General features: G+C 35.9%; 1 protein-coding gene across 3 annotated transcripts; it reads left to right on the forward strand.

Moving 5' to 3' along the window:
• Positions 1 to 28,267: 28,267 nt before the first annotated feature.
• LOC105032684 (calmodulin-binding transcription activator 4) lies at positions 28,268 to 54,521 on the forward strand. 3 transcript variants are annotated; one of them, XM_010907192.4, is made up of 12 exons: positions 28,271 to 28,535; positions 29,413 to 29,538; positions 29,625 to 29,740; positions 32,325 to 32,413; positions 38,253 to 38,298; positions 39,307 to 39,817; positions 46,495 to 46,685; positions 47,089 to 47,562; positions 49,445 to 50,127; positions 50,351 to 50,945; positions 53,265 to 53,561; positions 54,151 to 54,521. In XM_010907192.4, the coding sequence occupies exons 1-12, from the start codon at positions 28,526 to 28,528 to the stop codon at positions 54,232 to 54,234; spliced, it is 3,222 nt and encodes a 1,073-aa protein (XP_010905494.1). In that variant the 5' UTR covers positions 28,271 to 28,525; the 3' UTR covers positions 54,235 to 54,521. The 3 variants fall into 3 exon arrangements, with proteins under 3 accessions (XP_073099788.1, XP_010905494.1, XP_019701962.1); XM_019846403.3 differs by having other exon boundaries at positions 28,272 to 28,535; positions 29,436 to 29,538; XM_073243687.1 differs by lacking the exons at positions 53,265 to 53,561; positions 54,151 to 54,521 and adding an exon at positions 52,728 to 52,965 and having other exon boundaries at positions 28,268 to 28,535.
• The last annotated feature ends 13,582 nt before the right edge of the window (positions 54,522 to 68,103 follow it).

Here is a 68,103-nt window from a genome sequence, read left to right on the forward strand (position 1 = left end):
ATTATGACGATCGACTATCCGCACAAAGATAATGTGTTCTGAACACATAGCAGTAAATTGTTTACTGTTCAAATTTGAACTTCAAATTTAAATGCATGCATGCTGTATATCATATTTAGATCCTAGTGTAGGGTAAACATATATTAATTAATTAAATTAATTAATAATTTTTACTATAAAATAATAATTTTAAAAAGTTTTAAAATTATCATTTTACCCCTGCACTAAAAATTTTACTCAAAATCGTATCAAAGTGGGTTCTAAGATATGATATATATATTTGTATGCGTAGATTAAGTTGTAATCTAAATGTTTAAATTTAAAATTTAAAATTTGAAATTTGAATTTTGAAAGTTGTTCGAAATTCAAAATTTAAAAATTTAAAATTCAAAATTTAAATTTTTGAATTTTAAAATTTGAAATTCGAAATTTAAAATTCAAAATTTTAAAATTTAAAATTTGGTTGAAATTTTAAATTTGAAATTCAAAATTTAAAATTTGAAATTTGAAATTCAAAATTTTAAAATTTGAAATTTATTTAAAATTTAAAATTCAAAATTTAAAATTTGAAATTTGAAATTTAAATTTTGAAATTGATATATTTAGATATACTTGATCCAAGTAGCAAGTAATCTAATTGGGTTGGTTACCATGGTCGTCCGGTCATAGGAGAAAAGTAGGGTTTAAAGGCCCTCTCCTCCCATTCGATGGGGTTCTCCTATGGCGATAGGGGTGCCGCTGCAATTATATCCCATGCAGATGAAACAGCGAAAGAATTTAATCGTAAAGGTTCAATTATAAAATTTATCATGAATGTGTTAGATTAGATCTAAAGGAATATTCATGATTTATTTTGATTGAGTTATTTTCTGTAATGTAATTAGCAATAGGATTGCTATTTATGAAATATGCTGATCTATTTATGAAATGAGTCAACATATTTAGTAAACAGAAAATAAAACTTTTCAAATTTAAAAATTATTTTTGAAATGCCAAACCCTGACCCATCAGTCCAATACTTAATTAAAAGAATTAAGTGTTGTCCACTTGGTCTAGAATTGTGAATTAAGACCTAAGATAATTACATAAACTTGTGGGTCAATGGGTTAGATGGATTAGGTCCATAATTGAGTTAGACCTAAGGTTAGCTTTAAGAAATGGACTAAATTAGAGTAATTGGTCAAATCTAATCAAAAATTGAATTAGATTAGGTCAAGGACACTCTAGACTCAACTCCAATAATTGTAGTTGAATGGGTCCATGTCTTTAACTAGACCAAGATGGACTTAATTCATGGCTATGCGGTAGAACCCTATTTACTAAGTTGATCAAATTAAAACTAATGAACCGATTGGTGTCTAAAGTAAGTTCGACAGTTTGATCTGTGGTTCTTAAGTGGGAGCTACTCGCATTGATTCGATCTCTGACGAGTTAATAGCTTATCCCCACCACTGATCTCACTTACCTGGCCAACCTGGTGAGTTAGGTTTTGATTAGATCACTTGGTGATTAGGGCTCACCCATGTCATTAGGTAAATCAGTCACACTGATTTAGGTGCTCCTAATGCCGGCTTTAATTAAATCCTTTATAATCTGACTTGGTGAAGTCAGTGAGAGGATTGAAATTGGTTGGTTAATTTTTTCTCTTCTATCTTTTAATAAAATCCTTAAAAATTATTAGGTCTCTAAAATGATTAAGTTATAGTGATAACTAAGTCATAGCCTTCCATTAAGTGAGTGATAATGAGTCCATTAGTTTAATAATCATTGGAGGCCCAAAGGCCTGGTGCTTATTAACTAATGAAATTATCATTCATAGTATGATAATTTGGTTGAGTCTTTCTGATGGTGGTCAGGTTGGCCGGCCAAAGTCGGGCCTGATCATTTATTGGTCCGATTCACCAAATCAAATCATGTTAATGGTTGGACCTAACCAGATCTTTTCAGTGGAGGCCAAAGCCTACTGATTAGGTTCTGGGGCAAAATTTATTACTAAAAGTTGTTTAGAGAAACAACTGGTTATGAACCTACCCATAGATGCACATGGGTTGACCAATCAAAGTTGGGCTCGTGTGTAGTCTGTGTGGATTCTAGTACCCACTAAGGAATTAAAGTAATTCTTCGAATTGGAGGTTGAGGCTACCAGTTCGTTAAAATACTGGGAGAGACTTTAGACTAAAGTCCAAGTCTTTAGTATTAATAATTTATATACTAATAGAGGTCTGATTTTTCTTTATGCAACTATGGCCGCTACCCTGTCGCTTCGATCATTATTAGATAATGACAAGCTCATGGGACCTAATTTCGATAGCTGGTATCAAAAATTAAAAATCGCCCTTGAGCATGAGCAGATCCTTTATGTAGTAACGGATCCGGCACCCGAGGAGCCAACCCCGAACGCTAGAGGGACGGTCCGAGATACTTACCAGAAGTGGCTCAACGATCACACCACCATTCGATGTATAATGCTGGCGGCAATGAATGATGAGTTCAGTCACAGGTTTGAGAACGCCCAGCCACAGGAGATGCTTCAAATGTTGAGCGACTCCTTTGGCACGCCTGACGACGTTGAAAGGCACAAAACTAGTTGTGCCATTTTCAATGCTCGGATGAGGGATGGGGCCTCAGTCACCGATCATGTACTATACATGATCGAAATGATTGAGTGCCTAAGTAAACTGGGCTTTCCCTTGCACGAGCAGCTCAGTAAGGATGCGATCCTTAATTCTTTGCCCAAATCCTTCTTCCCCTTCCTTACTCATTTTCGAATGACAAACCCTGCAGTGAACTACCACGGCTTGTTGGGGTTACTGCAGAACTTTGAGAAGGACCACCAGCTCCATAAGGAGTCGGTGAATGTTGTGGGAGGGTCTTCTTCTGGTCGTCGACCCTTTAAGAAAGGAAAGAAGAACAAGAAGAAGAAGAATAAGAAGGTGCAGTCACATGCTGGGACGTCTGCACAGGGTCAGACCAAGAAGCGCAAGCCCGACCAGAGCCAGGCGGTGCTTCTTTTGCAAGAAGTAGGGGCACTAAAAGAGGAACTGTCCTCTATACATTACCTCCCTGGATCCAAACAGGCCGAAAAAGAAGCAAGATAATTATATGATAACACCTTGCAACTTTTCCATTTGTGATACTACTGCCTGAGTATTGGATACCGAAAGCCCTTATCATATTTGCAATTCGATGCAGGGTCTGCAGGTCAGTAGGAGATTTGATAACGGCGAGAGGTTCTTGAATGTTGGAGATGGAAGCAAAATTTCAGTTCTAGCTTTAGGAATCATGAACCTTGTAATCAATTCTCGTAATATAATTTTGAGTGAATGTCACTATTGTCCAAACTTTTTATTAAATATTATTTTTGTAGGCCTTTTGGCCATGTACGGTTATGATTTTTTAATAAAAAAAAATATTTGCAATATCATTTTGAATAGTGTTACAATATTTGTTGGATAACTAAATAATAAAATTTACTTACTATCACAGCCTGTTAATGTGGTTCAAACCTCCGATAAACATCCTAGAATAGATAATATGTCAGAAGTCTACCTTTGGCACCATAGGCTAGGTCATATCAATAAGAACAGGATAAACAGGTTGGCTCAAGAAGGAATTCTTGAAGTTGGTGATTGTGAATCACTTCCAACCTATGAGTCCTGTCTTCTTGAAAGATGACCAAGTCACCTTTTACTGAAAAAGATGAGCGAGCCAGTGAACTCTTGGGTCTAGTACATTCTGATGTATGTGGACCCATGAGCTCAAGTGCAAGAGGTGGATATTTTTACTTCATAACCTTCATAGACGACCTATCGAGGTATGCCTATATCTACTTAATGAAGCATAAGTCAGAGTCGTTTGTAATATTCAAACTATTCCGAAATGAGGTAGAAAAATAAACTGAGAAGTGTATTAAAACTCTTCGATCTGATCGAGGAGGTGAATATATTTTCAATGATTTTCTGACATATCTTGGGAAGAATGGGATTCTCTCTCAGTGGACTCCTCCTGGAACACCACAGCATAATGGTGTGTCTGAAAGGAGGAATCGGACCTTGTTGGACATGGTTCGATCCATGATGGGGTTTGCTGGTCTGCCGATCTTCCTCTGGAGATATGTGCTCGAATCGGCTTGTTACCTTCTAAATAGGGTTCCGAATAAGTTTGTAACCAAAATGTCATATGAGATATGGATAGGACGTAAGTCAGTACTCTCGCACCTTAGGGTTTGGGGGTGTCCGGCTTATGTTAAACGTTTAATTACGGACAAGCTTGGACCTAGGTCTGACAAGTGTAATTTCATAGGGTACCCAAAGGAGACCAAAGGGTATTATTTCTATCTAGCTGATGAGCAAAAAGTATTTGTCAGCCTTAAGGCAATCTTTTTGAAAAAGAAGTTCCTTGGTGAAGGGACTGTTGCCTCTAAGGTCGAACTTGAGAAAGTTCGGCAGGTGAAAAAATTGACACAAGTAGCTGAACCTGAACCTGATTTGGTTAGATCAGATTCGGAGCCCATTATTTCTGCACCCTTAAGGCGATCTGGTAGAGTACCACATCAACCGGACAGATACTATGGTTTCTTGATCCGGGACGGTGATCCTGTCGAACTTGATGAAAATGATGAGGATCTGATCACCTACATGAATGCAATGCAGAGATCTGACTCTGAAAAATGGCTATAGGTCATGAAATTCGAAATGGAGTCCATGAAGGTCAACGATGTGTGGACATTGGTTGACCCACCCGAAGGAGTAAAACCCATAGGGTGTAAGTGGGTCTTCAAGAGGAAGAGGGGTGCAGACGGAAAGGTGGAGACCTATAAAGCCCGTCTGGTTACCAAGGGATATCGTCAACGTTACGGTATAGACTATGACGAGATATTTTCTCCTGTGGCAATGCTCAAATCCATTCGGATTATGCATGCGATAGCTGTCCATCTGGATTATGAAATCTGACAGATGGATGTGAAAATAGCTCTCCTAAATGGAGAGCTGGACGAAGAGGTGTATATGATACAACCTGAAGGATTCACATCCACAGAAGAGTCTAAGGTGTGCAGGCTACAGAGGTTCATTTATGAACTTAAGCAGGCATCCCGAAATTGGAACATACATTTTGATAAGACGATCAAGACGTATGGCTTCGTTAAGAATGGAGAAGAGCCCTGCATTTATAAGTGGGCTAATGGTCCAGTAGTGGTATTTTTTGTATTGTATGTGGATGACATTCTCTTAATCGAAAATGATGTCCCTGCATTACAGGAAATAAAGATTTGACTGTCGTCACAATTCTCTATGAAGGTTCTGGGAGAAGCTTCCTACATCCTAGGGATGAGGATCTATAGGGATAGATCTAAAAGATTGCTTGGCTTATCCCAGTCCACATACATTGATACTATGCTGAAGAGGTTCAGCATGAAGAATTTCAAGAAAGGCTATCTACCGATAGGCCATGAAATTTCTCTCTCGAAGAGGGATTGTCCGACAATACCTCAAGAGAGAGAGCATATGGGTAGAATTTCATATGCTTCGGCGGTGGGATCTATCATGTACGCCATGACATGTACACGATCAGATGTGGCATACTCACTAGGAGTAGTGAGTAGATACCAATCTGATCCAGGAGAAAATCACTGGAAGGTTGTTAAAACCATCCTGAAGTATTTAAGAAATACTAAGGACTAGTGGCTTGTTTATGGTGAATCGGACTTGAGACTTATAGGGTTTACAGACTCTAGTTTCTAGTCTGATCACGATGACAGCAAAAGTGTGTCGGGATTTATTTTTACCCTTAATGGTGGGGCTATCTGCTGGAAAAGTTCCAAGCAGCACACAATGACTGATTCAGTTTGCGAGGCAGAGTATGTCGCTGCATCAGATGCTGCCAAAGAAGCGGTGTGGCTGAGAAAATTCATCATCGAGCTCAGAGTAGCACCCTCCCTTGTTGGTCCAGTTCTGCTCTACTGTGACAGCTCTGGAGCCATTGCTCAGGCGAAGGAACCGAAGGCACACCAGCGGACGAAGCATATTCTGCACCGCTACCATCTCATCCGAAAAGTCGTGGATCGAGGAGACGTCGGCCTTCAGAAGATCGACGGGAAGGAGAACCTGGCCGACCCATTCACTAAAGCCATTACGGTGAAGGAGTTCGACGACTTCAAGTCGAAGATGGGTATTAGATACTGCACCGATTGGCTTTAGGCCAAGTGAGAGATTGTTGAAAATAGTGTCCCAAAGCCAATCATCAGCCTGTTGATGGTTGTGCTCCTTTTGTATTAGTATATAAATTATAAATAAATAAAAATTATTTTGATATTTTGTCATCACAAATTGTTTCATCTTCTAATGAACTCCTGTGTTGTGGTGAAGTCCTTAGGACTATTTAGACTCGACAAAGGAGGATTTGTCATTTAGTCCTTAAACCTGTTTGCGACCAAATGATACGTTGTTATCAAGGACAACAATATTTATCAAGCATAGATCATTGTGTGCCATATGGGTTGGTTGTCCTCTTAACCAAGGAGTGTGGAGATACTGGTATGGCATACAAGTGAGATGTAAGGGTACATCTGCACTGAACATGACCGACTCCGGAGCTATTTCTACTGTCAAGATTTGCTCCGATGGGATATGGGTATAAATGTCCCTCCGACCTGAGACCGCCACGGTGACTTGCAAGCAACTCACTGCACTTAGGCACTGGACTACCTGAATTTTTAATTCAGTGATGGAAGGATGCTGGATGTAGTCAAGTACTTGACTTGTCCGTGCATGTGTCAAGATGGGATTGACCACTCCAGTTCAGGAGCTGTGTACAGTTGTGTTTCAATTTAGCAAAACCTTGACCAAGGTAGTCCTAGTGAGGAGTCACAAGACTGTTTGAGTTGAACACGATTCGGATGATCTAATTAGCGTTGACAGTTTAACCCTGAGTCATCCTAAACACAGGGGTCAAAAGGGATGAATTATATAGTAACCATATTTACATAGGTTCTGAGTATTGCGATTGTGACTATTCGACCTATCCGGACATCGGGTACCATTACTAGATGGTCACTTCGATTAGTACAGGAATTGGTTCCTGTGCTACTGGCTTAGGTTTGAACCTGCGGGGTCACACATATTAGAGGTTCCTATCTGATCTGATGGCTGGTGAAGAGTTTTATGTATCTGAGATTCTGTGATCGAGAATCAGGATTCTCTGATCATGAGTTTCACATATTTTGGGTACCGGGGTCAAGAGTCCCACTGGTTTGGGACTTTTTGATCAGGATTTCATATCGATGAATTCTGATGCCTGATTGCCCATCGAATTTGGACTCAGTATTTATGAGAGATTTAATTAGTGATTTGATCGCTAATTAACTCAATTTGATTGAGTAATTATTTATGAATCAAGTCCAATTGAATTGGATTCAGTTGAGTTTGACCCGATTAGGTTAAGTGTTGACCTAATCGTCGAAGTGGTTTGGTCCCTGATTTGATCAGGGGTTGGGCTTAGTCAATTTTTGATTTGATTAAAATTTTATTGAGCCTAATTAAGTCAAATTAAGTTGGATTTAATTTAGTCTAATTGTGCTTAACCTATTTTGATTAGGTTGGCTCAATTAGGTTCAAACCACCTTGATATTTCTCCCTGCACCACCTCTCTTCTTCAGCACCCATTTGAATTCACGAGAAGCAATTTCTCATAAATTTTCTCCCACGCAGAAGGCATCTCACACCCACACTTGTGTGCCAAATTTTGGATAAAACTTGATTTGTTAGCCATTCAAATTCAAAGGGTGTTTGAATTTGAATGGATAACTTATCCCTTGCACCTTCATGCTTATCCATCTTGTGCGCCACTTATCATACACGAGAAAGAGTTTCTCGTGAATTTTCTCCATGCACAAAAGAATCCATGCCCCTTCTCTTTTCACACCCAAGTGGATAGGGATGAGTTGGTTTGCATTTGAATTCAAATTCGATTTGAAGTCAAATGTACAGCCACTTATCTTTATCCTCTCACGCGGATAAGACACGTCTTGCGTTGTTTTAAAAAGAGGAGAAAGGTGGGGTGTGTGCATAATCTGATCTGAAAAAGAAAAGAGGGCATGAGGAAGGTTTCTGCATATTTTTGAAAAGTTCAAAACATTTCGAGAGGAAAGAAAGAAAGAGAGTGGGCGCAGGGTCTTCTGTGAGCACCCTAGGGTTTCAGCCTGGGGTTCGAAAAGTGAGAAAGTGAGCTACGAGTGTCGTGAGCCCACCAAATTTAAGAGAGAGCATCATCAATCTTTCAAGCATATTTGCTGATAATCCGAAGCATTCAAAGAATCGACAGACATCGATCGAAAGAGTTCGATCAGCATCGGCCGTCGAAAGGGCTCTACAACTAGCTAGCACTCGTGAGGAGCCGATCAGATCGGGAGCTTCGTGTGGATGATCCGTAGAGGTCAGACACACTGTGTGATTGTATTGTGATGATCAGATCCTTCCGATGGTGATCAGATTGTGGCGATCGACTACCCGCACAAAGGTAATGTGTTCTGAACACATAGCAGTAAATTGTTTACTATTCAAATTTGAACTTCAAATTTAAATGCATGCATACTGTATATCATATTTAGATCCTAGTGTAGGGTAAATACATGTTAATTAATTAGATTAATTAATAATTTTCACTGTAAAATAGTGATTTTAAAAAGTTTTAAAATTACCATTTTACCCCTGCACTAAAAATTTCACTCAAAAAAATATGCTGTGTTTACGGCTTCAGCCCAAAAGTATTTGGATAAATTTTCTTCACACAATATGGTACGGGCCATATCTACTAGGATTCTATTTTTTTTTTCAACTACATCATTTTATTATGGAATTTTTGATGTAGAAAAATTATATTTAATTCTATTTTCATTGTAAGTTTTCAAATTTTTGATTTTTAAATTATGTTCCATGATCACTACGAATGCAAACTATCATAGTGTTCTTTTCATTTAAAACTTTTCTATAAAATTTTGAGAAAGTTGAAAAGATTTCATCTTTATGTGCTAAAAATAAAATTTATATGAATCTTGAAAAGTCATCTATAATCACAAGTCCATGTTTCTTACCACCTAGGCTTGTGGTCCTAGTTGGTCCAAATAAGTTCATGTAAATTAATTCGAGTGGCTTAGAGGTTGAAGTAATATTTTTAGATTTAAAACCCCCTCGAGTTTATTTTTTTAGTTGACCAGCATCACAAATATGATCATATTCAAATCTTAACTTAGGTAATCTTTTAACTAAATTATTTGAAACTAATTTAGAGAAAGTATGCATGCTAATATGTCCTAATCTATGATGCCATAGCCAACTAGTTTCTTTGATCTTAGCATCATTAGCAACATGGCATTGGTCACTCTTCATGACTATCTCATCGAGATCAACTAAGTAGATGTTGCCACGCCTATGTCCAATAAATTTGATGCTATCATCAAAAGAACTAGTGACTATGCAAGAAGATAACTAAATATTACATCAAATCTTTTATCACACAATTGACTTATGCTAAGTAAGTTATACTTTAAATTATCAACTAATATAATATTATCAATGAAGGTAGTGGGGGTAATCTGAATTTTATCAATACCAATTATTTTGTCTTTGTTGTTATCGCTAAAGGTGATTACTCTCCCTTCCTTCATTTCAAGGATGAAGAACTGCTCCTTATCACCCATTATATATCTTGAACAGCCGCTATCGAAATATCATTTTCTTTTTGATCCATTGGCTACAAAGCATTCCTGCAAGAGAATCAAGAAATATTCTTAGGTACCCAAGTTTTCTTGGGTCCTTTAGAGTTAGCATTCATAGTTCATTTTGAAACCCAGATTTTTTTAACTATTTTTTTATTAAACTTTCTTATATTGCAAACATAAGCCTTATGTCCTATTCTATCATAGCTAAAGTAAGTGATGTGTGAGGTGCTGCCAATAGAAGGTGATGTAGTGAAAAAAATTTTAAGAAATTTTTGCTTGTTTGTTTGGTTTATAACCTAGACCAGCTCTATCACATACTCTTTTTTGATTATTTAGTATCATTTATATTTTTTAGAGCTGCATGTAAATTTTTCTACCAATAGTTTTAGTTTATCTACTTCTTTCTTTAAGATCTTATTTTCTCCCTTCAATTTATTGTAGTTTTCAAGGGTTTCTTCTTTCTCTTTGATTAGCATCTCATTTTTAGTTGTCAGATCTTTGTTTTTTATGCTAATCTTCTTAAAGTCTTTCATTAAATCATAGAAGGCATCCTGTAGCTCTTTGAATGTAAACTCTAGAGAATGTTCTGAATTTATCTCATCCTCTTGTGTCATGAAGCACAAGTTGGCTTCATTTTGGATCTCTTCATCTGAACCCGACTCATCACTGTCGCTCAATGTCGCAACCATTGCCTTCTTTTTGCTCTTTTTAAAGATCTTCTTCAATATTGGACAGTCGATTTTGAAGTAATCAGATCTTTTGCATTCATAGCATAAGGATGGCTCCTTTCCTTTCTCCTTTTTTTTTTCTACTTGGCTCATCCTTGGACAGATTTCTCTTTCTAAAGCTTTGCCTTCTCTTTTCCATGAACTTCTTGAATTTTCTGATCACCAGGGCCATATCCTTATCATCATCATCTTCGGTGGACTGCCATTCATTTTCTTCTACTACAGTGGACTTTAAAGCTATTATTTTCTTCTTTCGACTCTCCTCTTTCATGTGCTACCCCATTGCTAACTCATGTGTCATTAGCGATCTAATAACCTCCTCAAACGGTAGTTTGTTCAAGTTCTTTGCCTCTTGGATAGCTGTGACTTTTGCCTCCCATATTTTGGGTAAAGGCTTAAGAATTTTTTTTAATAGTTCACTGTTAGTATAGACTTTTTCTAAACTCTAAAGTTTATTAATAATATCAATAAATTTAGTAAATATGCTAGTAATAGATTCAGCAGGATCCATCTTAAACAATTCATATTGATGAATAAGTATATTAATCTTAGATTTTTTCACTTGATTTGCCCCTTCATGCATTACTTCGAGCCTATCTCAATTTTTCTTTACAGAATTACATGTAGAAATTCAGTTGAACTCATTTGTATTAAGGGTATAATAGAGAACATTCATTATCTTGACATTCAATTGAGCATTTTTCTTATCCATTTCATCCCAATCCTTTTCAGGCTTGGGTGAAGGAATGTCATCTATAATGATTGTCAGTGTGTGCGGGCTATTGATGATTACATTCCACATGTCATAGTCTAATACTTATATAAAAATATGCATGCAAGCTTTCCAATAGATATAATTCAACCCATTGAAGAGCAATGGCCTACTAATGGATTTTCCCTCAGCAAGTGATCCTCCTAGTTGGGTTGCCATGAACTTTAACTCAAGGTGGTTAGGTCAACAAGTAATATTAGAGCATCTAGCTCTGATACCAATTGTTGCCTAGACAAACAATCCAAGAGAGGGGGTGAATTGAAATTTTAAAACTTAAAACAAATATGTGTTGAATTAACTATTGTGCCTTTAATTATACGATAGATGCGATGTATGAATGGAAGAATGAAGAAAGCAAGCGCACACACAAGGACAAGAGAATTTTATAGTGGTTCGGTGTACATCCAGCACCTACGTCCACTCTTTAAGTGAGATTTTTAAAAATTTTACTATAATCCTTCAAGATTACAGTTGAATAGTTTTGACCGAGCTCACTATCCATAAATTCAGTTAGTTTTTCCTTTGGTTTACCAACTACAACTTTTACATGCTTTAACCAAGGCCACATAATCCAATTTCAGGGGTAGATTGAACTTTTCCTTAGTTTCAGTCCCTATTGAAACTAATTACAGTAAACAGTGAGAAATAGAAAAGTTACAACAAATGCAGCTCCTTGGTTGAGCAGGTTTTATTATCGATGTAGCTCAGTTGTTATCCTCTTGAATGCTTGAAATTAATGCTCTTCAATGGTCTCTAAGAATCAAAAAAAAATTGGATGGAAGTGGGTGAGCTTTCTTGAATGCTTGAAATTTAGAAAATTTTTTTTTTTTTTAATAGGATAGTTCTCTCTTAAATGCTCCTCTTTTTTTTTTATATCTTGAGCTTTTCCATCAAGTTTGAAGTGAATAGAGCTCAAAACTAGCCGTTCTGATCGTTGGGGGCAAAAAATAGCTGTTGGAAGCTTTGACAGGTCGAAAAAATTATGTTTGGGAATTAACTGTTGAGGCTGTCAGACATTTTCGAATCGGCTTGGATTGACTTCAAGTCGGCTCCATTGATAATTTTTAAGAATCAAACCTTCTATTCGACTCAGAGAGCTGGCTCGACAGCATCCACCAAAGATCGACTTTCTATTTTTCTGACAGAGCTGGCTCGGATAATCTTTGAGCTGACTCAGCTCTCAGAATTAAAGAAATAACCTTTTTGTCATCCTAAGAGAGTCAGCTCGGATCCATCTCGAGTCGATTCGACTATGTGTCAGGCTAAATTGTTGAACTCGTATCGTGTCAAAGTCGACTCGATTGCTGACAGAGTCGGCTCGACTTGCCTAAACTGATTTTTCTTGAGCCAAACCTCTCCAAACTTGGTTTCATCCTTATTTTGATCAAAGAGCTCGCTTTCTTCCTATCTTTTCAACACTTAAAAAAAATATTAGTAATTATGTGTTTTAATATTTGATCATCATCAAAATCACTTGGGGGGGCAACAGTTTTTTTTTCAAAAAGTTACAACTTAGTGAGATGTTACTTAATATTAGTTTTTTTTCAATCAGCAAGAAAAGAAGTTAATGGATTGTCAAAGCTTATAGATATATACATAAAAATATATATGTTAAACATTTATATATTTTTAATCCATACAAAATTGGATTCAAAATTTTATATCTTATCTAAATAAAACAAATTTCTTGATTCATCTTGCATCCTTCAGGTATTCTATAGCTACTCCAAAATAAATATAAATAATTAGTTAAAAGATAATTAAATGTTGATACTTTCCAGAGTAATGACTCTATATCTTAGATCAAATATAAACAAAAATCATGGCAAAAAATGAACTTCAAATCTAACTAATATGAGGATTCAATTTGATGCATTCAATATTGCCCATAATAGATACCAATCTAATTTAATTATAATTCAAGAACTCTAACTACTGAACCCTTTTTATGGCCTTTACTAAAGTTATGAAAGATGATGATGCAAAAGATAATTTGGTTTTATAAATATCATGCCCTAAATCTGAGATCACAAGCTAGGGGTTATGGTAACTACTGTATATACATGGAGGACTATCTCTACTAGCATACAAGGCATTCCAAATATGATATCAATGCATCATAGTGAATTTAATTTAAATAACTAAAAGTTAAAATTTAATTAATCAATCAAACTAATAAATATATTTTGAAAGTCTTTACATCAAATAATTTTTGATTGATAAATATCAACTAGTAATGATAAATTTAAATCTAACCCATATTGCTATTGCTAAATCTCACTTCTAATCTTCCTCCCAAAATAGTACCTATATCTGAAATCAAGATTTAAATTTGAAAAAAAAAAAGAAAGGATAATGATCTAAACAGCCTAATAAGCAATGAACACTTTAGCTAGATAAATCGGATAATAATAATATACTAAAAAGAAGTATGTATGATACATCAATTCAAAATTCAATTCAAAATATGTATCACTATTAAAATAAGATCAATGTGAAGTCAATATCTTCAAAATTTATGTCTATTCATAAATCAATTTCTTTCAAAATATTTGATTTACCTCGACAGTCATGAACTATGATCACACTTATATCTTATGGCTAGGCCAGCAAGAACATAGAATAGTCAAAATGTCAATATATAATCTTTATTGGCAGGATATCGATACACCACATATAATCTTCACTGATAAGATATCGATATATCAGTATATAACCACTACTAACAAAATATCAATATATTACATATCACCCTCATAGTAGGATATCAATATACTAGCACACAATTCTCATTAGTAGGGTTTCGATATACCATGCATAACCCCTACTAGCACGTATCAATATAACAACATACAACCTCTATTAGCAAGATGTCGATATACTAACGCACAATTCTCATTGACAGGGTATAGATATACCAATATACAATCCCCACTAATAGGATTTTGATATATAATCAAGTTACGAGTCAAAATCCATTTTGAATCAAATTTTATCTTCGATAAAATTAGTTCGTATTTAAATCAAACAATACATAAAATTATTCAAAATCAAAATCAATTGATCATAATCTATAATAGAATCAATACCTTCGATAATATATTATATAATATTCTATAATAATTTTAATTAAATATCATACTTTATATTCATAAATCATAAATCATACGATTTAAAGTTTAATACTAAATATTATATAATTTATCGATAAATCTAGAAAAATGAAACATTACTTATCTCACATATACTTAAACAAATCCAAATAATTTTTTATTTTTTTTTAAATCTTTAGTTAATAGATCATATTGCAGTATCCAACTTTGTACATCTTTTTATCAAGATGACTACAAGCCCATATAGGATCAAATTCAATAATTAGAAAGGATATAAATAACTAAGAAAGACAAAATTAATGGGTAATCATATCTAATATTCCAAATCGGTCTGATCATCTAACTTTATCTAATCAAGAATAGACTAGGGTATAGATAGTCTAACAAAGATCAAGGATGATCAAATATTCTATAGTATCCGACAAGAGTCAAGATGGGGGCCGGTGTGTCATCTAATGGTCAAAGGTTAGTTTGATCAAATAACTTCATTTAATTAAAAGATCACTTAAAATACAAGGATTCAATAGAGACCAATAAAGGTTAGATGTTGTGATGTTCCACAAAGACTTATGGATATGCTGTTTGATCAATATGATGGTTCAAAATCTGTCAACCGATCAACTTGGATTTAATGTGACAAGATTGAGGATCGTTCACTAGGTTCATAAATCAAGTAAAGAGAGAACGTTAGAGAGAGAGAGAGAGAGAGATTAACAAAATGGAATAGATAATTTAATAAAAATCTTAGGTAATCCAATCTAGTGGTGCTAAATCTGATTAAGATGGGTGTCGACACACATTCTGACAGTCATGGGTTAAAATCTTTTTACCATGATCAATCAAGGTTATTGGAAGAAATCTTTTACTAAATCAATCTTAGATAGATAGAGAAATCCATGAAGAAAGAAATAATCTAGAGAGAAAATATTACTGAGGAAGAAACTAGAGAGAGAGGAAGGTGAGAGGAGAGAGGGAAGAGAGATAAAGTCTACTTTTCTTTCTTTTCTTTTCTCTTCTCTTCTCTTCTCTTCTTTTTTTCTTCATTTTTCTCTTTTTTTGTTTTTTCTTCCTCTCTTCTTTTTCTTCCTTCATTTGGGTGAGTAGGGGATTTCATTGAATCCCTTCTTCCCCGAAACCAATGGAGTCTCATCTTGTTGAGAGATGACAGTTGAGGATGTGGCCTACGGCGGTGCAGTCGGTGTCCTTAATCTAGTGATCAACGGTGATAAGTAGCACTGACAAATCAAGAAAAAGCAAGAAAAAATAGGAGAAAATAGGGCTTGATTTTTTCAAGAAAAATCTAGCAATAAACTAGCCGGAATCAAAGCTGCAAGGGTTGAAGAAGAGGGAGAAGATTAATCAAAGATTTCCAGCCTTATCTTATTTTTCCCGATAGTGCTTGGGCCATGGTGGTGGTGGGACAGTGTTCAGTGAAAACTTAAAAATCATTGACAAAATCTTTCAAATTTTAGTATGAGATTTGAAGGAGTTTAAGGTCCCTAAATAGAGTGGAGGGAAGGCCAAATACTTTTCGGAATTGACTTCCTTTCGATGAGATCAAAGGAAGAAGACTCCATTCACCATATTTTTTTTTTTCTTTTTCTACCATGCTCTAGAAGCCATGCAAATACTCTTGGCCCTTTTCTTGTGGCTAGGTCGGTCATGGACCAGGCCTAGTTCGATATTGGGTCCTTTTGGGCTAGGCTATCGCAATAAATTTTGCAAATCTAGATATATTTGAAAAACTTAAAGGAAAAAAGTTTATAGTGATAGGCAAAATATTTAAAAAATAAAAATTATAAATTCCATTTTAAGAGCTGTTGTCTTATACAAATATTTTTTTGCAAAACATTATCTTAAAAGAATTATGGGGCAACCATATTATTGGCATCTTAAAAATTATTGGTTGTTGATAATAGGATCCAAATAAAGTTTCAACATAAAAAAATGGTCAAACCTAGGTTGAGTTGTGTTACCAATCAATGTGGGTTCATTTTAATGTCAAAAAAGTAAATGCATGTTTAGTTTAATTTTAAAAACACAGGCTTAATATTTTTAAGAATGCTTAATCTCTACTTTAAGAATAATAGTTAGTCTCAAAATAGTTAATGATGGCAGGCTAAGAAATTTGAGCTAATAATGAATTGCGAGTACTTGGCAGTTATCATGCGTAGACAGAGACCTAGCATTTCTATTGATAATGTGTGATTGCATCGGATTGAAATGTGTAAAGCCATGTAAGATCTGATAGGTTGAATTGATTGGGTCATGTGGAGTATAATAACATTATAACTTTGCAAAGTCAAATCAAATCATTGGATTTGATCAGACGTATGGGTTGATGAATCATAACCAATGTTAAATTATATTTATTTGGGCCAATTGCATTTATTGTTTCTTTAATTTGAATATATTTTACTTTAATATGTTTGGCCACCCCAACTATTATTGAAAGCTGGTCTGGGTGATGTTGGTGTTCTGAATTTTTGAGCAAGTTTTTGAAATAGTGATCATGAAGTCAATGAAGTCATCATGTTACAATTATCTTCAATAAAATTAGCTTGGTTATTGCCTGGACTCCCCTCAAGTATTACATATCATGGCAAGCACTAAACCATTGCTCTTCTTCACCTTCCTTGGTTTCCCCTATAAATATTAGAACTTCAACTCTGCTTTGACCTCATTCACTGACCATATCTTCATGCAGCAAAACCGTCAGTTACTCTTCTGATGTATTTGGGAGCTCACAACCAACCAGATGTACCAATGAAACTTAAAGTTGCTCATCAAAGTCATCACTTCCAATGTTGCACCGCAGGCCACTGCCTATTTCCTCTTTAATGAAATTAACATCCTATTCCTGGTGCACCATCAAGAGAATTTAATTTGTTACATATTAATATTTAATTTAGTGTTTTCCCCCAGCTAGGAGGAGAATCTTGGGGGTAAATATCGTTCTGCACAAATTTATGAATGTGATGTTAATGCAACATCTTGTAGGATTGCATGGTTATCCATCATTCCTTTCAAAGTAAATTAGTAGTACTTGGAGCTTCATCTCAAGGCTTTTCATAGCAAATATTTGCAAGTCTTTCTAGAATTTTAAAAAGAAGGATGATGTTTTTGCAAAAAGAAGACATGTCAATTACAAGATTGATGTTCAAGTTTCCTGAAAGAAATTAATGATATTTTTTGGCAGAGTTCTTCGTGCATTATGATCGTTATTATATCACTATCATCATTTTGTTTCAGAAGCTTTTTAGGTTTGTTAATGTCGAGTGAGTTCCCAATTTTGGGAGAGTGAATTCTCTAGGCTTTTCCTTTTCCTTTTTTACTTTTTCAAAGAAAGGAAAAGAGATTGGAACAACTTCAATCCGTTTCAGTAGGATCCAAATTGCAAGATTTATCTTCTACAGTTCAAATAAAGTCCTCTATTTCTGTTCCTTGCTTGTTTTGTTTCCTTTTTATCACATTTATGTCCTTTCCATCCAAGGATTTATCATACTCACCGATCAATAACAAAACAAATAAAGAAAGAGAAAAAGATCATATAAAAGTGGTAATGAAATATAATCTATTAATCAAGCTTAACCAATCAACTTCAGATGAAACCTGCTCCTTTTGAAATTGCTCGAGTCCAACCAAACGGTGTTGGTCTATCAAAAAACCTTAATAGTAAAAGAGAGGTTGCTGTCATGCTTAAATGAAAAAAAAATGATTTTAGTGGACTTGGGAAAGCGCTGAATACAGCAAGAGGCTATTTGGTGGGAGAGAAGGAAGAATATATAACACATTTGTATGTCAAGGTCATCAAGTAAATTTATAGAGTAGTCACAATTGTCAGAATAAATCTTTAAGAAAGTTCCACTTTGTCTTTTATCTTTTTTTTCTTTTATTGTTTGAGAGGAAAACTGTTAGAAATAGTTAAAGAAGATAATTCAGTTTCCTAGTATAGTAGGCCTTTGCCCAGTTGGTGCACTTCTTATTTTTTTGTAACGTCCTCTCTCTCTCTATCCAAAAAAAAAAAAAAACAAAACAAAAACAATACCAACAAGAAATACTATGATTATGTTTGAAACATAGGGTTTATTTGCTCCACCATCGGAATCAAAAGAGAACTTGGAATACCATATTCTTCAATGAATCTGATTTATGATAGGGATAAAAATCGAAATGAAAATAAAATTTAAATTAGAATGAATAAAATTTTAATCATGAAAAAATGGGAGTCTCTTATTTTTATTTTGATTTCAGAGTCCAACTCTTTTAATCAAATATGCTTATAATGTGTTATGATGACGATGAGATGAAAATAACGTTGATTGAGCCGATAGAGGATGATGCATGATTATATATATATATAGAGAGAGAGAGAGATTTGAGTGGGGAAAAGAGAAGATGTTTTCAGCCTTGACCACCGAGTGACACCTCAACGTCATCATTTCCCTTTCTTCTTCTTCTTCTTCTTTTTTTTCCCCTCTAAATAACGGCTCATGGTGTTCAAAGCACGTTGGACAAAGTGGGAGGGCATCTTGGAGGTGTCTTTTTTACTGTTATGCCCCTTCAAAACCAAGATAAGACAACATCAGTGCCCGCAACAAATGGAATAAGGTCTGCATCAACGAGGGTCAAAGATTTGTGGCATCATGGAAGGTGGGTAGACAAGATGTGCATCTGAAATGGAGGTTTTAAGAAACAATTGGATGTCATCCTCGACAAAAGTGAATGAGAAAGAATAATTAAAGCCTATCTTTTATATTTTGTGAGATCAATTGGCCTTGGTTATGGATTATACTGGCTAACGCCTGTAAATAGTTATGATCTTATTTGAGGTTTTGAATGATGGAAGTGAAACTTTCAAGCATACTCATATGTTGAGGACAAAGATGTCATTATATTTGTCTATATTAAGTTCAACTCTTTCCATTATACAATATGCAGATATATATTTTCATCAAAAAAATATGCAAATTTCTTTATATGTTACAGTATTAATCTGTATGTCTAACGCTGAGAGCTTGAGCGTCTGGCACACGCTAGCTCCTCTGGTGCTCCAAAAGTCAAATATCTAGGTCGAGAGGTGACCTCACTACTTTAGCTTTCAGGCTCTGTTCTTTAAGACCACTCAGAGTTCTGGTTCTAGAAATTAAATTATACACATGGTGACATCATTGTTTCCATCATTTTTAGCTATTTTAATTATCCCAAGCATCCCAAGCAGGTGCATAACAGTCACATATCATCTGCTTTAGGAACAAAAGATATTTATCAGGGATTATCGGATTTATCGTATGGTTGATAAGTCTAAGTGTAACCTCTGAAAAAAGAATATATATCATACTCGATCACAATCATATATGTTTAATATTTTCCAATTTAATTAATGTATTTAGCTTAATGATATTTTTTCCTTGTGTATTGTTGACAGGATCAATGTAATTTAGAAGGATGAAAGCACAGGGGAAGTTGGAAATGAGGCAACGGTTTCCATGATTGAGAAGTTCTAGGATTCCGCTATGGCCTGAGGGCGATGATGCTGCACGAAGGTTACATGCTCTTGTTTGCATTATGAGAATCTTCGATCGTCAAATGCACCTCACAGTCATGTGGTTGTAATCCAGTGAAAATTCCAACAATATTGCATCTGAAGAAACCAACATAGTGGGGTCTATTTATCCTTCTTATCTACCATTAAGCTCGAGGATAGGAAGGTCAGGATGCATAGATTTCATTGTAGTACATTTTGTTCTCTCATTATCTTTCAAAGTATAACCATCAATCTGCATGAAACTTCTTCTATTATAGTTGTCAGGGTCATGCACAATATCGTTTATTATAGGATAGGTGTCCTAGAAATGACCTCACTAATTTGTAAAGTAGTACATTTAATGGCAGTCCTATTCTGTTAAATAAGTTCATTAGCATAATTCCTTTTTGATAATGAAGATTGCGACAAAGTTCTCCTTGCATTGGATAGCAACCTTGCTGCAGCGGTGGACCATGCGATATTTGCTGGTCGTCACGTATCGTGGCCTTATCACTCTTTATGTCACTGAATACTCCGAACGCTTCTTTAGAAACCAATGCTAGCTGTAATAAAGTATGGCTTCCAACCTTTTCTTCTGGGATGTAAACATGTCTTCAGCCACTTGTCAGCTGGTTGCATGACAGCTAAATCCTCTTGAGACTAGAGGATCAGAAAGACTTTTTAGTGCCATCTAATTGGGCCAATACCTAATTTATTCCAGATTAACTGAGTGTACTTTTTTTTTTTTCTTTCTTTTTTGCTTCTTTTTATGGGGTTTGAGGTCGAAAGCAATGCTTTAAAAGCTGAACCAGATGTTAAACCATTTTACCGGTTGGTTCTTGGTTCAACCAGCTCATCTGATGGTTGACATAATGCTGACATTTGCATGATATCATAATTTAAATTTTTATTTTTTAAAATTTACAAAAAATCGTAAAAAAAAAAATTAAAAAAAATGCCTTAACCCTAGCCCTGATAGTGATAAGTGCGACAGAGGCTTTTTTTTTTTTTTTTTTTTTTTTTTTTTTTTTTTTTTTTTTTTTTGAAGGGTTCTATTTGTTTATTAGTTTAGAGTTTTGGCCTTGACATTGGACTTGGTAAATTAGTACTTGAAACTTTTAGATTAAAGAACTTAAGCTCAAAAGTCCAATTTAAATATCAAATTTCTATGGTTTTGTCTGGTTCGACTTGCTCAACTGATTCAAACATTTATTTGGAATTGATCAATTTTGATCCATCTGATTCAAGCGATTTGTATCGGATCAATTAGTTGATTAATTCTCAGTTCAATCGAACCGATTAAACCGGCCAGTCCGATCCGGTTTTGATAATATTAGGCCTTGGCCGAAGGTATAGATAAGGATCAGAATGTATGGGCTGTGCCAACATGGATGTAGGAGGAGCTGTACCGATATTTTTTTCTTTTTTTAGGATAAAAAAGGACTTTGTTAAGCTTTGATGCCTCGAGATTCAACTCACATTGAGCCCACAGCGAGGTTCGTGGTGAAAAACGGAGTCCAACGAGACTAAGATCACCCCAAATGGAGCTTGGATGGAGGAGATACGAGCTTTTGAAGTCGATACGAGACTCGAGGTGGCGGAGGACCGCCGGCGGTCGGCGGCGGGCCGGTGGAGCGGCGGCGGCGCGGCCGCAGGCGGCGGTGTGCGGCTCAGGCGGGGCCAATGCGCGGGACGCGCGACCCAAGCGTGAGGCCCAAGCGGGCGTGTGGCCCATCTGGGTGCGCGGCCCAGCCCATGCGCAGGCCCGCGCACGGCCCAGCCCGTGCGCAGGCCCGCGCGCGGGCATGGCCTAGGGCGGCATGCGTGGGCCGGCCCAAGTCTAGGCGCCTTGCCTGGGCCTGTACCCCGGTCTACCATGGATCGAGCGGTCCACGGCTGGGCCTGTGGACCGCGTGGGCATTTTCCATGTATTTCATGCGGTCCACAGCACTATTTCGTGGATCGGAGCACGATTGGACAGTGTGGGTGATTCTCGATGATGATCCAACAGTTTGGAGCCTTAATTAGGTTAGATTAGGACTCTTAAACCTAATCTGATGGAGTTTTAGCCCTATAAAAAGGCCTAAACAGTGAAGAAGGTATGGGTGATTCGGTTTTTTTGTTGAGGACGTCGCACAGAACCCGAGAAGAAAAAGAGAGAGGCGTGAGGCCGCTGAGAGAGAAGGAGTAGGGCTCCTGGACAGCGGACGCCACGCACTTCAGAGGTTCGGGGGGGTCTTCCAAGAGAGAGAGCTTTTGTGAGGGAAACTTCAGGTGAGAGAGAAATTAGGTGTACGAGGGTTGAGGGTGAGATCTCCTCTTATAAAATTTCTTTTTCATAGTGAAGTTTGCATGCCTCGTAGAGGCGAGCCCTTTTGTGGCTGCTCCACGTATTTTGATTATTTTTGTTTTGTTTCTTCTTTCTTCCTGCTGCATCACGTGGTACCGAAAAGATCTTAGGAGGTGGTGTCCTGGCCAGACATGCACTCAACAAGTGGTATCAGAGCAAGACGATACAAGAACGCAGATTACAGTAGTGGTGAGCAAGACTGAAGATGGAGAAGACAGGAACAATCAAGATGGAGATCAACAAGTTCGATGGTAAGAGCAATTTTTTATTGTGGCAGACAAGGGTGAAGGACGTGCTCATCCAATAAGAGTTGATCGATGCTCTCTTGTACGATGAGAAGCTGACCACCATGGAGGTGCAGGATTGGAAACGGCTACAGATACAGGCAGTGAGCACCATCCGCATGTACCTGACGGATGAGGTGGTGATTCATGTGCTGAGCGAGACTTCTCAGACGGTATTGTGGTCGAAGCTCGAGGAGTTGTACATGATAAAGTCTCTCATCAACACTCTTTTCCTCTGGAGGCAGTTCTACCAACAGTGGATGGTTGAGGGATAGAGCGTGCAGGAGCATCTCAGCCACTTCTAGAAGATCCTCATCGACCTCCTCAGCATTGGTGAGAATATTGAGGAGAAGACCAGGGTACTGATTTTGCTGGTATCGCTTCTCCCTTCGTATGAGTCCTTGGTGACTGCTCTTCTAGTGGAGAAGAGCACCATCAAGATGGACGAGATTACCGCGGTGATACTCCAGAACGAGATTCTCAGAAGGGAGAATCCAGCTTCGAGCTCAGGTGATGGTAGCTCAGCTTTGATGGCTTCTGAAGGAGCAAAAGGCGGTAGACGGAGCGATAGGAGATCGTAATGAGGGCGATCCAAGTCTAGGAGGGACTTGAGCAAAATCAGGTGTTACCGATGTGAAGAGTTGGGGCATCTAACCAGAGATTGCCCTCAACTCAAAAATCGGACGGTGGCTGTTGTAGCGACGGTCGGCAGTGATTCAGATGGAGATGTCCTGAAGATATCTGACGAGGTATCTACTTCTTCCTAATAGTGGATATTAGATTCTGCATGCCCCTATCATGTATGTTGCAGAGAGAAACAGTTTGACTCCCTGAAGAACAGTGAGGGCACTGTATATCTGTCGGATGGATCGAGCTGTGCAATCAGAGATATTAGGACGGTCAATTGGAGGACACATGACGGTGCAGTGAGGACATTGGAGGAGGTTCGATACATACCCAATTTCAGGCATAATCTTATCTCACTTAGCAGACTGGATTCGAGAGGCTACAAGACGGTAGCTGGTAAAGAAATCCTGAGGGTGCTACGCAGCGATAGGATTGTGCTGGAGGGGAAGAAGGGGAGCAGAGGACATTATTATCTGGCAGGAAGTCCAATGCGAGGTGGAGCTTCGGGAGCCAGACGGAGCCCAGAGCGAGGTGGAGTTCCAGGAGGTGGATCGAGCACGAGACAGGAGACTCGGGAGGACGAGAGGCGACGTCGTAAGGTGAGATTCTTATTACCGCATGATGATGCCCCGAGCAGGTCTCAGGTCAGGAGGATCACAGCATACGACGGAGATGGGATCGAGCAGTCTGACTCGACTCCCATGTTTGCCCATCCATGATCAGCAAGTGATTGCCCCAGGGCATGGGGGCGAGGAGATCCAGAAGCTCTCAAAGTTTGGAGGAGACCGAATATCGAGTCGAGGTGGAGATTGTTAGGATTTAACGTCTCAAGATTCAACCCATATTGAGCCCATAACGAGGTTTGCGATGAAAAACGGAGTCCAACGAGACCAAAATCATCCCAGACGGAGCTCGGATGGAGGAGATACGAGCTTTTGAAGTCGGTACGAGACTCGAGGTGGTGGAGGACCGCCGGTGGCCGGTGGTCGGCGGTGGGTCGGTGGAGCGGTGGCGGTGCGGCCACAGGTGGTGGTGAGCGGCCCAGGGGGGGCCAATGCGCGGGACGCGCGACCTAGGCTGGCGGCTCAGCCGAGCATGCGGCCCAGGCGGGCACGCGGCCCAGCCTATGCGTGGGCCCCACGTGCGGGCGTGGCTCAGGCCCACGCGCGCGGGCCGGCCTAGGTCCAGGCGCCTTGCCTGGGCCTGTACCCTGATCCATCATGGATCGGGCAGTCCACGGCTGGGCCTGTGGACTGCGTGGGTATTTTCTACGCGTTTCACGCGGTCCACAGTACTATTCTGTGGATCGGAGTGCGATCGAACTGCATGGGTGATTCCCGGTGATGATCCAATGGTTTGTGGCCTTAATTGGGTTTGATTAAGACTTTTAAACTTAATCTAATTGAGTTTTAGCCCTATAAAAGGGCCTGAACAGTGAAGGTGTGGGTGATTCGGTTTTTTTGCTGAGGACGCCGCACGAAACCCTAGAAGAAAAAGAGAGAGGCGTGAGGCCGCTGAGAGAGAAAAAGCAGAGCTCTTGGACAGCGAACGTCGGGCCTTCAGAGGTTCAGAGGGGTCTTCCAAGAGAGAGAGCTTTTGTGAGAAAAACTTCAGGTGAGAGAGAAATTGGATGTACGAGGGTTGAGGGTGAGATCTCCTCTTGTAAAATTTCTTTTTTATAGTGAAGTTTGCATGCCCCATGGAGGCGAGCCCTTTTGTGGCTGATCCACGTATTTTGATTGTTTTTATTTTGTTTCTTCTTTATTCTTGCTGCATTGCGTGGTACCGAAAAGATCTTGGTAGGTGGTGTCCTGACTAGATATCCACTCAATAAGTGGCATCAGAGCAAGGTGGTACAAGGACACAGATTGCAGCGGTGGTGAGCAAGACTGAAGATGGAGAAGATAGGAACAATCAAGATGGAGATCAACAAGTTCGATAGTAAGAATAATTTCTCCTTGTGGCAAGCAAGGGTGAAGGACGTGCTCATCCAATAGGGGTTGATCGATGCTCTCTTGTGCGATGAGAAGCCGACCACCATGGAGGTGCGGGATTGGAAATGACTACAGATGCAGGCGGTGAGCACTATCTGCATGTATCTGATGGATGAGGTGATGATCCATGTGCTGAATGAGACTTTTTCGATGATACTGTGGTCGAAATTTAAAAAATTATATATGATAAAATTTCTCATCAATAGATTTGTACTTATTTATTGGCTTCGCATGCCGGCTCAAAGAGATAAGGCTCTTCCTGCGCCCGCTCATCCAGCGACAAGAAGATGTTAAAATATGCCTTGTAGAAGAACAAATCATCCATGCCATCCTCACGATGCACGTGAACCATGATTTGGAGCACCATGGCATCAATAGATTCTCTTGAAGAAATTTTGGGCGAGACCTATTTTTATATCTTTGCTGGCTTTTGTCTCTTTGCTAAGTTGTTGGTCTCCCTTGCCATTTGTCAAATACTTTAGTTGATAGATAGCTCTTGGATCGAGCGGACGCCCATTTTTACGGTTCTTTATCTCGAGAACAATTCAATACTGTCTCCAAAAAATTTCTTCACGTTTTTTGTTTGTGAGTGGGTGAGAGTTGGGTAGTATTCAAGTCTGAAGGCACCCCAACTACCTCGTCAAAATACCATGTGACCTGCAACCCATTGAACTATTCGTGCTGTTGTACTTTTCCAGTGAGTGGGCAGGTTCCCCAGCCAATGGTGTTTTCCAGCCATCACCTTCTACGTCATACGCGCCGCTAATTTTGGGTGCTAATTTTGGGTGCCCCCATAGATATGCATGCTTTGGATCCATCCTAGCGGCAATTGCTCCCTTATGGGTGTAGATGTTTCATTGGAGTTCAGCCAATGGCTTAACAGAGGCTCGTGGATGACAGATTAGAAGTTGTTGTCGATGAGGCCCGCAACGGTTGAGATATTACTCACCAATGGAGACATGCCTAAGTGAGCACATGTACATATAAAGGCAGAGGATTTTGTCAAACAATCTTTGTTGTTACGATACAAAACCATCCCAATCCTTTGTCCATGGTCCCTACGCTTCTAGTAGCGTTGACACTTTGCCATTTCTCAGCGAGATATCTTTTTACATATGCCTTCTTTAATATAATTACATTCTAATTACTTCCTCGAACATGATTGTTTATGTCCCTGCAATTTTCTCATGTCATGTCTCTACCACTAGTATGTATACCCTACGGTCATGTAGGTTATGCTAACATTTTGGCCAAAGTTAGATCTAGTGGATGAAAGATTGCTAGAGGATCTGCACAAAAGAATGGAGATCCAATGTGTGTAGGATGACCTACACATTAGGAATGAAGAAAAGCTTGAGAGTCATTGGAATTAATTTGGTTAGAGCTCTGATGTTTAAGTCAGACAAAACTGAAGAATTGCATTGAAGAAAGAAGAGACCTAAAAAATAAAGAGAGAGTAAAAAGTATATATGTAGGTATTGTGCTGTGTATCTGGTATTTTGGGTTTCTTTTATGGATAAAGAGTCTTTTATCTCATTAGTGTTGGACTCTAAACTCCAAAGTTAACTACAGGCCAAATTCTTCTTTTTTTTTTAATCAAATTAATCTAGAAATTTAAGTTCAATTAAAATAGATCTTTTTGGATGCAATCTATTTATAATTGGATGATATATTTGGGCCATATATGTAAAATATTGTAGCTAGAAAATTGTATACGGTGCTATTTTTGAAAAGTTGAGAGGATATCAACGGACCTGATCATTGTTGGCAAAAAAATATGGGAGCATTAGGTACTAGGCAATCATTCCACGTTTAAGGATAATATCAGTGAAAATGATGAGATCATTATATTTGGCTACATTACGGTGATCATACGTAACAAAAATCTCAAATTATTCCCACTCTTCAAATCACCGTCTAACTTAATGATGGAATATTTGTCCTTAAGGTGAGATATCCAAAATCATGCGCATAATAATGCTCTTGGACTAAAATTTAAGGATAAAAAATATCCTTTAGTTATTTTAAAAAATAACTTGTTCTTCTTCGATGAAGAATATTTTTAATAATCCCAAATTTAACTTTAGCAAAAAAATGCATACCAATTTTTTATGGTTACAAGCCAAAGTTCTAGCACATGAAATTTAAAATATATTATATTTATAATATATTATTAACTATATTATTATTTAATAATAATTTTAAATTATAGTTAAAATAAATTATTATGTTTTATATTTATATAATAAAATTATTTAATATATTGCTTCTACTTTTCTTATTTTTCTAATCAAAATAAATATTAATATTAAAAATAATATATTTAAATATTAATTAAAATATTAATTTTATAATAATAATTAATTTATCTTTATATGATTAATAGTTTATAAGGCTAATAAATATATTTTTATGAATTATATTAGCAATTAACATATTAATATTTTATTATAATATATTTTATATAATTAATAAAAATATTTTTATAAAATATATCTAAAATAATTTTGATATTATCTTTATCTTTTATAGAATATTAAATAAGTTATTTATAGATATTTAAAAATATTTAATCATCAATGTAAAGCATATCATATACGATGATGTTAGATCACTGAAAAAATTTAATCGGACCATCATCGTCCGGATATATTGAGACATCCATTATATAATATTTATTTAAATAATTTAAATATTTTTAAAATTTAATTTTTTTTAAATATTTTAATATATATATATATATATATATATATATATATATATATATATATATATATATATATATATATATATGATCGTTCATCTTTCGATGAATATTTTTAAAATATATTCGATCATAACTTTTTTTTAATGATTGATCCGAGTATAAAAATTTTATTCCGGGTCACTGGGATCGGATTAATTATATATATATATATATATATATATATATATATATATATATATATATATATATATATATATATATGATCGTTCATCTTTCGATGAATATTTTTAAAATATATTTGATCATAATTTTTTTTTAATGATTGATCCGAGTATAAAAATTTTATTCCGGGTCACTGGGATCGGATTAATTCAGGATAAAAATCATCAGTGATGTGGTGGCTCCATTTGGATTACAAAACTCCCCCAACTGTATTAAAAAAAGACAGCTGCTTGCCATTTATTTCTTCTCTTTCTCTCTTACCTTTCCTTCCCTTCGCAGTAGTTTCCTTCCTTCGTCTTCCGCCATGTCTCCCACCAAAATAGAAGGGCCAACTCATCTCCGTCAAGGTTCAAGCCCCCTTTCTCCTCCCCTTTTTTCTAGCATCACTCCAGTCCCTAGGATTTCGTCCTCTTAAAGCCTCACCCTCACTGGAGCTCCGACTAGTTCCGTCGCCAAGATTGAAGCTTGTGCTTTCTGCTGAAGAAGATGCAGCACGGTAACACGGAATCCTTTTTTTTTTTTTAGGTATAAAGATTCGATTTTCCCTTGATCTTTTGGTTCGTTGACTTCGGGTCAATTGTTGTCTAATTTTTGCTGATTTTTTGTTTTTGTTTTTGTTTTTTTTTGTCGGTAAGGTTAGGTAGAACTGTAGAATTGACTTGTTGTCTTGAGAATCTGATAGATGGATCTGAAGTCTATTTGTGAAATTTGGATCAGGGAGTGCTGCGGTTTTCAGGTTTTTGCGTCGTTCAAAGATTGTTTTTTTTAATTATCTTTTGTTTTGAAATGGACATTAATTTTCAAAATGGTACTATATTCGGTTTTCAAGTTGAGAATTTTTTTCGTAATCATTGGCTTTATTGAACCAAAATACCATGGTCTTGACGTTTGTTGTTAGATGCTGGGATTGGGTATTACTTGAGCAAGGATGGTTGTATATGGTGAATTATTGAAAAATTAATTCGGGAACTTAGGGCCCGTTGGGTATTGCTTCTGTTTTCTGTATTTGTTCTCAGAAACCCCAGAAGAAAAGAAAGAACTAGACTGGATAACATGTCTCATGAATCTTTTGTTTTAGCAATTGTTTGTAAGATCTTTAGGGCTTTCAGAAGCAAAGAATTATTGGTTTCCAAGAAGTGAAATATAAAAGCAAGGATAGTAGAAGTTTTGTGCGAATGCTATCTTTAACATCAATTTTCCATGTGGTATTTTACTAATTTGTAGAGAAAGAAAAACAAAAACAATCACGATGCTGAACAAGCCCTTAGACTTTGTAGTGTGAACAACCTTTCTCTGCATGGAGATGTTGATATAATAATTATACATATGTTTGCTTTGTTGCTTTATGTGTTTTCTTTTTTGTGCTGTATCAGTTTATGACATAAATGTGCTTCAGCAAGAGGCTCATACACGCTGGCTGAAGCCTTCCGAAGTTCTCTTCATCTTACAGAATTATGAGAGATTCCCACTCACACAAGAGCCACCCCAGAGGCCACCCAGTAAGACAGAATTCATCATACACTAGAAGTTTGATGTTGTTGATTCTATTCATCTATACATTTTGATTGTCTCGATTTGTCTCCAGGTGGTTCTTTGTTCCTTTTCAATCGTAGAATACTCCGTTTTTTCCGTAAAGATGGTCATCTGTGGCGAAGGAAGAAAGATGGAAGAACTGTTGGGGAAGCACATGAACGACTTAAGGTTTGTTCAAGCAACTTGCCTATGCTTGTTACATCTGCATTCTCAGAGTTGTTTGCATTTGTGATAAATTTCACTGATCAATTCTGTTTTACAGAAAGATAATGAGTTATAAAACTAGTTTGTTTGTGAAAAATGGAACAAATATTTGAGGAAGAAGCATGCAATATATTCTCGAGTTTTTAGCGTAAAAGCCCCTTACTCTTCTATATGTTATAATGGCAGCATCACCATAACACATATGAGACCAATAAGTGTACTATGTACATTTGGTATATTGTGGTTGTGTTATACAAACTGGCAATCGAACTCTCACTTCTTAATTTGAGGATTATCATACATAGAGATATAGTAGGACAAAGAAGCAGTTTTGAGAAGTATGCTACTTCATGAAAAAGTTGTTGAGCTGAAGAGCATATAAGAGGAAAGTTGAGGAGAATATGACGAGCACAAAATAATGTTTGATAAATTGGCAACTGACATTTGTGTGGTTCATTTTACCATAGCTGCCATATTATGTGCAGTCATCACATTGTCATTTACAATATATTGAAATATGTGGAACACTGGTCTTCATCATGGTGTCAATATCCAGTTTCAATGCTCAAGTTGCAGTTTGTAACCTGCTGCTTTGCTTTGTTCGATACATGAGAATCTTTCTTAAAGATAAAATATCTAAGAGTAAGATGGTAATTCATATACATCAGATTTTACTCGAAATTGTAATGGACAATTTGGGGGCAAAAAGTTAGTCAGAAATGGTACTTCGAGTGTAGCAAATTACATGTAAGATGACAACAAAACGGCGCATCACATGAGTTGCAAGGAACCAACAAACAATATGCACATTGTAGGTAATGCTAACCCAGGAGGCCACAAGTTATATGCAGATGAGCTGATCACTAGAGTGTGTTTCATCTTCTGAGACTTTGCTCATTAATGAAGGAGTTTCTTCATATTATCTGTGCTGCTTAACAATGGAGAGGGTTTTTTGGCATTAATGAAGTGGGTCCCCAGGCATTAAAAAGCAGTGTACTGATTATGGCCTAGAGTTTTTACAGCTCTTCTATTAAAGTTTCTTGGCTTTATCTGTGCTGCTTGGCATCAAATTATATACTGGAACTTTTGGCTTTAGGATTTGCCATTCTCCTTCAATAGGACTAGAATCATCAGAAAACTTTGTGGATTGAAAGGGAACATAATCTAACTTCCTGGATGGCTATGTTTTTCAGGTACTATTATATATATGTTTGTGTGGATGGTTTTAGTGGAGACCATGTAAAGCACATACATTACATGCATATGTTGTGCTTGGTTGATTTTTTGTTATTAGGATTTTGGAGGAATACAAAGAAATCTATCCTTATCAATAACATGATTTTAGAGTTTTTCTTTATTATTTTTGAAAAATGTTTTCAGAGAACCTTTTATTGCAACGGAAACAAAATAATCGATTTTTTTCCGTATTAAGTTGAACCATTCAACATTATAAACTCTACAATTCTCACTTTAAGATCATATGAATTGAATTTAAGCATTTTACTAGATATTGAGAAAATCGACTTGTTTTTCCTTTTTTTTTTTTGGCATGCTTAGATTTTTTTTCCTTTTTTTTGTTTAAATAAAGAAGCGAGACTTGAAAAAGAAAAAAAAATTCCTAGATTCCATCCTTCACAAATGTCTTCATCTGCAATGTCCCATTTAACATTTATGAGAATGACCACTGGGCTTTTGGGATAGTTGTTAATATGGCTGACTTGATTGTACTTCAACTGGATACCTGTTGCAACAGCCACATGTTTCCAAAGAAGTATTTGGAACATGAGAAACGCATGCATTGTTCTATAACTTTAGAATTTACATCATTTGACCCTGGCTGGTTTTTGTAGAACTTAGAATCCACTACAGAGTGTTTTTGTGCAACATTGAAGCTCAGTTAGATTAAACAAAATAGACAATTTGCAAAAAAAGAAATATTCATGCTTTCTTGGTGGTGTGTGTAGCAGGTCTATTCTATGATTGGGGAAAGTCAACCTGGATTTTGTGAAAAGGATGGAAAAGGTTGCTTAGAATAATTCATAAATGGTCAGGACTTCAATAGAATCTAGTTTAGGTTCCAGAAACAAGCAGGTTTAAAATTTGTGAACTAAGTTATTTTGTAATGTCATTACTGACAAATGTCATGTTTTTCTATCTAATTTGCAGTGGATGATTATTATCTTGTTAGAAGCATAAGTGGAGCATCAATCTAAACTCAAAATATGCATACATCCAAATTGGTATTTCCAGGATATAGAATTCTGTTTCTTAAATTTACACTGTTATGACACATAGCCTAGTGTCTAGTACCAACGATAAAAGAACTGTTCGAGCAATATATATTTTCCATTACCTGACTTTGAATTATTTACTGCTGATTATCAGTGACCACTGGCCAGTGAATTTGTGGGACTGTGGTTGTGTTTTCTACTTGATTTGTAGTAAATGGTTGCCTTATTTGTCATCTGTAGTCTATGTTATGTATGCTTTGTTTAATCTGGTTGAACATCATTTTTTCCCCTGATGTTATTCGCATGTGAATTTCTAGGTTGGGAATGTAGATGTCCTGAACTGTTACTATGCTCATGGAGAGAAAAATCCTTATTTTCAGAGGCGAAGTTTTTGGATGCTGGACCCGTAAGTTCAGATACCAGCATTAACAGCTTTTCACATACTTTTTATTAACTTATCCTATTTCCTTTTTTTTCTATGTATCTACCATCCTGATAATTATATCTTCCAGCTTGTCAAAACTCTTGCACAATTCTAGTATACATGCTTGCTGTACTTTCAAGTTTCAACTGGTCATTCATATGAGTTTACTCTGTAAGGATTAAAGTTACAACAGACAGAAAATTGTTCAGACTTCAGGCAATCTTACCATGACTTATTACCTTCAATTATTTTTTTTAGTCATAAGAAATCATGGAGGAAGGTTCATCAAGATGGATTATGCATGACGTTTCACAGAAGAGCAAAGCTGTACATCTGTGTGTTCTGTGCTGCATTAATTAATGCAACAGATTGACCATGGAATTGTTGTATATTGACATGTGTAATTACCATTCATGCATAACCTACCATATTTGTACGGTCATTCATGTCAAACTCCACTTGTATGGTTAACTGTTCTAGCCTTATTTCCATTAAAGTACAATTGCATAACAAATTTTGCTATTATCAGTTCGCCAGCTTAATTGATGTCATGCTCATAAAAATTCTTAGGAGCATTTCAAAGATAAAATTTTAGGATAAATTATATTTCTGATCTCTGAACCAAGTCGAGATTTTTTAAAATGTTCCTAAACTCCAAAAACCTAATGTTTAGTCCTTGTACTTTCTGAACCATTTAATATGATCCTTCCCCAAACTCTAGCCACTTTCTTTTATCGGAAATCCCAGTTGGTGATAATTGGTGCTTATTGGTGAAAACAGTCTAAATGAAGATGGTGTGGCATTAACAGAGGTGACGTGGCATAATGGATCAAAATTTTTATTTGCTGATGTGGCATAGGTGATGACATGGCATCTGCTATGAAATTTTTTCCGAAAGTGTCCAATCGTCGAGTGACATGTCAGCACCCATAGGTGATGTGGCATTTGGATGATGACATGCATAATGGATGAAAATTTTTATTTTGCTGACATGGTATCTATTGTAAATTTTTTTTCAAAAGTATCTAATCATTGAGTGACATATCAGCACTCATAAGTGACATGGCATAATGGATGAAAATTTTTATTTTGTTGGTGTGGCATGGGTGCTGATGTGGCATCTGCTATAGAATTTTTTTCAAAAGCATCCAATCACGAAGTGATACGTCACGTCTATATGCCACATTATCGTCCATAATCCACATCAGCACTTATGTACCATAAATTATATTTTTTTCATCCTTTTAAGTTTCACAAATGTTTTTATATAGCCTTACACTTAAAAAAAACTCTAATTAGGTCTTTTGATTTTCAAGTATGATTTGATTTAACCTCTCTTGGATGGTTGTGGAGAAGGTGATGATTCTATTGCAAGACTAGTCATTGGATGTATTTAAAAAGCCAAAAATGGCATTGGTTTAAAACAAGGAGGCTAGGTCCAAGCCTGGAGATTAAGGTTTTTAAAATCGATATCGATCACCGGCCGATTCGGTATGATACTGGTTCGGTACCGTATCAACATACGGTACGACAGGCGTGCTGGTGATCGGCATGCCATTTTTTTGGATGTCCAATCAAATTTTTAATGGATTCTTGAATGTTTTAAAGTCAAAATTGATATTTAGTGGTATTAATTAATATTCGTATCACTTCGATACACTTTTAATCATGTGTGACACTAATTTAAGTAGTTTGCAAGTCCTTGAACAATAATATGATTTTACAGTTATTTTTTTTAAATTTATTTTTTAATAATTTTTATTTTAAAAATATATTTTTAATTTAAAAATTATATACTTAACGAAAATTAATGATTTTAGTGTCATTGTGTAGATCATTCATAGATCTACAATATATATTAAAATCATGTTAAAAAAAATTTGACACGGTTTCTCCTTGTTTTTTCATTTTTCATGAATTTTTCAAAAACAACAAGAGGAAAAGAGAGGAATGAGAGATAGGAAAGAGAAACACACATTTAAGGCTTTAATCCACATTTTTCTAGAGTCTCCTGCCCCTCTCAGTGTTAGAGAGTGAGAAAGAGAGAGAGATTGAGAAACAGAGAAGTCGAAATTCGACTTCTATGTTTCAGGGGCTTAAAAATGCCATCGAACCGGGCGGTTTGGCTCGGTATAGTGGTGTACTACCTGGTTCAATCCAAAACCATCTGGTTCAGGGCTGAACCATGCGGTTTCTAATTTTTTTTCTTGTTCGATGCGGAAAATCAGGGCCGAACCGATCTGATTCCGTGTTAGTATGGTTCGATACGGCCTGAATCGGATGGTTTGGTCCGATTTTCAAAACCATGCTGGAGAGGGTCTCAAAATAGATCAGATTCGGGGATCTAAAGACCGCCATTGTGAACATAGAGGCGACAACAAAAAAGTATGCAGGCTCGGTGTTCTCAGTTTCGTTGTTTGCTGTCACCGTCGAGTTTGCTGTCACTGTCGAGTTTCTCCTTGAAAAAGAATAGGTCGGTAATCGTGGACTATACAACTAAGGATCTCAGGCGTTTACTCCGACTGAAGTAGCATAGGCAAGCCAAGAGAATAAATGAATCAAAAGTATAAATTATTTTCTTTTTCTTTTGTTGATCCACTTTTGCTTTTCAATTTTCTTAGGTTTAGATCGAACTCTCTATGTTTGCCTTGTATATATCTATATCGGTTATATACGTATGATGGGGTGTAATATACGAGTCATGATGATGTAGTTTTTTTCCTTGTATATATTTATGTCTATTATGATACAAGATAGGAGGAAAAGGAGCATGGGTTAAGAGTATAATTGAAGATGGAGTAGAATTGGGCAATATAATAATATTATTATCAATATATATTTTTTAATTTTTAGTTTATGTATTACCTTTTTGTATTAGTTTTAACTATCGAAATTATATTAGTTTAAATTAAATCATATTTGAAAATCAGGGGATCTAATTAGAGATTTTTTGAACTATAAAGCAATGGTTGAGATCCTAATCAGGGGATTTATTATACTCCAGTTGGAGTAAACGTCTGGCATCCTTAGTTATGTAGTCCATGATTATCGATATATTCTTTTTTAAGGAGAAACTCAATAGTGGCTATGAGGTTGGCAACAGCAAAATTGAGAATGCTGAGCTTATCTACTTTTTCGTTGTCGCGGCTATGTTCACAAAGGTGGTTTTCAGATCCCCGAACTTGATCTGCTTTGAGACCATCTCCAGGTCTGGACCTAGCCTCCCTATTTTGAATATCATTGCTATTTTTGGTTTTTTAAATGTATCCAATGACTTATCTTGCAATAGAATTATCACCTTCTCTACTACTATATTGGAAAGATTAAATTAAATTATACTTGAAAATCAAAGGACCTAATCAGAGTTTTTTTTTAAAGTATAAGGACCATATAAAAACATGGGTCAAATTTAGAGGATGAAAAATATAATTTATAATATATAGGTGATGGTATGACATAGATGATGACGTGGCATATGGGTGTTGATGTGTCACTTGATGATTGGAGATTTTTAGAAAAAATTCCATAGTAGATGCCACATCAGCAAATAAAAATTTTCATCCGTTATGCTACATTACCATGGTGGTTGATGCATCACTTGGTGATTGAACACTTTTGAAAAAAATTTCACAGTAGATGCCACATCATCATCCATATGCCACATCATCTATGGATGCTGATATGTCACTTGGTGGTTGGATATTTTTAGAAAAAATTCCACAGCAGATGCCATGTTATCACCTATGCCGCATCAGCAAAATAAAAATTTTCATCGATTGTGCTACATCAACACCCATATGTTGCGCCATCTTCATTTAGATGTTTTTCGCCACATAAGCACCGGTTATTGCTAGTTAGGATTTCCAGTGAGAGAGTGGTCAGAACCTAGGGAGAGAAAGTATAAGGAGTAAACATTAGGTTTTTGTAGTTTAGGAACCTTTTAAAAAAATCTGATTTAGTTTAGGGACCAGAAATGCAATTTATCCTAGAAAATATAAATAGATGTAACATTGGAAAAGGGGTTGTTGGAACAATTTAGCATAAACATATATGCATATGATGCCATCAGTAGTTATAATGTTTTATGTCTTAATTTGGTGGAAGACCGAAGACTAGTCAAGTTTTACAATTTTTAGTTCCCCAAAATGTAATTTCTAAGTTGCAGGGCATCTTAGCTCGCCTTTATTTGGGGCAATGGTGCTTGTACAGTGGCCCTTGTTCTTCTTTCAAGCACTTGAAGATTTATATAGCATAACATACGAATGAATTCAGTGCAGCAACAAAGAAACATGGCAAATTCTGGAGTGTTTCATTTACTTGTGTCCAAAGGGTAATTTGGGATGTTGTCAAAACTATACATAAACTGATCAGTGTTTTGAAATGCGGCTGTGGTGTGTAGACAATCAAGGGACTGCATCGTGTATATATGGTATGTGGGCTGCATATGTGGTTACTAATTTTGAATTACTTAAAAATAAATATAATATATTAAGTACAGTAAAAACAATAATAAATAGCAATATTAATAACAATAATAACTGAAAATTAGTGCTTGCCGTTTAGTATCTAAAACAATAATTATAACATAATTAACATTTTAGCACTATTAGTATTAATATCCATATGGCGATATTAGGTTCACCCAAAAGCAATATCAAACCTAACCATCAGCCTGAACCCCCTTCATCTACATGGGCCTGCATAAGAGTGGGCTTCATACATGACTCCAGAATGCTAAGCGGACTTACATATGCCACTGTACTAAGTAGGCCATAGATAGTCAAGCAATGCTAAATGGACCAGCTTGTTGGTCTATACATGGAATGACCACATATGGTACTGCATATAGGCAATGTGGTGTGGTTAAGGGACCGCATACACATATGTAGGCACATATGTGGCAGTATATACTTCATTTTAAAACACTGAAATTGACAAATGCAAATTGGAACTCTAGTCTAGGAAATCATCATTTTAATTCATGTTTTTTATCAACATTTCTAGATAGAATTCAACACTCACTATATCAACAATATTTCATGAAATTGCTGAATGGAGTATGCAGCTGATATCATAATTAGTTAGGCACGGACATACGTTCATCATAGCTTCAAGTTGGAAAATGTCACTCTGTTATGCTACTTTAGAATCATTAGAGAGGATTTCTATATCTGTAAATCCTTGGAAGATATGATAGTTTTAAGTTGATGACTGGCAATTGGAGTGGATTTTATGTAGTGCATTTAACTCTTTCAATTGATTTCTGAGAAGCACTATTGCCTTAGCTATTATTGATTGTGATCAGCAGCCTTTGTTGCTTCAAGAGGTCTGGCTGATGTGCTCTACCTTCACTCACTTTAGCAAATAGTAATCTCACCTAGAATGCTGACAGCCTCCTACTGTCACTTTTTTGTTGACCATTGACCTCTCAACTGTCCATTCGCATCTTGAAACAGCCTGTTATGATTTTATGTTTATTTTTCACTTAGGAAAGCTTTGATTATTCTCCTAAGACGTAAACTTTAGATTGCAGCTGCCAAAGTTGTACAATCACCATGTAATCATGTGTCAGCAATTTTGCTGTGGGCCTTCACTCTATTGAATGTACAAGTTTCTCCTATGTCACTAAGTTCTATGGGATACGTACATTTTCCAATCTATCTGCTTGCTCTATAAGGATTCAAAACCATGTATATTATATAACAATTTTCCATATGCATGCTGTGTTAGGTTTTGCCTGAGAAAACATCATTATGCTTTCATCTGGAACGATATTTGGGAGTTCGGTCTCTTGTTTTGATTAGTTTTTCTTTCTTTGCAGGGCCTATGAGCACATTGTTCTTGTTCATTACAGAGAAGTAGCTGAGGTGTGTTATGGACCTTCCTTTACAGGGAGTCATTTATGTTTAAACTTGTTTTTGGTAAAAGGCTGTGAGTTTAATTAACAAGGAAGGCAGAAGTCTAACAAGGGTAGTAAGTGAAAGGGTAGAATACAGAAGTAAGAAACCAAGGGGCCTCACTTTATTGGCATCTCCAGAACGCTCGACAGCAATCCAAGAATGAAGAAAGAAACCTTGGACTGTTAATTTGGCTACACATTACCAACATAAATAACCATCTTTAGCACCATTCTTCACATTGCCAGTGTACTGAAATGATGCTGTTCTGTACCTGATGATGTTTAATTCCCTAAAATATCACACCAGTTCATAGAAATAGTTATCAACATTTTTTTTATCTGCTCAACAGCTCTGAAACTCAAGAACTGTTAATTTAGTTGCAGATCACTAGCACGGATAACAATTCCTTTAGCACCATTATTCACAAGCCAATATACCAAAATGAGCTTGTCCTGTACCTGATGATGTTCAGTTCTCTGCAATATCATCACCAGTTCATAGAAATAGTTGCTGACACTCAGCATCTACTTAATAATTCTGAGTCCAACAAAAGGACAGCACTGATTTGTGTGCACTGATTTATGTTACTTGGAGTTGCAACAAACTATCCCTTTATAATTTTCTTAGAGGTGCCTTTGTAATCCATTGGTACTCCATGCTGTTGTTGTTCTTGCATTATATTATTTTCTCATGTTTTTTTAAGTTAACAAAGAAGATGGCTATCTACCAAAAAGGGAAAAAAAGATGACCTTATTCCATCAAGGTGATTTTATAATTATTCTGCTGTTTATTTCTTCAGGATTAAGTTTGTACAAAAGAAAATTATGCTACCATTTGTTAAGAACAAAAGTGAAGTATGAGAAAGGAAAGATGAAATGAAGATAACAAAATTAATTTTATCTTCTGTATGCTCTTTGCTCATTTAATTTTGTTTGGAGATTTCACTATGGCACGTGCTGCTTTTGTGTCATGCAGGGAAGATATGTTTCAGGATCTACTTCAAACTTGTCAACTGAATCTTGTTCAACTTTCAATCAGAGCACCAGTGTTAACAATGCCCAAATTCAAGGTTTCACGTCTGGAACTAATGACCTGTATGAACCATATCGGAGCTCTTGCAGTCCGGGGTCTGTGGAAGAAGTTAGTTCTAAGTTTGTCATAGAGAACCTCGAGAGTGACCGCATGAATATGATGTATAAATCGTTAAATGATGGCCAATCATCAAGGCCGGAAGTTAGTCAAGCTCTGCGGAAGCTTGCGGAGCAGTTAAGTCTGGATGATGATGATAACTCTATTTTCTTTGATGACCTGCCTGCATTCGCTGGTCAGAATGAGAATTTACAAGATCTGGATTTTGGAACAAGGGACTCCTTACAGGAGTCACATGAACATCTGCTCCGTGGTTTGGAATTTGCAGGGCAAGGTCAACTTGAAGAAGCCAGGAAGCAGAAAAATTACAACAACATTCAGTCTCTGAAAACTTGTGGTATTTGTTCTTTTAATTACTCAGATTGGTGGATGGTTATCATAGATTTCCTGAATATCTATTGACATATATGATATATCGGCTCATTTACCTTTGAAGCTCTTATGATACTTGAAAAGCTTGATTATGAAGTACAAAGAAGAACTGAATAGAGCATGCCTCCTATTGTTTCAGCATTGATATTCCATCTCATTTAGCTTATATGTAATCTGGTTTTGCCATATGACAAGAGTTAACCATATTTATATTTTACAGGCTTATGTCCTTATCCTTCTATAATTGAAAATTTACTTCATGTACAAGAAGAAAAGAGAGATGAAGGTACAAAAAGCAAGTGGCTGTTGATCCATTGCACCGTAAAATTTTGTGAATATGTCAACATTTAAACATAACTATCATGCATGGATATAACTGCTAGTCTGTACCAGTCTATGCAGGCCAGCGTGTACCTTGCTTGGGTGATAACTGGTGCCCAGCATTGGTTCGTTATGTGCCATCCCATGCTTAAAAGTTAAAACCCCTTTTTTCTTTTGCATTTTAGTTGTGTTGGCAAGGCACTGCAAATGACATGCCAACCTCTAGCTGGCAAGCCCTGTGTTTGTGGCACTTATGTCCTTGATATCAAGCTATTCAATTTTGGAAAATGTCTTTCCCAGCAGTTCTGTTGGGAACCTCATTAACTTCTAAAATTGTAAACTTTAAACTAATGCTTATTAGCTTTTAAAGCACGCTCTTTTGTCCTAGCCCTTATTGGGCCAAAGTGGTTAACATATCTTGTAATGACCATACTTGGTTAAGCATGAATTGACTTGTGATTGCACAAGCCACTCTTAGTCATAGGTTTGTATGAGCAATGAATGGGCCAGGTCTGGGCTTGACATGGTCAAATTAGCTAGTGGCCTAGTGCTACAATCATTTTAAAGTATTAGCTTCATAAGTATTAGAAACAACCAAGGAGCTGGCACTTTTTCTCATTTCTCTTTTTTTTTTTTGTGGGGCTGAGGGGTGGAAAGGAGTGTGTGTGAGTGGGCAAGGAGAGAGAACTTGGTGCCTAACTTTATTTCACCCTCCCCTATGAAATAAAGTTATCCTAGTTAGGTGGCCTTTTGACCTTATGAATGAAAAATGTTATCTGTCTTTTGGTGTTTCATTGGTTAAACTGATAACCTCTCCTTATCCACTAATTAACCAGCAATTGAAAATAATAAAATTTGTACGAAGTTCATTTGTTTTCGTTTTTCAGATTCCACATAAATTATTTTGTCATGGGAAGTGATTGAATTTGCATTTACATCACCTGATGCAAGATGGCTGATATACAACGAGAGGGTCCGCATATGGGGTCAAAAATAGAGATCCAGTGTTTAAGTAGACCCTAGCGGGAGGTTTGTCTGAACCTGACAGGTGCTGGTATGTTTGTAGGTAAATATCAAAACATTACAAAATAAACATTCTTATCAACAATTTCCTTGCAAACATAGCGATATTCATCCTATATATCTTGCATCATTTTGTAGTGGTAATCTTTGCAATGCCTGGTGCAGATTAATTACTAATTACGGTTTTACTTGTATCTTGGTTGATAGGCTGTCTTCAACCCCTAAAGATATTTTTGCTTGCTGGTTAACTGGTGGATAAGGAGAGGTTATCAGTTTAACCAATGAAACACCAGCAGATGGATAATATTTTTCAGTCATAGGGTCAAAAGATCACCTAACTAGGGTAAGGGTGAAATAAAGTTAGGCACCAAGCACTCTCTCTTTTCTCTCTCCTCTCTCCTCTCTCTCACTCTCACACTTTTCCACCTCTTCATCTCACTGACCCTGGGAATGTCAACCAAATAGTGGATAATTTTAACTGCTTGTTAGCTGGTTAGAGGGTGATTACAAAGAGTTAAATCTATTCAACCCCTGGTTAGCTAGTCTGTGTCCAAACACAGCCCAAGTCTTTTTTAATTATTATCATTATTGCTATGTTTTGTTACCAAAGAATTCATAGTCAAGAAATAACAGATTTGAATGAGTTCCATTGCAAAGTCTATTTTGTTAAAAACTTGATGGTCAGATGAAAATATAAAATAGAAAATAGAGCAAAGTTGATGAAGTGGAGAGGGCTCTATGTGGGATTATGTTATTGAAACATGCCTTAGCAATGAACGGTGAAGTTTTGATGAAAGACTATGGTCCCCTGTGTAATAGAATTCAGAATTCGGGCAAGAAAGGTGGTTTAACTGTCTAATCATACAGGATGGATGTTGAGGTCAATATGTGGTGAAAGAAAGAAAAATATCTTGAGGAAGAGTATGTTTAAGGATTTGGAGAAGCTAGCCCTTGGTGAGAATTATTGTTTGAGAACTCATAAAGCTGACTATATGACTGTATTTCATTTGGCTTCTTGTCTTATTTGTGCTTGTGACACCAGGAGCTTGAGGGAATTCAAAAGGTTGTTCCTTGGTTGCATGCGCTTAAACTGTGATGGATAAGTCATGCTTTTATATTTATCATTTGGCCTTATACGTTCATAGCAGACCTCTCTCTTGTGAGGAACTCAACACCAGTTTCTAGAGTTTTGATGTCAGGTTGACAATTGCTCGTCATATCTCATTACTCCTTCCATGTTGCCTTATCTACTTAGTGTCCTTCCTTATAGCAAATTCCATGTTTGATGAGGAAAGGGTTGGATGATTATGATGGTGATAATTTGTGAAGCTGACTTAACCAGCTATGGTAGATGTTTATGATCATCTTTTTGCAAGCATTGCCTTACTGCTGCTTCCTTTCCATCAATACTTTTGGGCTAATACTGAATATGCTACTTTTTGAATCTCAAGATGATCTAAACCAGTTTCAATAATATTTTGGGGCGAATTGAAGCCTGGAATGTAGGAAGACCGGTTCAAGGTCCAGCTTATTATAGTGTTATAGTAGTAAGCTCTGATACAAATACATTTGTATCAAACTTAACTTCAATAGTTATTATCTAGATTGTCATGTCAGTTGCATGGTCTGATAAGTTTTCTATAGGTTGGCAGTCATGCCCATACTAGTATGTCTCCCTACGTGGTCAGGCAGGGGATGAAATTTAGGTTTAGGCACCTATCCCATTGCACAATCTTGATCTCTCCTTGTCTGTAAACTTGATTAATCTTGCTGTTTTTATGCTCGGATGAATTTAACAATAGTCATAGTGGATAGGTTATTAGCCATTATAACCTATGTTACTAACTGATGACACCACAGAACTTAGTCTATATGTATTTGAAAAGCTGATTGATAGAATTAGACCATTATTCTTACATATCCAAGTTGTTGTCTACTAATATGTCAAGATGCCTTTCAAACAGCATCGCAGTAAATATGCCATATCTTTTAATACGAGTATTTGGATGCATCCTACGTGCATAAAACAAATGTCATGCAAGTGCATAACTGGATACACATTATTTGATACATAACTTGATATAAATCCTGGTTGTTTACAGTAAGTGTTATCTAAAGCTGATTCCTATTTTTTTTTTCCTCCCTCAATTTTAAGTTGCACAAACTTGTAGGGCTAAGGGCTACACATCAGATAATTAACCAGGTTTCAAATACCAGCACTATACCTCTGACCCTTTTTTTTCCAGAATTATACAATACTGCGTGTCGATACATGGTAGGGGACTGCATCCTGTACAATACACTGTGTAGTGGTGCTGGAGACCTGCAGGAATGGTATGGTACATTTGTACTGTCCCAGTTCGGTGGTATTTGAAAGCTTGAGGCCATATATTGGCTAAACCAAATGGCCCATATATTGTAGCAACCAACCCAACCTGACACGTCCAATTCCAATCAAGAAATTGGAGGTAATGGATCAGTGTTTAAAGTATTGGTTTGCTAAAACAACATACGAGAAGATTGTGTCATGGGTTTGAATCCCATTCCTTGGGCATGGAAGTAGAATGGCAGGGCAAAATTTTGTAAGAGAAAGAACCTCTACAAGAATGGGAAAAAAAAGTGAAAGACACCTGTTTTATGTGAATGCTCATGTCCAACTCCAAAAATCCATGCTGGCTACATATTTGAGTCGGTTTTTTATTAGACACTTGGATACTTATGAAGTTCTTTGGTAGCCATTTTTAAATATTAGAAGATTTCAATTCTTCCAGCAATGAGTTTGATCCTCTATTTTGACATCAGGAGTGATTAGCTGTTCTTTTCAGATATTGGTATAGGATGTGGATATTGGAAAAACTGTGCAAAATATTATTTTTCTTGGAACCTTGAGTTAATTGGTTTGAATGAAAACATGTATATTGAAAGAGTTTAACAAACAATATCTTTTCAACATTTTCTTTTTAATGTTTAAGCAAACAATTTTTAATGGTACAAATCTATAATTTAGTTAAAATTATCATTATTCCTATGTTTCCTGTATCCAGCTTTTTCATTCTTTCCAAGTCGGACACCTGGATATGCTTGCAAATCTGATTCTCCTATATTTGTTGAAGCAAAACTGAAATACACCAAACCCATGCCAAATCATCTCCAAGTGGAGCTGAATTGCAGCACTTGTGAAAATTCAATTTATTTGTTATCTAATGTATTGCTGTCTCCTAGGATGACATTCATGATCGCATAAGCACTCGGATCTGGATATAGTGGAGGAATCATATTTGAAGATTCTAATACTTGAATATGTTGTATGCTTGTATTGAATTGGATCTGTATGTTTTGCAACTGTTATTTTGTCCCATTTAACTTCTAATAAGATATTAGAGGTTGATTTATGCTTAAAAAGAGTCACTTTTTGCACATGCATACATCCATATGCTTGAGTATTCTTCCCCCCTGTCCTCACTTTTAGATAAAACTTTTGCCATGTTTAGTACCCATATGTATAGTGGTACTTCATATGTTTTTCCCTCTTGACCATGTTTTCTCAGTAATATTCATTCAAGAAGTTCCTTTTATATATCTTAAGTGTTTTAATTGTGATGCATTTTCACATGCATGGACTTGACAAACACATGAGGGTTTTCATTTGATCATGGTCTGTATAAACCAACCATACTGCATACATACTGCCTAATAGTATTTTACCTGCCGTTATATATCTCATGCTGTATTGCCCTGTAATGGCAAATTATGAGTAGATATGGGGACTTTCCTGCAATATGTACTGTGGTGGACATGCCTTGTATGCCTCCATTATACGATATGTCAAACCGTGATTTTGATACCAATGATGTCATTCAAAATTTCAATAGCTGATGTTATCTTATCAAGCAATTGTTATCAAAATTTCATCTTGATTCTTTTTTGCTTTTCTGCTAACAGTCATTGATGTTAAGCCTTGTATGCATTATTGACCTTACCTTATCAGCTTAAGGTTTTGGGGTCCATTAGTTAGATAACATGATATTAGAGCTCCAGTTTGTGGGAAGTCATGAGTTTGAATATCCTCTTGTTCAGTTATTTATTTAATTATTCTTGATTATATGTTTTTTTGATTCTATGTCTTCACTCAGTTATCCCTCCATGTGTTTGGTCTGGGTCACATGTTGGGGAGGGGTTGTTAAGCTTGGTATACATTATTGACCCTTTCAGGATTAGCTTAAGATTTTGGAATCAATTGGCTGGTTAACAATGGACTAGTTTTATTAGAACTATTTTCTGTCACCAGGTAACCAATTATGCAGTTGCCAATTACTTCCAGGGTGAGATCTTGTTATTACATCTGATTGAACACAAAAATATTTTTCAGGAGGAACTGTGTCAAATTTAAGTTATATGTATTGGTCCCAATCCTCTTAGAATTACTTACCCTGGGTAATTAGATTGTATGGATCAAATGTATTTGCTAATACATTGGTTGAGTTTTGATGAACCTTAGTTGATAGCTTGTGTTCTCACTGCTAACATATGCCGAGAAATGAGCAAGTTTTATTGAAGTTCCCAGTATCGATAATTGATAAAGCTTCAGAACGTTATAGGGAGTGTAATGAGCAAGGATTTAGATCCCAATAGGACATTGAGATGGGATACCTTCCCATGTGTTGGGATAGAGCCATCCCGCTAGCATCTCAGCATCCCAATTGGAACATCTTGGGAGATCCCCCATCCCAAGTGTCTTGGACATCCCCCTCCCTTGTCCTCTGTCCCATTAATAAGAGCTCGCTGTCAATTTTTATTTAGTGGTTTTTTGGGAATTTATCTTTTAGTAGGGATCAAAATATGTAGCTAATGTCAATTATTTTTGTTTATTGGCTTCAAAAATTAGGAGAACAGATTGATGTCCTTATGATTCTATACCATCATAGTGAAGCATGAAAAGTGCAGCCAGATAATTCCTTATGTCGTTTTCAAGATTCTTAGTCCTCAGTCATTCTTCAATTCACTACTCTATTCAATAATCAAGCCACCGCACAAGTGTTTTTTCCCCCTCAATTTATAGTCATAGTAATCTCATATCCACATGAATGTGCATTAGGAAATGAATAATTTTGTGGATCAGTCTGGGAGATAAACTAGTTTTTTGATCTATCATTGTATGACACTCACAGTTTTCTTTCCTGCTTGTTGTGTGCCAAAAATGCTATCTTAGCCTCCATACTCAGAGCATCTTTTATTTTGTTTTCTTCTAACTTTTAAAACAGGTGAAACTAAAATTTGTCATATTCACATTTCATCCAGGTGACCATGGAACTCAGCAAGACCAGTCACTATGCTTGGATTATGGTATTGAGAGGAAGCAGTCTCCTTCATGGAAAGACATGCTGGAGTTGAGTTCAAGTTCAGCAGGTGTTGATTCCCATGTTAAAACTTCAAATTGCAGCACTAGGGCATTTGGTTTGGCATCTCCTGCTAGAAATATGTTCGACCATGTAAGAGTTTTCATATTTTGTTATATTTTTCTCTATCGTATATCTGGATTCTCTCTGGTTTCAGCATTAGCCGTGAGGAACACCTGATTGGCTGTTATTCCTTGCATCTTTTACAAGTCATTTCATATGTTAAATCATTGAAATAAACTATTTTGCTATGGCTATGAACTGGCTTCTGGTATGCCAGTTTTGGTGGGTGCATGATTTTGAGTTTTTAGTATTGGCTTCTTTTGATATCTTTCACTTTAGGGAAAGAAAAGTCCTAGGCTTTTCCTTATCTTTTTTTCTTTAAAAAGCAGATTTTATTTTTCGTTTTGCGAAAGCATGCCATAACTAGGACACGTTATTTGGTCACATCTCAGAAATGGACTACAAAATATTTTCATTTGCATTCTCTTTGCAGGATGCATTGCTCTCTTCCTCCGCAAGCATTGGTATGTCTGCAATTCCATTTGAGGAGTCAGAAGATTTGACTTGGCTTAAAACAGAGAGTAGGCCTAATGGTAACCAGATCTCTGAGAGTGATCTAAGTTTACAGCTATCAGCAACAAGAAGATTTTTGTTGGGCTCTGACTATCCTGTGGGGTCATCAACCTCTAGTTCACAGCTCTCAGATGCTGGAGTACATTCCTCTGGTACAAGCATTGTTGAGGCCAACATTCTGCTCAGAAAAGAAAATAGCACTGATTGGATGGGGACTGAGCATTTAGCTGCTGGGAATAATACGTACACGCCTGACTTCTCAGGCTCATGGTTTGATCACGGCCAATTTGAAAGTTCTGTTGGAATGTATTCAAGTTTGACTGTGGCACAGAAACAACGGTTCAGCATTCACGAAATCTGTCCCGAATGGGCATTTGCATATGAAAGTACCAAGGTACACTGTAGAAAGTTGAAATTGTTGATTAGTTATACTATTTATGTTTTTTTCTTTGATTCTTTTGTTCAAGGTTGGAATCAATAGCGTATTTGGAACGTTGTACGTATCAAAATTTGACATGGTTACAGGATCTCTTTATTATTTAATAAATTAGATGGGATTTGGCCATCCCCTTTTCACAAATCCCCAAAAAAACAAAAAAGAAAAAAAAAGTGATATAGGCACAGAATCTTCTTTCCATGTTCAAAATAGAACCCACTGAAGGATTTAACATGTGTTTTCGCAATTGAGTCTTTTTCGGTTCTTATAAAGACATGTTTTACATGAAAGAGTTGTAAGAATTATGTGGTAAGAAAATGATCTGGAGGTCTTGTATTTTTTTACTGAATGCCTACAAGTCTTATGTGAAGTTCAAAATATCAGCTTCAAAACATGGATTCTTATGTACTTATGTGGGGTTTCTGGTGGAGGATGTTTATCTTTCATTGAGGAGTCCATGGTACAATTGATAGTACCCTGAAGTGGGATTTGCAAAAGTAGTTCACAGATTAAGGCTTGGTATAAAACAATAACTGCTTTAATTGAAGATTTCAGTACTGATCAATTCCAAAAATTGTCCCTAAATTAATTTGCAGCAACAATTTCTGCTGCTATTTTCAATTAAAATGAAAGGCTTTATCATGTGTATTTTTGGAATTAATATTAGGCTGATCATGGTTAAGAACTTGGGAAGATTGATAAAGACGTCAACGTCTATGGGTTTGAACCACCATTTATGCAATTTTTCATGTGGACACATGGACAGCTAGTTCTATAATTATTTATATATCTTATTTTCTACCAGCATTTTTTATTCGACTTGATTTATTATGCTGATAACCAAGAAACATGTGTGAAAACTGTGAGAGAACTAGTAAAATATGCTAATTCTTTGTGCAAATTGATAGGAACCAGCAGGTAAAATTCCCTATTGTTTACATTGCATATTTTCTAAATCAGTTTTCTTTTCTTGATTGTAGTCAGCTTCTTTTGCACATACCTCATTTTTATGTTTTTTTTCCTATGACTACCTGTATCTTATTATGCTTCATTTTGGCATTTGGGTTTATGATCATAACTTAGAAATGAATGTAGTTCTCTACTTAAAGCTTTAGAGTTTTCTCCCGTCGTGCCTTCTATATAGCTTTATGGGAAATATGGAGGGTTACCCTGTGGATTCATGAGCTTAAATTGTGGGATCAATAAGAGGTCTTCGTAAGCTTACATGGACTTCTTAGGTTTTATGGTAGAACTCTCTGTTGCACAAAATTGCCTTGCCAGGAGATCAGTGCCAATCATTTGAAGGATTGACACTAAGCTGAAGCTAGTGTGAAAACAGTCCATTGTGGGTCATATATTGACCCATAAAGATCCCTGGTAGATGGGGCAACTTTTCTGGTTAAGGTTTAGGTTTCCGATCTTGTATTCGATTCCCTTCTCAATTACACATAAATTGCTAACAGTGTAAATAAGGCATATTTGTTTCATGACTATTCAGTAGATTTTGTGCTCATCCCTTTCCTACATCATCTCTCCAATACCGTCGTTTGCATTCAATATTCAAAATTGTCCATTTTCACTAAGTTATGCCATTTTTGAAAGTTGCAATCAGTTTAAAGACCTGTTCCAGTTTAGCATTTAAAGTTTACAATCTTTTAGATTGTTCATAAAATTTTGTGCTTCCATTTCTTGATCTAAACAAATTTCTGAAACTAATTATTCTTTCATATCTTTCTGCAGAATTATAATAATTGTTTTCCTCAAACAATAATTTTGCTCTCCATCTTAGTGAATGAACATTGTGTGAAACAAGCTTATGATGCAAAACCTTGTAATGCAGGTTATTATTACTGGAAACTTTCTTTGCAATCCTTCAGATTGTGCCTGGGCGGTTATGTTTGGCGATATTGAGGTTCCTCTTGAAATTGTTCAGGATGGTGTCCTTCGTTGCCAGGCTCCTCAACATAGTCCTGGTAAGGTCACATTTTGCATCACATCTGGGAATAGGGAGTCCTGCAGTGAAGTGCGAGAATTTGAATTTCGTGCAATGGCAAAAACCTCTAGTTCCAAAGGCATTTCATCATCAACAGATGCAACAAAAAGTGCTGAAGAATTGTCATTGCTTGCCAGACTTGTACAGATTCTTTTATGTGGACATGATAGTCTAACAGTTTCAAAAGGTGCTGTTGCGGAAGTTGGACGGTCCAGAAAATTGAAAACTGATGATCCTTGGAAGCAAATAATCGAGTCACTCCAAGTTGGTTGTGAAAATTCATTAGGTACTGTAGAATGGATCATGCAAGAGCTATTAAAGGATAAATTGCAGCACTGGATATCATCCAAAAATCAACGAAATGATGGGACAAGTTGCTTGTTATCCAAGCAAGAGCAAGGCATCATACATTTGATTTCTGGTTTGGGATATGAGTGGGCCCTAAATCCTATTCTTGGTGCTGGTGTTGGCATAAATTTTCGTGATGCAAATGGATGGACAGCCCTCCATTGGGCTGCATATTTTGGAAGGTGTTAGAATTTTTGTTATGAAATATATTATTTGATGCTGTTTCTCATGTAGACAAGTGCCATGCATTCAATTTGAAACTTTGTCTGATTGAGAAAGCAGAGCTATATGTGCTAACAAAGAAAAAGAAAATATTAAGATTTCTGTCATTTAGTGTATATCTAGAGTTCTGCTTCATAGTGGACAAATGTTATTGCTTACAGTTAAAAATGTTTCTTGTGGTAGGGAAAATATGGTTGCTGAACTTCTTGCTGCTGGTGCGTCAGCTGGAGCTGTTACAGATCCCACTCCACAAGATCCAGTGGGCAAAACACCAGGTTTTATAGCTTCTGCAAAAGGCCACAAAGGTCTTGCTGGATATCTTTCAGAAGTTGCTCTAACTAGCCATCTTTCTTCTCTCACAATGGAGGAAAATGAGATTTCCAAAGGGTCCGCAGAGCTGGAGGCAGAGAGAGCCGTGGAAAGCATATCCCAGAGGAGTGTCCAAATACATGTTGGTGGAGCAGAAGATGAGCTTTCACTTAAAGATTCTTTGGCAGCTGTCAGAAATGCAGCTCAAGCTGCTGCACGCATACAAGCTGCCTTCCGTGCTCACTCTTTCAGAAAGAGGCAACAAAAGGCTGCTTTAAGTCAAGATGACTATGGCATGACTCAAGAAGAAATTCAAGGGCTTTCTGCAGCAGCAAAGACTCATAGGCTGTTTCATGGTTTTCATGATCAGAAGTTTGATAAAGCGGCTCTATCTATTCAAAAGAAATATCGAGGTTGGAAAGGACGAAAAGACTTCCTAACTTTACGTCAACATGTAGTAAAGATACAGGTACTTTAACTGCACCGTCCCATTCATTTTGTACAATGGCGCATGTACATGTGCACCTATGAGATTTCCAAGTGCATTCACAATATTGTAAGACTATACTAGGCAAGGTCCACTGAACCCGTACCATGATCCATTCCGGCCGATGGTACAGTATGGTATGGGTCCTCACCATGCCATTCCAGTTTTTTTCAGACTTTTTTTTGGCTAACTTTTGGACTGAAGTTGGCTTGTGGTTTACCGAATTCAATTCAAAATTCAAAAAATAAAAAAAAAATGGTGGGGATTGGTTCATTCCCTTTTTCCTTCGTTCCCTTTCTCAGAGAGAGGGGGAGGGAGGGAGGGAGAAAGGTGGAGGGCTGACTTGGCAAACCCTAACCCTGAGGAAGGGACAAGGGACAAGGGGAAGGGCTGCCTCGGCAAACCCTAACCCTAGCTTGAGCACGTGTGCATGCACATGCGAGAGAGATAGAGAGAGAGAGCTACCGTTGAGGGGAGGGCGGACCATCCGGGGAGGGGGGGGAGGGGTGGGGTGGGGTGCTCACAGGAGGTGTTGCTCTCTCTTGCTCTTTTCCGAGCTGGAAGGATTGCTCTTTCGCGCTCTCTTGATGTTTCCAAGCTAGGGGGGATGAACTAAATATATAGCCAGAATTGTGCTGGTCCCGACTGGTCCCGCTTGGTATACCTTGAACCGGCCAATTTGGCACCGTTCAGCATTCCTTCATACTGGGTGGTTTCATCTGAAGTTTACAACTATAAAAATCAGAGCTATCAGCCAAATAACATATGCATTATGCCATTGTGTGAAGTGTAAACTATTGTAAATTAAACTATCCATTGACCAACTATATATTTAGGAGTTAGGACAGATTGTTTGACAGTTATAAGCTTACATAAATGCATTTCTTGGATGAATTTATTTGGGCATGAAGGGTGTTAATGTTGCAGGGTCTCAGGGGCTTTTCTAACCGATTTTGGAATAAGTTATATGAACAATTTTCTTGGGAAGTTGCGTTTTAGAGGAGAATCAAGTGGTTATCAAGAAGAAAGAGAACAAAAGGAAATTTAAATGGAAATACTACAAACTTGCCAATTGATTAGTGAAAATATTTTACATACTTGAAAAGCAATTCTTCAATTTTTAGTACCACAAGTTGAATATGGATTGATTCTTTTGTAGGTTCCTTTCTAATTCAGTGCTAATAGGGATTGTCTTACAAAGTACAAACTATTCTTAGATGCTGTAAAAATGCTGGGGCAGGGAAGGGAGTGGTTCGGAGGAGGGGAAAATATATTGATGTAGATACAAAGATATTATTCTTTTCTGGAATATTCTAAGCATATGTTTTCATAAAATATTTATGTTTTTCTGACTCATCCGACAATTAAGCTATGAAGCTGTATAAAATTTTCTCAGTGGTTCATATATGGCATTAAGTCTTCAGTACCTGATCTAAACACAGATTCTTTTCACCAGCAAGGGGCTTGAGAAATTAGTTAATTCTTTAAATGTTATATACTTGTTGTTTCTAAATGTCCAAAACCACTTAGTTGAATTTTCAGTCAAAATGAAAACTTGCTAGAGTTTTCGAACCTGTTTCTGTTTAGATATCTAATCTAAATTCAATTTCTAGTGAATTTATAAGAATGTAAAGAAGGCTTGCCTAACTGTCTATCTGATTTGTGATGATATGTATATTAATGGATGTTTGATTTCTGATGTACCTAACTATGTTGCCCTTGTTTAATTGTTTCTTTCTTTGTTGATTTGCCTGATAACCCTAGACAATGCTCTAAAAGGAGTCTGAAAGAGGATTGAAACAATGTCCCCTGAAGATTGAATTCCTGGAATGTAACCAGGATCTTAGATGCATATGATTAAGAGATTGAAGGACATCTGGAAGGAGAAACATGCATCCATTCGAGATTGGTGCAAAAATTTGGTTCCATATCCTTTGGTGCAAAAATTTACCACACAACTTAAATGATATGCTGTTCAATTGAATGCCAGTTGTTTTTTTTTTTTTAAAAAAAAAAAAAACAAAAGCATGGAGCTTCTTAATTTCCTATGGATTAAATGTTGTGCTGTAGTGGTGGTTAAGCTTGAATATGAATCTATTAGATCATGAACTGCCACTTCCATTCCATGACAGGTCTTGAACTCTTTCTTTTTCACTATTCTTTTTTTGTTTTAGATGCAGAATTGATGCTTATAGGAATGATGGTCGTCTCCTGCAATTGCTGATGCTTTTGTTGGTGAAAAAAGGGAGTCGCATATATTCTTCTGATGTAGCTATTTTTTTTCAATTTACATTTTGACAGGCTCATGTAAGGGGTCATCAGGTAAGAAGGAAGTACAGAGAGATCCTTCGGGCTGTCAGTGTTGTAGAAAAGGTTGTACTCAGGTGGCGTCGGAGAGGGGCTGGTTTACGAGGTTTTCGAGCTGAACGAGAATTGTCCAATAATGAAGAGGAAGAAGAAGATGTAGCCAAGGATTTCCGAAAGCAGAAAGTTGATGCCGCTCTTGATGAAGCTATGTCTAGAGTACTTTCAATGGTGGACTCTCCTGATGCAAGGCAGCAGTACCGTCGAATGCTTGAAAGATACCGTCAAGCTATGGTAACAACTACCAGTTTTAATACCATAAATATTTGACAGATCTAGTTACAGTTGTGGTTCTATTCTCTGCCTTCAAATTTACTGTATCTTAGAGATCTCTCTGTTGGGAAACACTGAAGATTTGAACTCGGTACCTCCCCCAACCAGAAGAGGCTGCAACTGCTGGGCTATGGCCCAGTTTGCTTGTATCTATCTTCTAGGGAACTTTTGTCTCTATCATCACTGGAATAACTATACCTGTTGGAAGGCCTTATCTTGTGGAAACGATTTGTTTCTTTTCCATTCTTGGGATATTGAATAATAGAGGCAATCTTGAACCACAAAGACTATTGGAAAACTTTCCATAATTTGGATTACATGGTTTGCTTCTTTTGGAATGCAATATTACTGAACCTCTGCCAAAATTTTTGATTATATGTTTTCTTTTAGAATCCTTTTCCCCACATAATTTGCATTCAGTGACATATTGACTGCTAGCAGTGCTACTGGTCATTGTAGGGCTTCGATTACTTTTGCCATTTCTGTCATCTCTAGTGTTGGGATAAATCTCAAACCATGTGCCTGAACTTTATTCTATGCTAATCTACAGGCTGAGTCAAGTAATGCAGATGAAGCAACATCAAGACTTCGAGATGATTTTGAGATAATAGAAAATGATGACTTCATGAACTGATTTGAATTTGGGAAGACTTGGGCTCATGTTGACTCACTATCCCTCAGGTTTTGGTGAATCCAGATAGATACTGCAACATTCAAGCAGCCTGTCCGTAATGTACTGAATTGCTTATGGGTCCTATATCTGTTCTTGTAAATTATTGTTCTAATTGTTGTACATATGATCCAATGTAATCAGCAATATGTGCATGCATGGCATAGCTGTGTGCTGCTGTAAGGGTTGTCTTACTGTTGTAAATCTGAATCTGGGAATTAGGAAGTTTGTTAAGGTTCTATTTGGCATTACATCTGTTTTTCCTTTTTTTTTTTTCTGTTTAATACAAACTGAGAAAAAAAAAATCACAGAATTGTTGTAGATAATTGATTTTTACTTTTAGTTTTTCTACAATCCCTTTGTATTTTTAAGAAATTGTAAAAACATTTTTTTTCCTGAAAAGTAAAACCTTTCATAGGCTCATCACCACCTTGGGCACTCTCCCATTCACCACCCGCTGCAGTTCATCGACCGCCGTTGGTGGCCGCTACCATTGATGCCGCCGGTCACCACCACTAATCATCGATTGCCATTAGTATCACCACTTTTGCCACACCGGTGGCTGCCCATGATCTTGGATCTCTATGTTGTCATTATTGCTGCTGCTGTTGCCATCTCTGTCGTCTTCAGCACCTTTGTCATCAAATATGAAAGAAGTGATTATCTGTATAAAACAAATTTTTGGTTTCAGTTATCAGGAATTTTTTTTATAAAAATTGAAAATTGGAAGTGATATCCAACTGAATCTACGTTTTCAACAGTTAAACGATGAACAGAAAAAAGATATTTTGATTATATCTGTAATTATTATATTGCCCCAGCATATTGGGATCATGGAAAGCGTAGAAAAACTTTTACCAATGCAAGGAAGCAAAATTTTTTAAAATATATTTGGGGTTTCGGGAATTGATGCCTAAAGCTGCTTGCTGGTATCAGTCCCTGCCTGCATGCCTAGATTTGGTTTGGAGTAATTGACTTGTTTGGTCGTCTACTGCAATCCATGATCTAACATAGCGGCTGTTATAATGGTTGAGGATCCTCTGTTATGTTTGACAATATTAGGGAAAATGATAATGGCTGATATAATGGTTTATTCAGTGATACAACAGTCTGTTATAAAACAAATTGCAACTGTCATTTTATATTTGCATTGTTCCCTTAATATAATAATATTTTTTCAAATTTAATTTTTAGGAATTTCTGAAGAGCATGCATGCGCCCTCACATATATTTCCACTTTCAATTGTTTTAATATTTTTTAGCATGCATTGCATATATCTGTATGTATGGATGTATGTATAAAAAGAGGGTGACAATGGCTGTTATAATGGGCTATTTTGGTATTATAACTATCTGTTTTAGAACAAATAGCTGCTGTTATTTTTGAATTTATACTGTTCCTTGATACAATAATATTTCTTTCCCAAATCCATTTTTTAGTAGAAATTTTATCCAAAAAAGGGTTTCTATCACCGGAAAAAAGTAACTTTTAATTAAACAATAATTTGAACAATGATGCTATTGAATTTTCTCGTTATTGTCTATTTCTTTCTGTTACACTGGCCTGAATAATTATATTTAAAATTAATTGACCCTAATTACTTGAGGACTAAATAATGATTATTGTAATCATTACAACAGTTAAGAATGGTTGCGGTGGTGGTCCATTGCGGTGGTCAAAAAAAATTATTTTTGAGACCTTGGTATCAGGGAGGGAGCCATCTTTTCCACTTGAATTTAGAAAAAATCAGAGTCCTGTAATAAAGAGGATCCTGAGACTCTATAAATAACCCCCACATTTTCTTCTAGCCCTCTACCAACGAGCATTGAGTCTTATTCTTCTTCTTTTTTTTTTTTTTTTTTTTTTTTTTTTTTTCTGTTGAAGCTATAGGCTCCTATTCTTGCGTCTATCAAAAATCGAAGTTGAGATGCCACTAGAGCTAAGGTAAGACTCTGATTTTACGTTCTCTCTCCTCTTTCCTCCTTTCTTTGGCCTTGCACGTTACCGTCGGATATTAGTTTCATCGAGAGATAATGAGAAAGAAATCCTTTATTTTTGGACCCGTCTTTTCTCCCTTTTCTTCCTCATGATGATTTTTGGCCTATATCGGAGCTCAAACTGCTGGTGAGTGGGTTGGGACCTGAGGATAACCAAGCAAAAGGTCTCGGTTCGGCCCTGTTTTGATTTTTTTGTTGGCTGCCTAGTCCTCATTGTTGGCAGTCCACCGCTGCTAGCCATCACCAGCCATCTGTATCACCGCCCACCGCTAATCTTCCAACCACCAACCACCACCTTTATTTCTCTCTTATTCGGCCAAGAAAAGGAAGAAGAAAAGCAAAGAAGAAGAGAAGAAAAGAAAAGAAAAGAAAAAAAAAAAAAAAAGAGAGAAGTGCTTTTTCTCTCTCTCTCTCTCTCTCTCTTATCTCTCTTTCTCGTTCTTTCTAAGATTTTTCTCTCTCTATTTCCTCTTTCTCTCTCTATCTGACCCATGGATCCTAGTATGAATATGAGATGATCTTTTCACAAGAGATCCGAAACCGTTTTGATTTTCATATAGCCTGTCGAATCAATTATCCCAACTATGTCTAGCATCTTTGAAATCCACTATGGATGAATTCTATTGATCAATCTTGGTCTTGATCCAATCTGTACTTTATGATTTTTTGATTGAGTCGCTTAGATCTGATCCTCGACTAGGAGATTCTAAATTACCTCAATGTTCGGACAGTCTATCAGATCAACCATCCGGTCACTGGTCATCTTTCCTTATGATTTAATTCTATTAACTCATCGAATAGAAGTTGATTATGATTTAATATTTTAAATAAGATTAGTTGATTCTTCTAACGAAGTCTGAAGATGTAGGATAAATAAGGTAAATGGATCTTACACTTTTTATTTATTTTCAAATTATCATGTTTTTCATGCAAATCATCAGTTGTTGATAAAATCATATTTTTCATAAAAAAAAATCAGCATATGAGATATGAAAAACATATTTTACTATGACAAGTGATTTTATGAATATGTTATATATAAATAGTATATTTATGAAGTATGAATTTTATTATTTTTTTATCTATGTATATATATTTTTTAAGAAAAAGATATAAAGATTTCAAAGGCTCTCAAGTAGCTAAAAAAGAATTCGTTTGGAAAAATCAACACATGGAGCTAGTATCCACAAGAACACAGGCCTTGCCAGTGGATATAAAATTGGCATATGAAATAAGTAACTCTATTAATTAAGAATACTATCTCTATCATGGGTATAAAGTAACCATAATACAATTATCTATGAGTAATATTTTGAAACATGAGATGAACATATGACAAGAATGATTTATGAATCATATTTATGAAATATTTATAGTTTATATATACATGATTGTCTTTATGACTCATTTTATTATGTCTTATGAAATACTTTATTTTATAATATCTGTTATTTTTCAAGTGTTGCATTATCATGAAAAAATTTATACTTGATCCAATAAGGAAACGTAGGTTTTACTTATTAAGCTGGTGTAGCTCATACCTCTTTATTTTTTTTTTATAGACAAATAAGGTTTAGAATGAAGGATGATCTAGGTTTGAGGGTCTGTGCTAGCGAGCTAGAGATTTTGCAGCTGAATCTTAATTTATTCGATAATTATGAATTTGTAGTCAATTATTTAGAAATTTTGAGATATGAATTTTATATTTAATTTTGAATTTAAATGCTCAGAATCAATCTTGATTTAATTACTTAATGAATAATAAATTCGAATATTTTATTATATTTATGATGAATTTTAGCTGATTATAATTGATTGACTTCGTGTTATCGTGCGTTGTACCTCTCAGTGGCATGACCATATTATGTCTCAGATTTGGGATGTGATATTTTATGGTATCAAAGTAATAGATTGATCGTGGGTAGAAAATTAGGTTGAGATTTATGATTTATAGGATTAACAAAAATTGGTCTAGAGTATTAAGTTCTAGTTTAGCATGGATTTAGATCAAGGGTTGCATAGTGAAAGTATGATAAAGATGATTTCAAGACTAAGCATCCTCACTTATTTGAGAATAAAGATGCCTTAAGTTTCGAGGATAAACTCTTTTAAGAAAGGTAGAATGTGATAACCGAATTTATCGCATGAATTTTAAGATGGCCAAAAAATAAAAAAAGAAAAGAAATGCTAGAAGAAAACTCCCGATGAAACTTTTCTTCTCCATTTGAATTTGGGAAGAGCTAGAGTTCTAGGGCAAGGAGAACCTTAGGGCTCTGTACAAATAGCCCCCATGTCCTCTTATAGCCCTCAACTAGTGAACATCGAGCCTCACTCTCCCTCTTTTCTCCTATTAAAGCTGTGGTCTTCCATTTTTGTGCCCATAAAAAATCGAAGCCAAGATGCTGCTGGAGCCGAGGTAAGGCTTCGATCTCACATCCTTTCTCCTCTCCCATTCTTTCTATAGCTGTGCACACTGCTGTCGATCGTTAGTTTCATCAAAAGACAATGAGAAAAAAATTCTCAATTTTTGGGCCTATGTTTTCTTTTTTTTTCCAACCATGTTCAACATCGATGCCTAGTACCAAAGCCCCTGACCTCTTCCTCATAATGGACTCTAGCCTATGCCGGAGCCCTAGCCACTAGCGAGCGGGCTAGGAACAGAGGATAACCAAGTAAAGGGTCTCGGTCTGGCCCTATTTTGATATTTTTTTGTTGGCTGCCCGATCCTCGTTGCTAGCAGTCTATCCTACCAACCATCATCGACCAGCTGCATCACCGCCCGTTGCCAATCTTCCAGCCACGAACCTCCATCTTATTTAGCTAAGAAAAGGAAGAAGAAAAGAAAAGAAAAAGAAAAAGAGAGAGAGAGAAGGGTTCTCTCTCTTGCCTTTTTTTCTCCTCTTTAGAATTTTTCTCTCTTTACTCCCTCTTTTTCTCTCTTTATCTGATACATGAACTCCAGTATAAATCTAAAATAATCTTTTCAGCAGAGATTAGAAATTGTTTTGATATCCATATAGCTTATTGAATCGATTATCTCAACCATATCTAGTATCTTTGAAATCTACTATTGATGAATCCTATTGATCGATTTTGACCTTGATCTAATATATGCTTTATGATTATTTGATTGAGTTACTTAGATTTGATCCTCAGCTAAGAGATCTTGAATTGTTCTGGTGCTCGGACAGCCTGTCGAACCGACCATCCGATCACTGGTCATCTTTTCTTATAATTTATTTCTATTAATTCATCGAATGGAAGTTGATTATGATTTAATATTCTAAATAGTATTAGCTGATTCTTTTAACGAAATTTGAAAATATAGGGCAAACAAGATAAGTGATCTTACGCTCTTTATTTATTTGTAAACTATCATATTTTTCATACAAATGATCTATTGTTAATGTAATCATATTTTTCATAAAATAAGGATCAACATATCTAATATAAAAAAAGATATTTTACTGTGGTAAGTGATTTCATGAATATATTTTATGAAAATAGCATATTTACGAAGTATAAATTTTGTTGTTTTTTCACCTATGTATATATATTTTTTAAGAGAAAGATATAAAGATTTTAAAGGCTCTTAGATAACTAAGAATGAATCTCTATGAAAAGGTTGACATTCAGAGCTACTATCTGTAAGAACACAAATCTTCTAGCAGACACAAAGTTGACATACAAAATAAAAATTCTATCGATTAAGAACATAGGCCCTATCATCGATATAAAGTAATAATAGCGTGAATATTTGTGAGCAATATTTTGAAATGTAATATAAATACATGATAAAAATGATTTGCGAATCATGTTTATGAAATGTTTATGATTTATGCATACATGATTGTCTTTCTAACTTATTTTATTATATACCCTATGAAATATTTTATTTTATAATATCTGTTATTTTTTAAATATTATATTATCATAAAAAAAATTATATTTGATCATGTAAAAAAGTATAGATTTTACTTACTGAGCTGGTATAGCTCATATATCTTTATATATATATATATATATTATAAATAAATAATGTTAGAAATGAAGGATGATCTAGGCTTGAGGATCTGTGCTAGCAAGCTAGAGATTTTGTAGTTGAATCTTAATTTATTGGATAATTATGGACTTATAGTTAATTATTTAGAAAGTTTGAGATATGGATTTTATATTTAATTTTAGATTTAGATACTTTGAACCAATCTTGATTTAATTACTTAATGAATAATAGAATTAAATTTTTTATTTTATTTGTAATAGATTTTAGCTGATTATGATTGATTGGCTTAATGTTATTATGGACTGTATCTCTCAGTAGTATAGTTGTGTCGTGTTCTGAATTTGAGGTGAGACAACCAACCTTCTACCTGTGATTATGTTTTAAAGTGGGGAAGTTCTAAATTGTCAGGCATGGAATCATAAGACTAGCCGTTAATTCAAACAATTGAAAAAAGACAAAAACTCCCTGGCCTCTAGGCCTCCACCAGTCCACCTTGCTACTACTGCTAGGCCTATCAAGGGTTTGAATTTTCTATTTTATGTTTAATAATATATACACCTATTAAGCAATCTTCCCTTTATTAACTAATTGTATGGTTTGATAAATTTTATCATATCTTGCGCTGATGATATTTATATGCAGTCTACTTCATATTCATGCTTGCAAGTTCATTAATTACCTTTGTTGATTTGCTCTTACTCATCAGAAGATGTAAGCTTAACTCTTGTCATGCTAATCTATTGGCATCAGCATAGACTTCAGCAATGGTGGCCTACGATTTAGATTTTAACCCAAACAATTAGCCCTTTGTGTGCCTTGATTTCTAGCATACAAATCCTTCAAATCATGGGCCATATTAACTAAAAACTTGATGCAAAAAAATAATAAAAAATATCTTTCTTATTAACTGGCCTCTAGTTAGCTGCCTAGGTGTAGGAGTTGGTATGGTGTTCCCAAGCCTTGGGAGGCTACAGGAGGAGTTAGGATGTTGGCTTCGGGAGGCTAGGATCGGTTTGGGTCCTAGGACTAGGACATGAGTGGTCTTAGGGTGGAGACAGTGTATAGCTCTCCACGGGCTCAAGGTTTAGATGATGAGGACTTCGAGGGACTTGGTTGAAGCTTCGAATATCTGGTAACACAAGATGGAGCAAGGAACCAGAGCCAGAGTTGAAGCTATAGAGGAATAAGTAGATTTAGGATGTTAGTCAGCTCAGACTAAGATTGGATCGACTAAGTCGTAGGTGAGTCGACTCAGTCTCAAAAAAAATAGAAGACAGGATCTCAAAAAATTATGGCACGATATGCAGATGAGTCGACTCAGTCGCAGATGAGTCGACTCAGTCGCAGGTGAGCCGACTCAATCTAAGATTGAGCCGACTCAGTGTCGCGGATAGAGCTGCATGGATTTTCTATTTGGATCTAGGGTCGGATTTGATCCTAAAGTTCTTAAGGCCTGGTTTGATAGGTCTTCAGGGGGCTAATCAAGGATTTGGACTAGGATTAAGTCTAAGGAATGAGAGCATGTGAGGAATGGATGTAAATAGACTCGGTGAGTGCTTTTACATATGGTTTAGCCAAGAAAGTTTTTGTGCCAGGATTTATTAGGATTTGGAAAACCCTATTGTATATAAACCCATTATTGTAACAGTTAATGGAAGTGGAATACAATATGACTTTTCTCCCACAATCTTTCTTTCTTCTCTCTAGAATAGCCATTCCTTCTAGGAGAATCTAGGAGAAGGGGGGGGTGCCTCCCTCAAGCCCTAGGGGTTAGGGTTTGGAAGAGGGAGGCGCTCCATCCAAGGTGGGCACTCCAGATCACCCAAGGTAGTGTTTGCCCTCTTTCTCTATGTCTAGGATTAGGTGTGGACATCTCTTGTTCTTGGATGCCATGGAGATCAGATCTCCATTCATGGAGTGTTGCTGTGGTACCGAGTTAGGTTTCCAAGTTAGTTTTTTGCATCGAGTCTCTTCCATAAGGAGATCATGGCTGATCTCTAGATTACCACGCCGGTATTTTGATCCTAACACTAGGTTTACTAAGATATCCTACTTGATCTTCGGTAAAAGATGTATATAGAATAGCCTAGACCATATATACTTGCATCTTTCTATTAAATCAATGGAATTATAGGACTATAGATGGCTGCACTGGACAAACTTATAGAGATGAAGAATAAAATTAAATTCTAAGTCAAATATAATCTTATAGGTTTCCAACCTCAGTGGATCTCTGATTGCTTTACTGGCTAGTCCGTAGTGTGATCAATGTGAAGACACTAACTTTCACGATCTAAGAGTCTATGAGAAATAGTGGAGTAAGGAAGAAGGACCTTGAATCTTAGAAAAAATATGGAGAATTATCTCTTTGTTCTGTGTTGTTTTTAGAATGTATCACCTATCTTCCCATGCAATTTTTGCTTCTTTTAAATGGGGTTGGGTAGTTACCATAACCATCCAAAAATTGCTACATCATGGGAGTCTTGTACGCATCATGGCTATCTCATATATCAATATCTCCTATTCACACATGATAGGCTCTACTCATCTCCATCTATATTTCTCATCCATTCACTAGGCAAATAGACCGTGCGACCAGCAAGTATTCAAGAGCTTATTTGTCATGCATCTGTTAGGAATACATAATAGCTCATTACTAAGAGATCAACGTACTTGCTATACCCCAGACTAATTTTATTACATTAGTCATAATATCTCCGATCTCTCTATTAATAATAGCACTAGGAGCATGTTTGACTTTCTTTTTACTATCATGTATTCATAATTACGTCCTCCCCATGGATGATATAATTGATTGATGAATATAGGTATGGATGTAGAATAAAAATACTGTCTTTCTTTCCTACTCGAGTCTTTTCATTTCAAATCAGCTGCTTTCTTAGACATATCCTGCTGAACCGAATTATACATTGCCATTTGAGGACACACTAAAGTAGCAAACATTGAAATTAAATTTTAAGAAATGATCGAAAGTCCTAACAATAGAAGTTTTTGAACCTCAAGGGTCTCACATAATAGAGAAGCAAGGATCCATTCTCTTACTTTTCTTATTAGTTATATAGTACACATGGTATAAATCATGTGCTATGGTGTTTACTCTTTTCTTAGAATGTATGTCATTTTCTAAAAGAAACATCATACAGACTTAAGTTTAGATACACCTCTATGTCTAACATGAATTCTCTTATACTACTATTCAGAATTTTGTGTCTACCTTCTAAACAAGCTAGATTGGATGGTGAAGACATCCATCTCGATCAAATATATAAAAATGATCTTATCTTGATTCTCTTATCAAGATAGCATAAGTTTTAAGCTCAAATTCAATAAGCTCTTAGCATTTTTATACTTAAAACGTCTTATCTCTGTATGCTCCTCGGCACCAGAGGCGATTGGCTGTGTGAGAGAGTCAATCTTTGCCTATCTGACATACTTCACTTTTTATGCGTAATAAAAATATATTTTTAAAAATATATAATAAATATTTGTTCACAAATTTTACATCACAGTCTATCTAGTCCTAATAATTTCACATATTTTATGTACACATCTCTAGCTACTACCTTGGTGAGTGGATCCACCACCATTTGATGTGTGAAAATATGTCGTATAGCCACTTCCTTTTGTGCTATAATGTCTCTCACAAAATTATATTTGGTATTAATATGTTTGGTTCTATAGTGATATTTGGAATCCTTTGTATAGGCTATTACTTTTTGGCTATCACGGTATACTATTACTGGTGCTTTGTTATCACTTAGCATTTCTAAATATAATAAGAATCTTTTCAATCAAATAGCTTCTTACACTACTGCAAAACATGCTACAAATTTAACTTCCATTATGGATAAAGCTATACAGGTTTGTTTCTTATTAGTCCATGATATGGCACCATTATTTAGCAAGAACACATACTCAGATGTTGATTTGTGTTCATCTATATTTTCTCCTCAATCAGCATCAATATAATCTTGCAAATGCAAATCAGATCCCTGATAGCAAAAGGAATAGTCTATAGTGCCTTTTAAATATCTCAAAATTCTTTTAGTAGCTTTCTAGTGTCTTTGTCCCAGATTTGATTGATATCGACTGATCAAGCCCATGGCATAATAAATATTTCCCTTTGTACACATTATAGCATATATTAATTAAGCTTCCAACCACATTTGAGTATGGTACTTTGGACATTATTTTCTTTTCTTGTAGAGTCTTAGAACACATTTCAAGGCTCAAGCACTCGTCTTTTGCTATATGAGTATCAATAGGATTGCAATCTTTGATATTAAAATATTCAAGAACCTTCATAATATACGACTCTTATAAAAGAGCAAGGGGTTTTCTTGAACGGTCTTGATATATCTTAACAGCAAAAATATAATCCGCCTCACCTATATTTTTTATCTCAAAGTTTGAGGATAATTATTTTTTTATAGTAAAGACAAAATTTTTGTTATTTCTAGCCAATAAGATATCATCAATATATAATAATATTATGCATAGTGATCCTCATTAATCATTTTAAAATCATAAGAGATTACCGTTTGATGGAATCTCAAATATCACTGTCCAAATGATTGTTTTAGACCATATATAGAACGTTGCAATTTACATACTTTGCTCTCTTGGCCTTTAATAATAAAACCCACTGGCTGCTCTATATAAATTTCTTCATCTAGTTCTCCATTTAAGAATACTTTCTTAATGTTCATTTGATGTAGCTTCAAATCCATTTGAGCTATAATGGTTAAAATTAAACGAATTGAGGCAAATCTTATTACTGGAGAAAAAGTTTTCTCAAAATCTATACTCTCTTATTGGGTATAACCTTTCACTATGAGGTGAGCCTTATACCTATCAATGGTTCCATCAGCCTTGCACTTGATTTTGAGAACCTATTTATTCCCAATTGCCTTGCATTCAGTTGGAAGGTCTGTAAGCTTTCAAACTTGATTTACCTTCATAGACTCCATTTTTTCTTCCATTATTTTTTTTCATTGTTCCTTTGCAGGATAAGATAGAGCCTAATGAACTATTTTTGGTTCATCACTATCTTGTGGAGTGATTAATAAAGTTTTCTCTTCAATTTCAAAACAACGACGGGGTATGCTCTTACGATTGTTTCTCTACAATTCAAATTCTTATGAAAAAAAATTACTTATTCTACCACTCCCACTCGATTTTTGAGGCTGAGATATCTCTTCTTGTGTCTCAATTTATCGAAGATCAGCATTGTCTAATTCCACCATTTCATATAAAGGAGTCTTCCTATCTATCTCACCCCTTACTCGAAAAATCATTCTCAAGAAAAGTGACATCCCATGATTCAATTTCAGTTATGCTTCTGTCTACCTGTTCACCTAGGAATACATAACCTATTGAGTATTTTGGATATCTAATAAAGATGTTTTTCTTTCCTTTCAGACCCAACTTTTCATGCTGATTAAAAAGATGATGAACATAGGCAGCAGACCCCCAAGGTCTTAAATGACTTAAATCAGATTTTTTACCTGTCCATAGTTCATAAGATATGGAAGAGACTGATTTTAATGATATATGATTAAGTATATAGGCAGTAGTCACTAATGTATCTCTCCAATAGGAGATTGGTAGACTTGCTTGTACCATCATAGATCTAACCATTTTCAAAAGAGTTCTATTTTCTCTCTTGGCAACTCCATTTTACTGAGGGGTGGTAGGAATAGTGAATTGCTTCGTAATTCTTTTATCATCACATAACTCCTTAAATTATCCAAATAGATATTCATGCCCTTGATCAATCCTTAAAGTCTTTATTTTTTTTTCTAACTGATTCTCTATTTCATTCATATATAGTCTAAAATATTCTAGTGCATCAGACTTGTGAGAAATCAGATAGACATGACCATAATGCGTGAAATCATCTATAAATGTAATGAAATACGAAGTCCCTCATCTTATTTTTACACTCATTGGACCACAGATGTTGGAATGTATCAATTGCAATAGAAATTTGGCTCTAATTGCTTTGCCAAATGGTTTTCTAATTATTTTTCTAACTAAACAATGCTCATAAATGGGCATTTCAACTTTGGAGAGTGACCCCAATAGGCCTTCTCTTGCTAATCTATTCTTGTCCGATATGGCCTAATTCAACATGCCAAATAGTCATATCCATATTACTATTACTAATAGAGGTATGTAATAAAAAATAACTATTGTCATAATTATACATATAGTATTCAACATCTGTGATAATAAAACTGTTCATTATATAACCAGAACCATAATAAATAGAATTATTAAACAAATCCACACCATTAGACCTAAGGTTCAAACTAAAACCTAAACTTAGAAGAATAACTATAGAGACCAAGTTTCATCAAATCTTGGGTGCATATAGGACATCATGCAAGAGCAATGATCGGCCACCATGCAAATTCAATTTACAAGTGCCAATTCCTTTGATCTCAACTTTAGCATTGTTTCCTACATGGCATAAGTTGTTGGATACTACTTGTATTCATACAGCAGGTCATCATTTATAGAGCTTGTCAGAATATCTCGAACTGTGGAATCAACCTTTTTTCAAGCTCGGTATGCCTCTTGGTCTCTCTTACTTTGAGCAGAATTATCCTCACCAAGGTTTGTCATTTCATGGTACGTAGCCTCTAAGGCTCCTTGTTTCTCAAGCACATATTAGATTTTTACATGCCAAATATTATAATTATCGCTATTAAGCTTTTCACCCTTATTCAGGTCAGCAATAATACTTTTTGATGTCATGAAAAATCTAGTACATAGAGATATATGTGTATAATATCGATAATCCAAACATTTGATTTTGCCAATAATACAGAATATATCTATGATAATTTAACATAAGGCACAAAGTCAAAAATTTACTATGTTTTCAATCATTATTCGTTATTCTCTGTTCAATTTTCACAAACTTAGTCTCATTATTGCAAAATATCCATTCTAGATAAAAAATATTATAAGTATTCAAGTCATCTAGAACTCTCACTTGAAATAAGTATATTCCAAAATTAATAATAAATGCAACATATATGTTCAAATTTAAAGTTGCATGCTAAATAATAGATGAAATTTTATACATAAAAAAATATCCATCTATTTACTTAATAAATATGTATTTCAATAGTAAATAAAATATTTATAATAAACATATTTTTAATACAAGGAACTAACGATGAAAGTATCGAACTCTTCTAGGAATAGACTCATCAATTTCTTTAAAGACACAATTAGGTGTTATCTTTAGTAGACATGAAGTGCCCAAGTCAATATGCCTATAATGATGAAAAATGGGTCTTAATGAGAGGACTACTGATTTGATGATATTTCTTATCATGTACTCTTCCACAAAAGCTTTTATTAACCAAGAATATGTTTTATATGATCTAGATGATTTCTAAAACTAATCTAATAGATTTTGCCAAAGGTCAGATAGAGTAGCTCGTAATGCTAAATATTTTTAATCCTCATTCATAACAAATCCTATAAATATAATATTTTGTATCTTTTCATTGCTTGTCTTGATATACTCAATCATATCAACATTGAATTCTATCATATATTCATTCAATTATCTCACTATTTTTCTAACTTATATCCGCTGCTCTGGTGTTCTTATGACTATGGGGTTTCTTTTCACAATTACTATTTTTCTTATAACAAATAAAAAAAATAAAATATTGAAAAAAATGATATAGGCATCCAAATATCAAGATACAAGTCTAGACACAAAGTCGTTGTTATTATTCTTCTATTATATTTAATGTATCTTTTTATTTGCTTTAATTTTTATTATA

This window comes from Elaeis guineensis, chromosome 9 (genome assembly GCF_000442705.2).
Source record: "Elaeis guineensis isolate ETL-2024a chromosome 9, EG11, whole genome shotgun sequence".
NCBI classification, from domain to species: domain Eukaryota; kingdom Viridiplantae; phylum Streptophyta; class Magnoliopsida; order Arecales; family Arecaceae; genus Elaeis; species Elaeis guineensis.

What these genes read in the sequence shown, in the direction of transcription:
- LOC105032684 (XM_010907192.4), top strand. An exon ending in TGGGCTGCATATTTTGGAAG is followed by an intron (nt 50,128 to 50,350) that starts GTGTTAGAATTT and finishes TTCTTGTGGTAG; the next exon opens with GGAAAATATGGTTGCTGAAC. An exon ending in AAAGATACCGTCAAGCTATG is followed by an intron (nt 53,562 to 54,150) that starts GTAACAACTACC and finishes GCTAATCTACAG; the next exon opens with GCTGAGTCAAGTAATGCAGA.